The 69,294-nt window shown below is 32.2% G+C and overlaps 4 protein-coding genes across 4 annotated transcripts; 2 read left to right on the forward strand and 2 right to left on the reverse strand.

The window, feature by feature from the left end:
• The first annotated feature begins 18,540 nt into the window (after nt 1–18,540).
• On the forward strand, nt 18,541–22,949 carry LOC146916884 (WPP domain associated protein). The gene is made up of 5 exons (XM_085721762.1): nt 18,541–19,257; nt 19,762–21,679; nt 21,975–22,101; nt 22,585–22,686; nt 22,795–22,949. Exons 1-5 carry the CDS (start codon nt 18,543–18,545, stop codon nt 22,867–22,869), a joined length of 2,937 nt encoding a protein of 978 aa, XP_085577888.1. The 5' UTR covers nt 18,541–18,542; the 3' UTR covers nt 22,870–22,949.
• A 782-nt stretch (nt 22,950–23,731) lies between these two features.
• Nucleotides 23,732–26,930, reverse strand: LHCB5 (light harvesting complex of photosystem II 5). Its single transcript, XM_085718761.1, has 6 exons — nt 26,647–26,930; nt 25,908–25,992; nt 25,741–25,791; nt 24,989–25,109; nt 24,722–24,856; nt 23,732–24,110 (listed from the first exon to the last, which is right to left on the reverse strand). The coding sequence occupies exons 1-6, from the start codon at nt 26,861–26,863 to the stop codon at nt 23,850–23,852; spliced, it is 870 nt and encodes a 289-aa protein (XP_085574887.1). The 5' UTR covers nt 26,864–26,930; the 3' UTR covers nt 23,732–23,849.
• A 944-nt stretch (nt 26,931–27,874) lies between these two features.
• Nucleotides 27,875–33,572, reverse strand: LOC146916886 (glycine-rich protein). Its single transcript, XM_085718762.1, has 3 exons — nt 33,313–33,572; nt 28,978–29,152; nt 27,875–28,114 (listed from the first exon to the last, which is right to left on the reverse strand). Exons 1-3 carry the CDS (start codon nt 33,446–33,448, stop codon nt 28,021–28,023), a joined length of 405 nt encoding a protein of 134 aa, XP_085574888.1. The 5' UTR covers nt 33,449–33,572; the 3' UTR covers nt 27,875–28,020.
• Nucleotides 33,573–41,924: 8,352 nt separating this feature from the next.
• LOC146916887 (uncharacterized) lies at nt 41,925–46,216 on the forward strand. Its single transcript, XM_085718763.1, has 2 exons — nt 41,925–42,126; nt 45,570–46,216. The coding sequence occupies exons 1-2, from the start codon at nt 42,035–42,037 to the stop codon at nt 45,772–45,774; spliced, it is 297 nt and encodes a 98-aa protein (XP_085574889.1). The 5' UTR covers nt 41,925–42,034; the 3' UTR covers nt 45,775–46,216.
• The last annotated feature ends 23,078 nt before the right edge of the window (nt 46,217–69,294 follow it).

A 69,294-nucleotide genomic window follows, 5' to 3' on the forward strand; every position in this document is an offset into this window, starting at 1 on the left:
CTCGAACTTCCGTTCGCTGAGATTGAATCTTGAGGGGGAGAAAATTGGGAAATGTGCCTCCCTACCATCAATAGCAGAATCTGCCATCGTTACCTGGATAATATGATCCCCATCTATGAGGTGGTTTTTAAGGAAACAGGGCTTCGACAGTCGTTTTCGGATTTTCAGCAAGACTTCTTTCACCGGCTAGAACTAGTCCCCTCCTACCTTCATCCGACCTTTTGAACTAGTATGCGAGTACCTTGAACTGACTCCGACCATTGCCCCTGTCTAACAAAATATTGAAGCCATTTGAAAAAATATATATCATTTTTGGAATATTTTTACAAAAACTAGCACAACTGAGCTAACTCAACAAGAACTCGAGGAAACTAAATATTTATAAAATGGTTTTGTTTGTGTAAATTCAGTATCATTCACCCTTAGATGCATAAACTAATTTCACAAACTAGGAACAACTCTCCCTTAACAATTTTAACATTGTTGCATTCTTGAAGCTTGATTATACTAATATATACGTTTTTGAATTAAGAATCTCTTGTTAAGCTGATAAAGGCTCAAATCATGATGTATATCCATACATCATTGGGTTATGACAAACAAATTAGTAACTTTGACAAGATGGTCCAGAAATGTATATTAGTAAATCACTAAGCACCATCTAACACGTCGTTTAACATATTGGATTAGGAAGGTTCCTTGATTTTAAATTGTTCACATTTCTTCCTCATACCATCCAAATGTTTAATATATTAATAACATTTTTCTTATTCTATTCCTTTGGCCTATCAGCTCCATGCTCTAAAATAATTGCAGTGATTGAATCTTTTAATCAGCTACACTTAAATTTAAATAGCGTAGTACATAGTGCATACAAAACAAGATTGAAATTGAAAATGTAGCAATAAGACAAATATGAAAAACTTATTTGAATAGTAGTGAACTGGACAAACAAAACAAAATTGAAAATGTAAAAATAAGACAAATATGAAATGCTTTTTTTAGGTGAATGAAAGTGGTTGAGATTAATTTAAAATATCACAAATAAGCCAAATTAAATGAACATTGGTCCTCTGATTAGTAAGAATTAGATTTACACCTCACAAATTAAGGTGAGTTCAAACTCAAACCCTCATTTAAAAATAGTCATAAGAAATATCACCCAAAAAAAAAAATAATAACAAGAGAAGTGGACCGACCGCACAATTTTTTTTTATAATTACTCTTCTCCTTTTCAAAATTGCTCATTCCCTTGATCCAACGGAAGTTATCTCATGATCGACATTTTTTCAGCGATAATTAACTCACGCTTCTCTAAAAAAAAAAAACTCATGTTGACACTTTTTAGATCGATTCAATCATTTTATTAAATTGGGTCAACTAATCTTAAAAATGTCATCGTGAGTTAATGCGAGAGTTAACTCCTGCTAAATCAATGGAATGAACAATTTTGAAAAAGAGAAGTGATTTTCAATTTTTTTTCTTCATATAAAAACAATTCAATAAACACAGGTATTGTATAAAATCAATGGAATAATTGAACAATAATAATTATGGCTTTTTCATGTACCAGCTTCAAGTTATGTAAGTTAGGAACCAGTGATTAATCTGACAAGGCTAAAATCATCATCAACTCAATATGATATATCCTTTTAATCTTGTAAAGAAACACAATAATCCAGTTGGTAAATCAAACCATAGGTCCACATTAATGCAACTAACACTCGGTTAGGACTTATAAAAATATAGAAAGATTGTACCAAAAGGAGGTTGATAAAGTAATTAAATGTCCTTGTACATAAAAAAAGTAATTAAAGGACTTATTATTAATTATTTACTCAAAGATATGGTAAATCCCAACTGGTCCTGCACTTTTTTCTTCTTTGTCTTTGTGCATGAAGAACTGATTCCCCTACAAGAATAGCTGTCTATAGTCTTTTGGAGATTGGAGCATAATGTCTATTGTCTAGTGAGTTGCATATTATATATATTGGGGAAACCATACTTCTATATGCATTGGTTAACTCAATATCATATTTGAATAATTATAATATTCACTCAAAAAATGATATTTTGGCACAACATTTAAAATATTGCAAAATGCTTCTTTTGAGGCCTTGGATTTGCCATATAGGTTGGAATCCTAGACATGCTCTATCCAAATTAAATTAGACCATAGTGGGTAGTGGCTGTGAACTTGTGCATGAAGCGTGGCTATGGTTGAGGAAGCAAGATTGAAAAGGAAGATAATAGATGGATATAATATTGTTTGCTCTTTGATCCTACCAATTTGCAACTTCAATTCCTTGACATGTTTGTTCTTTGCCCATTTTCCCATTTTTTAATGAATATTATATATTTTATAAATAAGAAGGAGAAATCTCCTGCAAGAGTAGAACCACGTAGAGATTTAGAGTACAAGAAGTATTCAAGTCGAGCAGTAATAAAAACACATAGAATCTTTCCCACCGAAAAATAAGAGCGAAAACTAAAACATCAACGGAAAACCAGCTAAACTCCTATCAGGAATACTCAGCCACAGCCGAACAAGAGCAGGACTAGGAACAAAACCCTAGTCAACCAATTCAAGACAAATCCACCATAAGTCACTAACGGTGCCAACACAACCCATTTTCCCATTTATATGTTGAGAATATGTGAAATTAAAATAAGCTAGAAATATTTTTATATATTTTTGGGTGTATGTTAGTATGTAATAACTCATATTTTAATTTTAACATTTTTTAAGTTAATTTAATAAGTATACTTATTTCTTAAGATTTTAATTTAATTTAGAAAATAAAGTTGAAAAAGCCTCAAAGATTAAACTAAAAATTTCATTTCATAAAATAATTAAATTAGAATGATTTTCATATAAAGAAAATATAAGTTAACATTAGAAATCCAGAGACATGGAGATAAAATTAGCTAATTATATCATGAAGTTTAGTGACATATCCTCAACTAATTTTCCTGAAGTAAGGTTTTTTATTTATTTTTTGTCAAGTAGTCTAGTGGATGAAACTCATATATTTTAAATGTGGAAAAATGGGATATGTCCGAAATTCGAATCCCAACTCTGTATATGTTATGCATTGTTGATACCAACTGAGTTACGCTTAGGGGTGGCAATGAGCCGGGCCGAGCCGGGCTTTGCTTAAATAGGCTAGGCTTGGTTGAAAAAACTAAGGCCTAAGCCTTGACCTTTTACCTGTCAAAGGCTTTATTTTAAGCCTGACCTGACCTTTTTAAAAGTCTGGCTTGACCTATTAGCCCGTTTAAAAGCATAGTTTGTGTTACAAATTTCAAACAGAGTCTGTTTATCATTTTTTTTCTTTCAATTTATGCAACATACTTAATATAAAGATAAACATTAATTAGATACAAATTGAACTAACAAAACACAATTGTAAAATTTATAGATGGATAGAAACTCAATAATAATCAGGTCTAATAATAGCAAGGATTTCAAACTTAATCTAATAACCATACTTGACCTTAGGCATATCACTATCAAGCCTTAACAGTTCACACAAATCAAATAACCATAAGAGTCTTAAATGATAACTTAACAAGCTTCCAAACAGTACGAAACATCAAGAGTTGTGTTGTATCCCAAATACAAAATTATAAAAAAAACTGAAATAATAATAATTGTGGTATGAGAATTTGAAGGATTAGTAATTCTTTTTGACATATATAGTTATAGATAATAAATGTGGAAAAATGTAATATACTCATATACGGGTCGGTCTGGTAGGTTTCATAGGCTTTTTTATAAGCCTAAGCCCGGCCTAATTAAATTAATAAGCTTTTTAAAAAGCTCAAGCTTGACTCATTTATTAAACGAGCTAGGCCGAGCCGAACTTTTAGTAGGCCGAGCCAGTTACGCTTACGAATGCACTAAAGTAAATTTTTACTTTTAAAAGGTTTGAGAATTTTTTTTACCCTAAACTCTTGTTTGCAACTTTTTTGATGATCTGCATAGACAAGAGGCATCTCTTTCTTATAGACACAAGGTGCCATGTATCACTTTTTCACGCACTTTCCATGGCATCGATGTAAAGAGGGTTGTTAGACCATTATATCTTTTTAAGACAAGATATTTAAAAAGTTGGTTTTCTCTTCTTTTTTCACAATAATTAATTAATGTAACAGTGTTAACTTCATTAGTATAAAAAAAAGATGTTAATTCGTTAAATGGATAAAATTTGAGGTTATTAGACTTAAATATCAGTGAGGTTTAAGAGTGAACAAATTATGGAAGACATCTCATATGTGACATTTTTTTTTTTTATAGATATCAAATAATGTACCTGGTACAGCGGTGGACAACCTCTACTATAAGGAGCTCTTCGACCATGAATTTTAGAATCTCGGTTGTGATTTTTTTAACGGAAATTTTTTATTAATAATCAAGTCGCTGTACAAGACAAGCATGGAACGATAGACAAAAATTACAAAGCAAATGTGACGCATATAGATGAAACACCATAAACACACTAATAAATGCACAATCTAACCGAGGATTACCACTAACACCAATAAAAGCCCAAAGTCAACATCTAAATCAAAGCCGAACTCACACATTTTGTGATTTCGTAACACACTAAAACACTGTTTGACTTTAATTTTCTATTGGCTCCAAGCGTAATGAATAAAAATACGGATTTTTTTTTCATTCTCATGATTTATAAAAATCACTCTTGTAATGATGAGAAAAAAAATATACTGTTTTTCTCACTTAGGGTGAATAAGTTTAGATTAGGGTTTTGTCAAAAAAAAAAAAGAAGTTTAGATTAGGGTGAATATAAAGCTAGATAAAACAGTGTTTGTACATACATATTGGTAAATTTAGAAGAAGGGTATGGATTTTTATGTAATCAGTGAGGGTAAATAAATAATACATTAGGAGAGTTTTGTCCACAAGTGAAATACATACCAGTATTAATACAAGGAAAACAGTTGAATCAGCATTTTCTCAACCTCTTAATATCCTTCTTTTTTGTGAAAGTTGAAAAAATTAATTTGCATCCATAATCTTCTTTGGAACCAAATAATGATGGAGATTAATCATAGGAAACATGGATCTGATTTTAAGGTCGTGTGGCTAAAAATTATTCCCCACCATTCTCTCATTTCGGTTGGGTAGTAAAATGTGCTACCACCAACTAACAAGGGAGAAAACAAACAAATAAATTCAAAATGATGGTACCACCAACACTATCATTGTCCCATTGAACTGACATTGCAATTTCATTTTTGTCTATCCATGTGAATTTTGATTAGGTATAACGTTGTATATACCAAGTAAAAATTTATGGTCACCTTTGATTCAATTCTCTAGTGCTGCAGTTTTTTTGTAACATGACAAAGTGCATGACATAGAGTTGTCTTAATATGAGAAAGTTTATTTGGAAGTTTTCCTTTGTCTTGTGTAGGGGACATTGCATTGCATGTGTGGATTGTTGCATATGCATACCACTTTAACAAAGTGACTCTTTTAGGGAGAAAACCGTCATTTTGTTACTTGAATGTGTCAAATGTCATTATAGTTTTTGAGTATATCGAAACTACAAAAACGATTGTGGATGTATCTTTTTTAAGTCAGTTTGATCATCAAATTTGTCTTTCATTAATTCCGATTTTTTTTTTTTGTTATTTTAGTCTATAAATTTTTTTTAAAGAGGAAACTGTCATTTTGTTACTTGTGTCGTGTCATTATAATTTTTGAATATATCAAAACTACATAAACGTTCATGGATGTATCTTTTTAAAGTAAATTTGATCATCAAATTTGTCTTTCATTAATTCCGATATGTTTTTTTAGTTATTTAGTCCATAAAATTATTAAAATAAATATTTTTTAAATTTTAATATATTCAAGGACTATATCGATACCGTCTCACAAATTTAAGGATCAAAATAACGATTTAGTTCTCTCTTAAGAGAAGGGTGCTTTTGCTTAGGTCAACATCAACATGAAGAGCATCTCTTTTTGATAGAATATGTGGAAAGCTTGGATTTACATTCACATATTGCCCCATAAGAAAAAGTGTGAAAAAGAAAGGATAAAAAAAATAAAGAGAAAAAAAACCAAGATTCGAAGCATAAAGCTGTAAATGATGGTGATGGACCAAGTATCCAAATTGAGAAAAAAAAATATATTACTTGGACCTTTATTCGTTCCATCATTAGATTGTTTAACACTTTTGCTAAATACCATGCTAAAAATGGAGTTCTTATATCTTGTTGAATGTTTTCTAACCTAAAAAATAGAATGAATATAAGTCTTTTTTTTTTTTTTTGAAATAAAGAATGAATATAAGTCTAGAAAAGTTAGTTTTAAAATTTCAAACGTTTGGTCCTCACATTATTTTTTAAAAGACAATTATATTAGAAAAATTAACTCTTATCCGACTAATTTATCAAACACATTAATTAAAGAACATATACAGTAGAAGTAACCTCTAAACTAACCAGATTGTATTTTCATTTAGCTTGATATTTCTTATTTCTAACTAACTATTTATATCTCGGTGTGTCATGTTTAATAATCAAATAATAATCTACAACTTCAAGTTGTAGTTGTATCTTCCAACGCACGATACGTCTTTTACATCTTACTCATTCTTACAAAACCGGTTCTTAAGATGATGAATGTATCATTTATATAAACTTTTATCAAGAATCATATCTTTTTGATGCGAGACTTGAGCTTTTCCCAATAATATTTCCATTAGTCGAGACTTGCAACATGCTAATTTATCTTATTGCATCAATCCTAATTTCTAGTAGACGTATCCATTTCTACGATGGAAAAAAAATACAGCAAAAGAGAGAAATAAACTGTAAACATACTAAATTTCTTCTCTATTATTCTTGTGTATTATCTCATCCACAAGTTTCCTACTTATAAAAATTGAACATAACAAAGTTTGCATAATTGTGGAGGAGCTATTACAAACTAACAATTATATACTCCCTCCGTCTCACAATATTAGTCGTTTAAGGTTTGTGCACGATTATTAAGAAAATGATTAATTGTGTTGATTTCAATGGTAAAATTAGTAGCATTTACTAAAACACCCTTATTAATTGTAGTTAATGGAATAGTTAAGTTGGATGAAATTCAATAAATAAGGGTATAATAGTGGAAAAAAATAATAAATGCTACATTGATATTGTAAAGTGGCAATTATTTTGAGAAAAAGAAAAAATGCTAAAGAGACAATAATTGTGAGACGGAGGGAGTATAACTCATCATATCATATACAAAAGAATCTATCAAGGTTCTTCTAGAAATATGTGTGACTTTTCAACTGAGTTTAATTTTGGGCCTAAATACATTCTTAAATTTGGACTCTATCCCATAGCATGTGTTTCTTTTTGATTCATGCTTTTCTCTCAGCACAAAACACTCGCGCCCAACTGAAATGGCACATTTATCCCTGCGCAACTTAAGTAACGCAATGTTATTTAACTCACGTTGCGTGAGTTAAGTACCGTAAGGCTACTGTTTCTGTACAAAACCCATCAGTCCCAAGTCCAAGCACCATTTTCTTTCCCTCCACCTTCAAAAACCCAAAAAGTGTGAATTTTTGGGTCAAAATCCTCATCCCAAATCATTGCAAATCATCAAGAAGCAAGTTTCTACGCTCATCAAGCATCAAATATCAGGTACTGTATTATCTAAACTCATCTGATTTTGCTGGTTTTTGTAACACCCCAATTTTTAATATTAGTTTATTAAAATTATTATTAGATAATATTAGTAGTAATGATGTTATTAGTATTTGTTGTTAGATAGTATTAATTTAATTATTTGTATTTATTGGAGAATAGGTAAGGAGAAAGTAGATGGGTTGGTTAGTCTGTTAAAGAGTAGGAGAAAATAATGTTTATAAAGAAAATAGCGTTTTTAGAGAGAATAAGAAAGTGGAGTGCGAACGGAGGTGGATTAGTAAAATTGGTAGAAAAGAGGTGTAGTTTGTGAACGGAGTAGTGTTTTAATGATTTAAGCAGAGGGAAGTGTGAATAGCAAGACAATGTAGTGACAACAAGAACAATAACCAAAATAGAGGCGCGGATAGTAACAGTGTGAGAAAATTAAGTGAGAAACAAACTCATTGGTGATTATAAATACATGAGACCATTAGAGAATTAGAGTTACAACTAAATAGAGAAAAAGATAGCAAAGGCAAAATAAGAGAACTAGGGTTCACAAGGCAAGATGCCAATGAAAGAATTGATTACTGCAGTCACAACAAGGACGATATTACGGTTATCGAAAGTTTGAAGAATAGCATGATTTTAATTCTTTTCATCGTGATAGTTCCAGGAATTATAAGGGTGCTTCACGTAGACATGTTTCTAGTGGTTCAAAAGTTATTCCACATCAACATGTTTCTAGGGATTCTTATAGAGAAATAGAATTCGATGATATTTCATTGATAATAGGTGCAAATATATACAACTAGTTTACAATACAAATTGGTTAAAATTAATGACGCCTAGTAACGCTAATAATAACAAATAATGTACAATGATACTTCAAAAAAATAAAAATATTGTACAATGATATTGCTAGAGTAATTTTAGGAAGCCATATAACTGAAGATCAGCACCTATAATGATATGGATCGTTGACTATATACAGCTGGAGATTAGTGTGAATTTAATGCGCCTATACGCCCCCGCAAGATGGAGGAGGGATCAACGACTCCAATCTTGGAAGTAAGGAACTCATGTTGTCTTCGAGAAAGTGGCTTGGTGAGAAGATCTGCAAGTTGGTGACTAGAGGGAACATGAGAGACTTGAAGTTCGTTTTTAGCAACAAGATCGCGAACAAAATGATAGTCTATCGCTAAATGCTTCATTCACGTATGAAAAACCGGGTTCGCACACAAATAATTGGCACCAATATTATCAGAAATAATTGTTGGAGGTTGAGCTATGTGAATACCAAGTTCTAGTAAGAGTTGTTGCAACCATAATATCACGGTGGTGGTTGAGCCAATGGCACGATACTCTGCCTCGGTTGATGAGCGTGCAACTGTGGATTGTTTCTTACATGACCATGATATGGCATTGGGACCAAGATAGACAATGTAAGCTCCTGTGGATTTTCTATCAACCGTGTCACCGCCCCCAGTCTGCATCACAAAAGGCGGTTAGACTAAGAGTTTTAGTCCGAGTTAGATGCAATCCATGTGCTATTGTTTGTTTGAGATACCGCAATACACGTTTGAGTGCCTGCATATGGATGACACTGGGAGCCTGCATGTGTTGAGATAATTTATTCACGGCAAATGCAACATCAGGGCGAGTTATAGAGTGCAATGAACCAATGATGCTACGATAGGAAGATGGATCACAATTGGGTGTGTCAACATCTGATGTGAGGGAGCACGAAGTGGACATAGGAGTGAACACCGGTTTAGCATCAATCATGTTACCTTTGACTAATATATCTCTGATATAATGTTGCTGAGAAAGAAAAATACCGGTGGGAGTAGGAAGAAGTTCCACACCAAGAAAATGACTTGGGCTGCCCATATCTTTCAAAGAAAATTTATTGGCCAAAGCAGTCTTGAATTTTTGAAGAAATGAGGTGGTGTTACCTTTAAGTAAAAGATAATCAACATATACCAGAAAGTATGCCACAATATTTCCTTGTTTATAAATGAAAAGAGAGGGATCAATTTGAGATTTTGAAAAACCAAATTCCACAACGAATGAGTGAAGTGCATTGTACCATGCACGCGGGGCTTGCTTGAGACCGTAGAGGGATTTGTGTAGTTTACATACATGGTTCGGATAAGTTTGATGAATAATCTCCCACTTGGTGATATGAATTTGGCTTTTAAGGGTGAGCCTCGGTTAGACTCATAGAGGAAGGTCCTTGGTGCGACTTCACGTCCCACATCAAATTGCAAGCAAGGAAAGGCCTTGAGTTGCTACACCGGCGAAAAATAGACGATCGTTGTTAAACTATTTGGAATTGTAGTCGCCGTCAATTCAGGTATGGGGTGAGAGAGAAGAGTTCAAGATCATGAGTGTAAATTAAATGAGCTGAACGGGAAAGCCGTATTTCCCAAAGTTCATTGGGTGCTCACCGCGACGGTTGTAGCCCTTTGAGAGAAAATAATTAATTAATGTGCAAATTTTGAAGTGTGAGGTTAAAAGAGGAATTAGAAACTTTATTAAGCTGTTGCTTGTTTTAAATTATGTGAATAAGTGGTATTTGAAGTCATGGATAAATTTGTGTGTGCTTATGCAACTATTTAGATCGATGACTTATTTAATGATTGATATAGATGTGATGTTATGTATTTGGATATAATTTTTGGCATGCCACATGTATATGATGACTATTGAAGTATGATTATATGTGATCGAAAATATGATAAGTGTTGATGAATGAGATGTCGATTTGAGAGATGACGCTCTTAAGGAGTATATTAGGCCAACAAGGGGATATATTAGATGTAAGGAGGAGAATCTTTACACTTTAGTGTATCTTAATCTATGACGGGAGGGTTGTCTTAAATTTTACAATGTTGATACTGTTATGATGTGAATTTTGATGAGAGAATGATGATGAATGAATTGAAAAGATGAAGTTGAAAGATGAGAATTGGGGGAAAATAGTTTAGTTTTTTTTATCGAGTTTTTAGTCTTAAAAAGAGCGAATAATCCGGTAGGCTAACAAATTATTAGTGTTTTTAATGATAGGTTAATCACGGAGTGAAGATTAGGGTCGAGCTTGGCGAGTTTAGGGTCGAAAACGAAGTTAGGAAAGGTCCCCTAAGGCGAAATCGTAGAAAATCTGTGATTTCTGTAACCGAAAATAAAAATAAACATTGGGAATTTTTTGTTCAGAATTAGGATTCGGTGTCTTCATGAAAGTTGTAGATATGAGTGTTATCTTTAATTGGGCGTTGGTCTAACCTCATTCCAAAATATAGAACTTAAGATATGATCAAAATACTACACATGGGTCAGCAGGGTCGTGCTCTTTTCCAAGACTTAGGAAAATCAAGTTTCGACTATTTTATGTTATGAACTAGATTTTTATGTAAACATAAAAGTTGTAGATATGGATGTCAGTTTTCATGTGGCTTTGGATCGACTCCAATAGAACGTCAAAATCTTGAGTTATGATCAAAATACTACACAGAGGTCAGCACGGTCGTACAATATGTCTAGGTTTAGGAAAACCAACCTTTTCACCCCTCTCTGTATCGAATTGGATTTAGGTTCCTTCATGAAAGTTGTAGATATGGGTATTAACTTTCTTTTAGCTTTGGTTTGACCTCATTCAGACATATTGATGACGTTCATTTTATAATGATGATGAGGGTGATGTTACTAATTATATTGATGATAATAAAATGCATGTCTATTTTATATTGATGATGATAATGACGATGTCTAATTTATATTGACGATGAGAATGATGACTTATAATTATGATAATGATTTGAATGATGATGTCTAATATACATTGATGATGAGAATGACGATGTTTACTTATGATGATGATGTGAATGACGATGATGTGTTTTGTCTTGATGTTGTGCATAATAGGAAGAGTCTGCATTTATGATTCTGATTTGTTGATGATGTTATGATCTTTTAATATTTGAAGAGTCTGTCTCATGAATGCATATATAGTTGTGTTTAGGAATCATGATGATGAAATGACGATGAAAGTCCAGTAACATATCTCTGGCAAATTATGACGATGAAAGTCCAGAAACATACCTCTGGAAAATTATGACGATAGGTGTGGTATCTCATTCATATAGGTCTTAGGACTGAGTCCATATTGTTATACCCTAATTTTGGACCTAAAAATACTAACTCAATTCTTCTTTTCTTGCATTTCAAGCCATTTGAACTATCTCTGATCAATTACATCTTTCTCTGCATTTTATTTCAACATTACTTGCAAAATTCACATAAAAGGGCAGTTTAGTCATTTCCTATGTTAAAATTTCTTTCAGTCTTTAAAAAATTGTCTGAGTCCTTTTGAATAGTTTGAGTAAGTCTTCATTTCAAATTCTATGTCAAAATCCATTTCAAAAATTGCATTTGAAGTCATTTTGAGTCAGTTTAGCCCCTAGGGGCATTTTAGTCTTTTCAAGTATTAAAGCTCTGTCTAATCTCTTAAAATTGTCTCTGAGTCTTTTAATTTTGCCTGTATAGACTCTTGCTTCAATTCCCTGTTAAAAATCCATTTTAAAATTTGCATCTGAGTCATTTTTAGTCGTTTTAGCCCCAGGGGCATTTTGGTCATTTCACACGAAATTTCGGCAGAGAGAGGTTACTTTAGAGTACCTCATTTAAGCCATTGGTTCGTTTTAGTCCGTTTTGTCAAATTTTAATCGTTTCGCTTTACGTTATTTTCCGGTTACCAATTTTAATTCATTTTATTTTAATTTTCATTTTAAGTCCTTTTTTTTGTTAAAATTGTAGTTTAATCCCTTTAGTTTAGTCAATTGCAGATTAATCCTTTTTTGTCCAAGTCATAAGTCCAGGCCACATGTCAATTTCTCATTAGTCCACAAAAGTTTGTTACAAAGTTATGCCACGTGTCATGTTCTTATTGGTCCAGCAGTCACTGCATCAGCCTATAAAGCTGACCAGTCATCAGTCAAAGGGTCAACAGATCCATTCATCTCTTTCCACATCATCATAAACAACTTTTCTATTCTCTCTCCTCCATTCACAAGATCAAAAAACGAAAATCCTCAAGAACAAGGTTGAAGATTCATCTTCAACCTTGAACCCTAATTCACCAAATTCCCCAAAAATAGTCACAGTTCGTCACTGATTCACCAAGAATCACCAATATCACAACCAAATCAAAATCGAATTCCTCAAATCCGAACCAAAAGATTCCAAAATATCCAGATTTCGAAATCTATCAAACATCACAATCAAACCGAAATCGAATTCCTCAAATCCGAATCTTAAAGATTCAGAACGAAGAACAACAACAACGATTCTGGAAACATGACGAACTCGTGAAAAGAAGAGGAAGCAGAAAAATCGGTTGGGAAGCAAGAAAGGATGCATCACATCGAACCGGCCTAAGCTTATGCATGAAGAATCAAGGCCGATTGCAGTGTTCGTGCCTCTGAAGCAAATCAGATTCGAAACGAGGAAAAGAGGTAACGTTTGGTTTCCGTTTGTGTGTGTTTCTTTCTGGATTTTTGAGCTTAGATCTAGGGTTTTGTGTTGGTTATTTGAGATTTTTGAGTTGATATATGAGAAGAGGAGAAGAAAAGGAACGAGATCCATAAAAAATTTTCAAAAAAATGATAATCTCAGCCTTCCGACGCGGCGGCGCCGCCGCCGGAAACCGGCCGGCCACCGCGTCGGAGCTCCATCTCTTCCGTCTTCTCCGATTGCCATTTCTAGTGAGAGAGATAGCTTCCATTTTAAGAGAGAGAAGTGTGTGTGGGAAATGAGTGATTGAACCGGTTCTTAGGCTTTTATACTGCCTTTGAACCGGTTCGACCCATACCGCCCTAGAACCCGATCCATTCCTTTGTTAAGCCCATTCCTGCATGTCTGTGGCACCTGGTGCTATGCGCACCCCCCCTTTCCCAGCCTTTCTTGCTAAAATTGCTACATACACCCCTGCCTGTCCAAATTTGTTCACAAAAATTCCTAAATCTTTTTCTATGTGTTCTTGACATTTTTCCTAACATTTTTGTGACATTTTTTTTGTGCTAAAGCCTGTGAAAAATATTTGAAGCATTTTTTCTATTCTTGTTAAAATTAGTGATTTCCTTGCACATTTTAAGCCTAAAAATCCTTTGAAAATTCCTAAAAAAATTCCTATGTGTTCTTGATCATTTTCTTGATATTTTTGTGATATTGTCATATGTTAAATTTTGATTAAAAAGTGTGTGGTATTTTCTTGTCAATTGTTTACTATTTTTGTTAAAAATTGTGAAGTTTTATATGTTTGTGTCTAAAAATTCTTTAAAAGTTCTAAAAATTTTCATACACATTCCTTGATAATTTTGTATTGTTTTGTGATAACTTTTACATATTAAAAATTAGTAAAAATAATGTGATTAATTTCCTTGCTATTTTGTGATGTTTTGTGTTAAAAATTGATGAAAATTTGCTTGATTCCAATTCCAATTTCTTGATGAATATTTGTGACCTATACCACTTGGTTTTATAGAGTTTTAGCCACTGTTTGTGTTTGATATTGCTGCATGCGTGTGAATCTTGATTAGTTACTTAGTTTACAAGTTACTTGTGTAAATAAATGATGCAAATAGGTCTAAGTTTGCTTCCAAAAATGTCAAGTTAACCATGTTGCCTTAATTCCCATTCCAAAATCTGATTCTAAACCTTTAAAAGTATGTTGGAATGTGAGAATTATAGGTCATATGGCTCTTGCATTTTATGAGCAAATTTTAGTCATGTTTTGCACTCATTTTGCCTTTATTTTGGGTTGTTTTCTATGCTTTGTGTTATAGTGTTTTTCTTGCTTTATTTCTTTTGATATTACCATGTGTTACTAACCATTTCATTTCATGTCTCATACATTTCATAAGCATTCCCATTTCATCCCATATTCATCTTATTTCTTGCACTTTAAGATTCATGCAAAAATTAGAATGTAATACTTAGGAATTTTGTAATACTTTACTTTCATACAATTTAAATTTCTTGCAAGACCATAGAATGTATCTAGGCCAATGATGTAATAAGGACAATGGACTCTAATGATGTACACCGACACAAGCACCGACACATGCACACACCTCACTTTAGGTATATGGCTAGAATATGCATGTTTAGATGTATGTTTAGGATTGTATGTTTAGATGAATGTTTAGGCTTTATACTTAGAAAAAATCAATTTTCCAAAAAAAGATAAAACAACATCACTCAAATCATTTTCTAAATAAACCTTGGGATCAAAATCCCATTGTAATTTTCCCTTTTATTTTCTTAATCAAATTCCAATGAACTTTAATCATACTTTGACTTTCTTTTGCAAATCAATAATCAAACCCCACTTTTTCTTAAATCTCAATGCTCATGAAGCCTCTCAATCTCCATTCTTCAAAATTCCCATTTTCAAACTTAAAATCAACCAACAAAAACAAAAACATTTTTTTTGGAAGAGAACTACGGTGGATTTGATCCCTTAAACGGGTACGTAGGCAAGGAATCAAAATTCCTTCAATTCAAATAAAATAAAAATTCAAACACATTCTTCTCCCTCCAATTCTTCACCTAGAATACCTTTAGGTTTAAATAAATACTTTCAAATAGCATTTAAAAATAAAGCGCGCGCGTAGAAAATAAAGACGGTTCCTATAGGATACTATAGTCGTTATGGGTGCCTAACACCTTCCCGTAGCGAAAACAACTCCCGGACCTCGATTCTCAAGGGTTTTGCTTACTTTTTTCCCTTCCCAAGAAAAAATAAGATATCACCGGTTAAAAAGGTTCAAACGTAATCAATGTTTGACACCCGAAAACCAAGATAAAACACATATGCATAAAATTTGACGATGATTTGTATTTGGTGAATAAGTGTAATTGTGTGAGACGATAAAGGTGATTATCTGTTGATGTTCTTATGAAGATGGTTATTGGTGACTGTATGTGTTGTGACTAGTTTGGAATTAAATTGTGACATTGTGTTTGTGAAGTTTTTGGTTCTTAAGGTGTAATAATATTTTCTACTAATATGGATTGAGATGATATAGTATATTCTTCATGGTTCTGAATATTATGTTTGTGATGTGATACGACTTTGACTTAATTGCTTACGTGTTCTTCTCATTTTTTTATACTATTACATGTTCTCGGAACTCACCCCTTCGTTGTTTGTGTTTGCTGGCTTGGCCCTGCGGTTGCGAAACCATAGTTATATAGGTTATGAGTATTGGAGTCAAGTACATGCCTTTCGTGAAGACTTGTCTTGTGTCGTCTGTTATTTTGGGGAAAAGCACCACTCTTATAGTGACACGGGAAAAGGGATATGCTTACTTATTTCGTTTTGTACAAGAAAACCATTGTCTATGATGTAAAAGAAAGTATTTTCAAAAGCAAAAGATTCGATGTTAATATTATTATAATTTTTAATGAAGTGAAATTTGAATTATGATTGTTATGAGTCAATGTGATATCCTAAATCTTGTGGAAGAATTCCTATATTATTAGAGAAGTTTTTATTTGACACTTTTCGCTGCGAATCAAACTCTATTTTTAATTAAATAATAGTAATAATTATTTTTGGGATTTAGGGTGTCACAGTTTTTGTGTTTGGTTCGTCTGGTTTTTCGTAGGGAATAGGTCTTGGCGAGAGTTAACTTGCGCAAGGGTTAAAGGCTGCGTGACTTAAGTCACGCAGGAGTTAAGTGTTGCGTGACTTAAGTCACGCTACTGCGCCCAACTGTTTGGACAATTATACAACTGCGTGAGTTAAATGTAATTTGGATCGTTTATGTGTCATTATGTGCGATTAAGTGATTACCCGTCATTAACGATGGATTTGTGTAATTTGGATTGTTTATACGTGATTATGTGATTTTGAGAAAAACGATGAATTTTGGTTATTTGGACCGTTATGTGACTTTGGGAATTTAAGTACAAATTCATGTAATTTGGATCGTTTACGTATCGTTAATTGTGATTAAGTGATTACGGGTCATTACCGGCAAATTTTTGTAATTTGGACCATTTGGATCGTTATGTGTGATTATGTGATCGTGAGAAAAACGATGATTTTGTGTAATTTTGATCGTTTACGTGCGATTATGTGATTTTGTTGTTAAACTGGCGTAATTCAGTTCAATTATGACCGTGTAAAGATTACGGGTCATTAGTGACACACTTTGCATTGAATGCATATCGGTAAAGCATTTAATGTTGTACTGATATATCAGTAGGTGTGAGTTAACTCACATGTTTTTACACTCAGCGTGAGTTAACTCACGCATGTTTTTACACTTGTGTGACTTAAGTCTATTAGGATGATATTGCATGAGTGTTTACACTTGAAAGGAATTAAAAGTACTTTTCATACCAAGTTGAAGATCATATTGGCGTCTATTAAGATCAATGTATCTCTTATCAACCTGCTGCAGCAGCCACTTCATGCAAAGCGTGAGGACGCAAAATAAGTATCTCCAATTACTACTCTCATAGATTTTAGACGTAATTCTTGGATCACCATTTAATGTTGATCATGCAATGATTGAACATTGGGAAGACAGACTTGTTTGAGCTAGGGGTGCAACATTTTAACGCGTTCCTTTCGGCTAGAGTATGTTACATAGTGTGCGCGATCAGTGCGGACCAACATAGTTGGAGAGGATTTTGAAAACTTGTTTTATATGCTTTTATGACAAGTTATCTCCAAACATTGATGATCCCTTTGCAATGTTTTACTTAAAGCTATCTCCAAGGTGTTTCAATGTGTTTTAAGATAAAATAATGAGAATACGGAGATTTCGCCTGATAAACAATGTGTTTCAACTCTATTTACAACATTAGAGTTGAGACTCTTGTTGTCTTGTAGGATCCGACTCCTCTAAAATGAGTGACTGCAACTCACTTTAGAGTGTAAAGTGAACAATATCAACAGTTAATTAACAAAATAAATGTAGATATCGCATGTACGTCACAACAAATCCTAAGTTTGATATAATAACAATCTTGATTTTTCACTTTACACTTTACTTGTTTTAGACGATCGTTGCCCTAAATATTTCTATTAATATGTTTATCCATGCTTTAGGCACCAGTAGTTTTCATTTGTACTTTTCCTTTTTACGATTTTTCTCTTCAATTAATAAAAAAGCGTAGAAGTTATATTATTTAATGTAAAAAGACATATATCAAAATTTGTTTTAGACTCCACTCACACTTCCGTCTTAAAATAAGTGTAATCTTACTTCTTACATAGATTAAAAAAAGCTAATTTTTGAAGGATATTAAAACAAACTATAAATTTATGAAATAGTATTAGAATTTTACAAAATTATAAAAGTATTAGAATTTTACAAACTTATCTTTATAATTATTAGTAATAATAATTAATGGAAGTATATAATAAAATGTAATAATCTGAAGATAGGATAATATGATTAATGTTATATTGAAAAAGTAAAATAAAACTATTTTGAAACATTTTTTATTTGTTTTTTATTTGTTTTTTCTTTTTGAAAGGGAAACACATTTCAGTTTTTTTTTTTTTTGACAAGGGAAACACTTTTTAGTTGTTAAAATGATTCTTAAAGATACAAAGAGTGCCACATAAGTTATAACTATACGAATTTCAAATGTCACATAATTTCCTCAAAGAATGCCTAGAGACATGCTTACCCAAAAAAATTATTGAAAAGATCAATTCAAATATCCAATTTTAGTAGAAATGTCAAATCTTTTTTTTTTTTGAAAGATGTGAAAATGTCAATTCTAACTCGCATTCTAAATAACTTACAAATTTTTTGTAGCATTTACCATCATTATTGTATTTGTTCATAATAATGGATGAGATTTTTGGATGCATGGATGGAAGATTTGAAGTGTCATTAGCAGATTCAACAATGATGTCTATAGTTCATCGTGCCATGAACAAAGCTCAAGAGAAAATGAAGACAAAAACAGGAGTCCTTGAAAGGTTGAACGAGATATCAAAATTCTATGAATTGGCAGTGATGCAACTTGAAGGTTGTCTAACCATTGTTCATGCCGAGACCGAAAGTAGTTTTCTCGAAAGCAATCACGAAAAACTACTTGACGACCTACAAGAAATAAAAGATCGCCTTCAAGGACGTCTTGAGGAATCCGAATCGATTATTTTAGAGAAGGATAGAGAGTTGTCACAAAGATTGAAGAAAAATCAAGCAATCAATTGCATAAAAGTAAAGAGTGATGGTAATTTATGTGATTTGAGGAGTAGTATGGATCAACAAATGTTGAATATTAAACAAAGACTTGAACCACAACATGACACAGTGGAAAATGTTGTACCACAATCACATAATATTGTCATTGACACAAAAAAGATTGAAGAGATGGGTTCAGATATTGATGTATTAAAGCAAACTATGGACCTTGCTTTTGGTAAGATGCAAAGTGCTCTTTTTTCATGTGAGATGAGGCCAAAAGAGAGGCAATGGCAGTTGAAAATTGAAAAAGATATGATTTCTATATTAATTACCAGTTTCATAAGGGAGTTCCAAGAGAATATTGAGGTATGTTTTTTAGGGGATTGAGGTATGTTTGAATGTTATAAAATATAATTATAACATCTTTATATTATTTTGGTTAAGTAAATACTAACAAAAGTGGCTAGAAATTCATCTCGTAAGGTGAATAAGTGCGATGCTAGGGGTCTGAACGTCAGCTCCTGCATATGTTATGAAATGTCCTTACCAACTGAGTTAAGCTCACGAGGACATATAAACTAATTCATATACACCGTTAGTGTAAATATTTTTTATATTGTCAAACAATTATAATTGTTAGATCATTAAAAAAAATGGCTTTGATCATATTTACTTTTATAATCACACATATGAATCATTATGATTTGCTGACAATGTAAATTTGGTTACATTGGCAATGTATACAAACAACTTAAACTCTAATTATTATGATTTCTTCTTGATTTAGAATTGAGTCCATGTGCACTATATATTTTTTTTACTCAACTATATGTACAACGTAAATAGACATAAGTATTTAGTGCTTGATATTAAGTCAGAAGTATATTATTATCAATAATATTTAATGCCTTTAATATTTTACTACTTCCCTTTATCTATCTCACAACTAATAATTTTATTACTTTCCTTTATCTAAAATCTCTCAACTTCAACAAGGTAGAAGCTAGAAGGAATGAGAATCATGTTCACAAATGTTGGCAAGAGCATTGGTCAACATTGATGAATGAGGTTACAAGTTTAAAGAATGAACTTGTGACAATGCATGAAGTATTTCCTGAGGAATCTGATTCTTCGGCCCTTTCTTCTCCGACAAAATCTTCATCGGAAGAAAGAACTCATGAAACATTTCATCGATCTCCTCAAAATGCAGAAGATAGAGATCATAAGGAAGTAGAGTTACAAGAAGAGGAAGAGAATGAAAATGGAAGCTTAGTTGCTAAGATGATAAAAAATCATGAATCTATTATTCAACAAAAGAACGAAGAATTGAATCGGATTAAGCATCGAATATTGCAAGAGAAAAAGGCGTCATCGTCCAAGAAAAGAAAGGAATTAAGCATCATACAAGAAAATATCCAAATTGCAATTGAGAAATTGGATAATCTTATAAAAAGGAATGAGAAACAAGGTGAATCTCTTTTTAACCAAAAAGCTATTCATGAAAAGGAAACACTTCCAAGGAAGAAGTTATCATCACAAGAATATGAGATTGACTTGGAAAAGCTAATACAAGAGCAAGTACATAAATGCTACTTAAAAGAAATGATGAATGAGTTGAATGCAAGTAGTGAGAGAAACGAAATCAAAAGGAAAATTAGAGAAGACATAAATTTTATTGTCTTCTTGGAGACAATTAAGGATATCAATTCAAATCAAGAATTTCTCTTAGCCAAGGAACCTTTTGAAAATGAAATACAAGGAACCATAAAGGAAGATATATGCATGCTTGTAATTAGGAAGAGTATTGAAGAAATTAACAAATTGATGGAAAATTGCAAATTTGACTGTACAATAAGAGAAAAAATAGATCATATTGTGTTTGAAGAAAGGGCAAAGTTATTATCACAAGAATATGAGATTGACTTGGAGAAGCAAATTCAAGAACATGTACATAAATGCTACTTAAAAGTAATGATGAATGAGTTGAATGAAAGCATTGAGGGAAATAAAATCGAAAGAAAAATTCGAGAAGACACAAATTTTCTTGTCTTCTTTGAGACAATTAAAGATATGAATTCAAATCAAGATTTTGTCGTAGCAAAAGAAACTTTGGGAGATGAAATAGAAGGAACCATACAAGAAGATATATGCATGCTTGTATTTAAGAAGACTATTGAAGAATTCAACAAAATGATGACAAGTTGCAAAGTTGACAACATAATAAGAGAACAAATAGATCAAATTGTGTTTGAAGAAACATTGAGTTATTTTGTAAATATTTCAAGCTATGATTCAATTTATCATAAGAAAAACATCAATATACGAGATAATTTCTCTACTATGATATTGAATCAAGTGCAAAAAGTTCAAGGACAAGAGAACTTGACAATTATATTGCTAGAGTCTCTACTTAGTTGTTTTGAAGAAGAGGAGAATCTAATGCTAAGTGCACATTCTGAGATCAAAGAACATAGCAAACAACTCGACTTAGGTTCGGAACGTGGTGACCTACATGAGCATGAAATATTCGAAGATTTGTTAACTGGGGAGGAACAAACTTTTTCTTCATTAACAAGAAAGGTGGAAAATGTTTTGCAACAATTAGGTATAAGCAAAGCACTTCTGAAGGAGTTGGGAACGAGCTTAGGACATAGTATACGTGACTCGGAAAGTTTTCATCACCAAATGTTTGCTCATGAACAAGAACAATTGAAGTTGTCTTCTTTTGAATCACCAATATTTGAAGAATTTGAGGCAATGGTATACCAGAAATTGGAGATGTTTACTTTGAGGTATGTGTTGGATTTGGATAGTATGCAGTCAAAATTCCACGCATTCACGCAGTCAATACATCAAAGGTTGTTGAGTCAAAATTAGATGGTGCAGAAAGCAAACAGATTTTGACTATTTTTTGTAACTCTAAAATACCGAGGTTGAAATATGGATAGTCTGGTCTCAATTCAACGACTACTGATTTGCCAACTGCGTGAATGCGTGGGATTGTGGCAGCAGACAATTCAACTAATACTTTTAAGTATTGATACTACTTAATGCATGCTCCTTATTTTATTTTTTGAAAAAATGCAGATTGCAAAAGATGAAATGTTGTGTGGATCCAGTTATTAAGATGGTTGATTGTATGAGAAGAAAAGAGTTGTTGTACCAAAAGGCCTTCATTATAAGATGTCAGAATCTCCAAAATGCTGAAGCTGAGGTTTGTAGCATGATCTTACATAATATAACTTAGTACTAACCTAGTCATACAATTTTGTAGTAATATATATATATATATATATATATATATATATATATATATATATATATATATATATATATATATATATAATTTGAATGATAAATGATTTTTTAATTAGTAAGACATATAGAAGATGATTTTAAGAAGTATCCGCAATAATATTGGATACTTTCTGGTACGTATCAGAAAGTATCTTCAATATCAAATGTGTGTCAGATTGTCATGTTATTTCTATTTCTAAAGTACGTAGGTTTGGTAGGTACTAACTAGTCGTAAAAATTACTAAATTTCACGTTATATTGGTTAGTCGCTTTCTTTAAAATGTTTATGTTATATGAAAGGATAGTGTTATTTGAACATCACAAATCCGACACAACTCAAGTGGATGCATTTTCTCTATATAAAAATGCATAAAACAAAAAATTGTTTATTGAAATATAGGTTGATCTTCTTGGTGATCAAGTGGATGCTCTATTGACATTACTTGAGAAGATATATGTAACCCTTTATCACCATGCACCAGCCTTGCAGCAACACTTTGAGGTGAAAAGTTCACTTCTTTGTTTGTCCCTCATATTTCATTTTTATTGAACATCCTAAGTTTGTTAATTTGGAACACCATATCAATTTTTATATATTTTCATTTAACAGGTCTTTAACATTTTGGAGTTGATGAAAACAGAACTGGTTAGTGGATCTGTTCAAGCTAAAAGTGTGGTAACTTAAAACAAATTTATGTTGTTGTACTTTATTTTTTGTTTCCTTTTTGCTAGAAGTAGTGTTATTAATGAAAATAGTGAAACAAATTATGTCCTCTATTAAAGAGTTTCTTATTTAAATTTTTAACCAATAATATATGACTAAATATAAATTCTGATATGGAATTTACATTTTGAATTATGCAACTACATTGAAATGTAATTCTGAACTACTAACACTTGAAAATTTGTAACTAAATCAAGAAAAATGTTACTAATTAAATTTAGTAACATGTTATGGAGACTAATAGCATGGTGTTCCTATCTCTTCCATCATTTAGTAACACGCCCCAACAAAAGCCTCCGATCAAGGACTTCAAATGTGTTTAAATTGTTTGAAATGTGTCCACCAGCCTCCATATGTGACACTATATGTGTTTATCTCTATCTCTCACTGGAATAAAGTATTTATAAATTATACTTGGTAAACTCTTAGCATAGAAAGGTATTGTAGTCGCACTGCAATTGGAGAGGTAGACACAATTGGCCGAACTACGAGGTTAAACATTTGTGTTCTCAGTTCTGTGTTGCTATTCTAACATGTATACACATAACACATCTAAAATCAAATAATACAGTGTATTTGACATCAAAATGTTAGTGTCGAAAAATCATTCCTCATAGTGTTAAATTTAGTTCTAGAGTAAACCACTGAATTGGTCTTTGTCTTTTTAAGTCACTCTCAAGTTAGTCTATGACTCTATTAATATTTCAAAATAGTCCTTATCTTTGTCAAAAATTGTATGAAATTTGTTAATTTGATGCATAAAATTGGAACAAGTTCAAGAATGTAAAGCTTAAATTATGAACCAAACTATTCATTCATGCACTAAAATTCAAGAGTGAGTTGGCTTCCATTAAATAAAGCAAAATGCCTTAATAATGTCAAAGTGAGATGTATTGTACACATTCAAGATTGGATAAAAAGCATGAAAATGATTTGATTCATCACAGAGTTGGAACCCTCTCAACATTTCCAGAAATGACAGTGAGCAAATTGTTTCCGAAAGGATCACTGAGATGCTTTGCTAAGTTCTCAACTGGACCTTCTCCGGTGACATAAGCTTGGATGAAGAAACCAAGCATGGCAAACATAGCAAGTCTGCCATTCTTAATTTCCTTCACTTTAAGAATTGCAGCTTGGTCTGGATCATTTGCTAGCCCTAATGGATCGAATGGACCACCTGGGTGAAATTTGTCTTCCAATTCCTGAAAGAAATATGTGACAATTTGTAAATCAATTGGTCAATTTTTGTTTCAAATTCTTTCACATTTATGAACATCATTGTAACGTGCAATTCAGTACTAACCTACTTCGATAAACAACTTGATTAAATTTTGATAGCATAATGTATACACTATTTCTAGATCAAAAGATAAAGTTAAGTCAAATTGATTTTGTGTAAGCTTCAAACCATTTTCATAAACTACCATAGAGAGCTATGGAAATAAGCTTAAAACAGCTTATGGACATGTCCTAATGCTGTTTTCATAAGCTAACCCTAAACACTCTCACCGGTGCTTATTTTAGTAGTTAAGCTCAAATAAGTCAATCCAAAAAGTCTCTAAAATGGTTCATTTGGATAAATAATAACTTTCCTTTAACATAAAGAGTTTAATAACAATATATTTGTCAGCGCAAAAATGTTTGATACGTACATTTGATCATTATGATATCATGTTATAAAATCAATCCAAAAACCAAGACAGAGATATCTACATAGTGAGATATGATCGGTTTTTTTGTGTAAAATGGCTTTGCATTGTTAGTGTATAGTAGTTAAATTCTAATAACAATGGTTTGACAAAAATATACATACCAGTCCATTGGTAATTCTGTAGTACTCAGCACCTCCCAAGAGAACAACCTCAGCAACAACAGCAACAATAAGATTGATGGGGATGGGCTTTCCGAAGTAGTTCAACGTACCCCCGTCAAGAAGAAGAGCTCCTGTCTACATTTGTTTCAAAAAGAAAATTAAACGATGTCATAGTGTTTTATTGTATTGAAATTCTTCTGTTAAGTTTCATACAAAAATAACGAGTTAAAAGTTGACACTGTGACGGTTCCGTTAGAGCTTGCATACCTTGAACCAAACTGCTTCAGGACCACAGTTGGCTCCATATTTGTTGAAGGCCTCAGGAATGATGAATCCAGCAGCACCAAGCATTGCCCATCTGGCATGAATCAACTCATATCCTTGATATCTGCATTAGTCCATCAATCATTCACCATAGCATTGCCGCACAATTAAGGTAACATAAGCATATAATACGAGTGTGAGCACGCGCACACACACATATATATACATATATAAATTTCAATGCAGTTTTAGTCCTATTTTCGTTGATTCACGATTTTAGTCCTTCAATTTCTAAATCATAAAATATTAGTTGTTAAAACTTCATAAATTTTCTCCACCACTGAATTTGAGACTTATTTTTGCTGATATGTCAGGGTGATGTGGCATCGGATATGTGAATGAAATTTTATTATTTTATTTTCCATACATTAAAGTATTGTTTTAAAAAACAAAACTTGACATAAAAATTGGAAAACCCTAAAAAAATCAGATTTTCCAAAAATATGCATTGTCATTGTGACTTGACAGCTCATTGTTCAACATGACACATCCGCAAAAATAAACCTAAAATGCAATGGTAGGGAAAATTTCCGAAATTTGAAAATTTGATGACTATATTCTCGGATTTAGAAATATAGAGACCAAAATCGTTAATCAACGAAAATAAGGAGATCAAAAGTGTATTTAAGTCATTTATATATGAGTGCGTCTATAAACGCACATAGATGTGTGTATGTTGTAAGATTTAGACATACTTGGCGAAGTCTTCAGGCTTCTTGCTTAGGCCAAAAGGATCATAACCATAGCTGCATAGACACACATAAACATGTTAAGTAAAATAAGAACCAAAATCTCAATAAAAAAGTTGAGTAGTTTGATTGAGAACATGAGTTAAAGGGGTTCCAAAGTAGAAGTCACATACTCTCCAGGGACTTCTCCAGTCAAGTACTCAGGGATCTCAGATCTGTCCAAGAGACCGTCTGGCAAGAAGATCCTTCTGTCCGGACCTGCCACCAAATTATCAAAAGAACCAAAAGTTTTAGCAACTATAGTTTTCGAATTTCAATCAATCAATGCATTTTTTTGTTGAAAAACACTCAATGCATGTTTGGTTGATTCGAATTGATTTTACTTTTAGAATTGACTCTAATTTGAAGCTAGGAATTTGAGTTTTTGCCTCCAAACATGATTTCTACGCAACTCTTTCTTTACGCACGGTTGGATTAATGGTGAGTTAGGCAGAATCAAGGTGGCATCGTAATTTCATTGAAGTTTCCTACTAGTTTATGCCAAAATACCACACGCTGTGATTCTTCCAAACTCACCGCGATAATTCAAACATGCACCAAGAGTCATTTTAGTATTTACAATTTTACATGCCATTTTCAAAAAATTACAATATAAACTACAGATAATAGCCATTCTATGCAATACTAAGCATCGCGACGCGACCACAATTTAAAATCTTGTCTTAAACTAATGAACTAGTAAGAGAATATAAATGTAAAGAGATAATAACACAATAGAAAATTAAACAAAAAATTATACTAATATAACATGAATTATATTTGATTACTATATGATCCTTATACCTTAAGAGAATTTTATACAATGTTAAAGAACACATGCAACATGAGAACAAAACATTGTTGGTGACTTACCATACCACTTGGCGAGTTCCTCGCTGGCCGGAGTAGCCACTTTCTGCTTTGGTGGAGGTGCAGCTTTCTTCTTTTGGAAAAGAGCAACAGTTTTGAAGGTAGATGGAGTTGAAGATGAAGGAACAGACCTAGTTGCACCACTGAATTTAACTGGATTTCCAAGCATTTCAGACATTCCAAGTGAAGCAGCTGCAGTAGAAGCAGCAATGGAAGCCATGGTTGGTTTTAGGAATCTTCAACTCAAACTAAACTTTGATGAATTAATGTATTGCTGAATTCACAATATGAAGATAGAGAGGTAGTTACTATATGATGCAAGGTTAGTGGATGTAGACATGCCACATCAGATTCATGATCATGGTCATTGATTGGTTTAGATTAAAGATGTGTAATCCAATGTATGAATTTGATTGGTTAATCTATGATACATGTGATGAGATGATGCAGCTGATGTGGTTAGATTCTGTGTTTGGATAACATGTTTTATCTGTTTCTTGGACTTATTTCTGCCATTCATTTGAGAATCTTGTTTTTTCATTTTCTTTCAATTTGGTTGAAATAATGGCTACCACATAATTGTAGTAACATTGCATTATTTACAGTTTGTAGTAAAAAGGACATTTCAGTTTGTATATTCTATTGGGACCATTCTAATAGTTGACTTGTATTGTACTGTCAAATAAGTTGAAAAAGTCACATGAACACTCTCAATAAATGGAACAATTACTACAGTTAGAAAAGTTGAATTCTCATGGATTAAAGTTGTTTGCAGTCAAAATACCTTATAGTTCCTGCAGTAAAATATTTTGACTGTTATATCAAGATCGACGGTTCATATTTTAGCTTCATCAAATCAAAATTCAAAAATAAACTCAATATGAACGGACAGATTTTGATTAAGTGACCAAGATGTTTTTGCCTCGGATTCATAAGCCGATGAACTTGTAACATGAAAATCATCCAATTTTCATTCAACAATTCTGATTCACAGACTATAATGACTTCGACATTTTTTTTAACTCGGCCAAATCCAGAAACCATTGCAACTCTCCATTTGAATATGGCACACCACACATGGTCTTTTCAAGATAGTATCGGCACTATTTCAAGTGCTTCCAACTTGAAATTAAACATATATGGCAGTGGTTTTTTTCTTCCATACTCAAATTCACCTCTTTGATTTCTTGAACAAGGACATGTCAAAGTTTGATAAAAGGAACCTAAAAAATTATCAATGTTTTTATCAAATTAGATATAGAAGATTTATCTCTAGAAGAATCTGAATTATGTTGCCACCACATGATTTAGTAGAAATTACTGGCAAAGATATTAGTTAAATACAATTGTCAATGAAAAAATAAATGGACTACTCCATCATCTTCTCCACTTGTCGATTTCTCTTGATGTTGCCTTGATAAGCTTTTTAGTATTTATGACTATGTCATCCACAAGTGCAGTAATATCATCCCTGAAAATAACACAACATGTTACAATTAATGTTAAAAATGAGTTGGAATTTTCACACAACAAAACTATTGTAGCTACAAATATATCTGTAGGGTCTGGTGTTTGTTACACTCTATATGATAACTGAACAGTCTTTTATAAGCCAACTGTTTCTTATGGCATGTTTCAGTATCCAATTACAGATCTTCAGTTTTCTCGATGCAACGACTAAACCAAGACGAATACATTAAAATTTATAAATGGCCATCTCATAATTTTTAAATATAATCCGTTGGTCTCAACTATAATTAATAAATATGAATCTAACCACATCCATTGAGCAGTTATTTCAAATGAATGTTTCTAAAAATTTAAAGATAGAAATTATATCAGACAGAGTCTAGTCACATTTTTCCCATATGGAACATTTTTATTTTTTTATATTTCTCTCTTCAAATTCACATTCACATAGGAACAATTAAAACAATATAAGATACGACTTTCATCTCTTGTGCATTAAGGGCCCGTTTGGATTGACTTATTTGAGATTATTCTTGACATAAGTACTTGTGAGACTATTTGGCAGAGTTTATGACAACAACTTATGATATGTTCATAAATCATTTTTAGCTTCTTTCCATAAGCTCGCCAAGATAGTTTGTGAAACAGCTAATAGCTTACATGAAAAAGTTTTGACTTTAGTTTCTTTTGACATAAAAATAGCTTATACATCACTAACAGAAACACTTAATTCAGTGGTTTATCCAAACAGGGAAAGTAGAAGGATAAACAAATAAAATAGAAAGGTTTGTTAGAAGTAACAAAATGAGCTTATTTACATTACGAAAAGGCATAAAAATAAGGAAATGTAGGCAATTTACTTACTCGTTAATAATGCTTCCGGAACCACGAAAAGGATTTCCAACATTTGAGTACCTTCTATACTCATCTTGTGCAATTCCCTTTCCCATGCCATAACCAAATCCTAAACCAACACCACATCCAGCACCAAACCCAAAACCAACTTGTAAGCCAGGAATTCCAGGGCCAAAACCCACTCCTGAAATCAGAAAAGTATTTTGCATGAGAATTTCTCAAGCATAAAACACTACAAAATATCCATAGAGATAGAATACTGTTTAAAAGATTTGTCATAGTATCTAAGTATAACTTGATACTATGTGCATAGTAAATATTACACATTCTAACGTAGTGCAAGGCTTACAACAAAAAATCAAACATAGCATCACAATTCAAAATTGATGGACAAATTAAAAATCACAAGATATATTCAAAGCTTCGCACAAAAAAAGAGTGAAACACCTTCAAAATCTATGAACTAATTAACCAAAGGTTCCCCTTGTTCGAGCTGGATTAGGTTTCAATTCATCATAATTAGAGTCGTCCACCTTGTTGGCCTGTTGATTTATAGCAGACTTGTATGGAAGTATTTAGTGATATTTTCTGTTTTGGTCACATTTAAGAAAAATAATTGCAAAAAAAAAAAAAAAACCCTAAAAGGCCTTTTTGAAACCGGGTTGCAGAACTTGGCCATGACAGAATCAGCCTGTGGGATTCACAGCATAATCGCAATTCATGCTATTCAACAGAGATAATCAGAATTTATCCCATGATTCAAGTCCAAAACTGATTTAAGATTCAACTTGTAAACTGTATTGATTGCCTCTCACTTTGATGCAAATTGAGATATGAATTGAATGATACTATTATTAACTACGGTAAGTACAAACGAAATTTAAAGATGACATTTATGAGAAATGAAGACAGATGCATGAGATCTGTGCGATGACGCAGCAAGTACAGAAGATTATCCGAAAAGGCTTCCAAAAGATGACTTTCTTTTGTTTAAGACGGAACAAAAAGACACCAAGCAAAGACTAACATAGATTTCACCAAAAATATCCTTACGAAAGTTCTCACATTACATAACAATAACATGCATTGCCAACACTTAAGAACCTTCAAACCACAACAAGGCAAGGACACATATACACTATTTCAAGGACAAATTTTCCAATAAAACCAGCAAACTCACAATCAAAACTGCGCCCATTACCCCCAAAATGGTATAACTGCCTATTGATCAATTCCTCAATAAAAAATAATTATCTCCCAATTCCGGACCTGGATTCTCTATTGTCAGGGTAACCCCACATTCACGTTGTCATGTGATTTCGTTCATTCAGCCAATTAAGGAAGCCTCACAATCCAACTTTTCAAAACCAGTTAAAAACAGAGTCAAAACATCCCTAAATCCTCAACAGAGTGATTGCATGACTGAAGGCAATCGACTTCCCCAAATTTTACCCCCTCTCCCAATCTAAAAGGAACTATCAAATAAGCAATAGCCATGCCATATTCAAGCAATAAAAATGTGTGACATTATTGCTTCGCACATTTAATGTGTGGAATCTTAATCCATCAGGGAAACCCCACATTCACACAGTCACATAATTCCATTCGTCCAATTAAGAACGACTGAAATTCCGGCTTTTCAAACCCCATCAAAAACACAAAGTCAAAACATGGACCTTCAAATCAAAATCGAACTGCCCAGATCCACACATGATTATATGACTTACCCGAATCTAAATCAGTGTTATTAAATGTGGATGACAGACAATGGTGGAAAACGAAAATCCAACATAAAAGTTATGACGCTGGAATACTTCACGAATTGGCCATGGCAGTTTCAAAAAATCCACCAGTGCAGTCCACCATGGCCGATATTTGACAACACTGATCTAACTAAATAGAACTATCAAACAACTAAGCAATAGCCATGCCATATTTAAGCATATGAAGATTAGGGTAAAGCATTAAACAAACAACAAAACTCCACAATACCACCCTCTCAATAAATCAATAATTAAACTACATATCAATATCTTTGCTTTCATAACACTCACAGCCAAATCATTTATCTTTTTTACTCAGCCAACAAAACAAAGACTACATAATACATAATACATAACTATAATCAAACAAGAAAACTTTTTTAACAAAAGGGTCACTGAAAAATTGAAAATTTCATTGATTACTACAATAACTATAATCAAACATGAAAAAAATTCATAGAAAAGGGACATTGAAAAATTGAAACCTTTGTTGATTAATGGAATTCTAATAAAAAAAATCAAACTTTTCGAACAAAGGGGTCATTGGAAAATTGAAACTTTCATTGATCACTAGAATTAACTATAATCAAACAAGAAAAATTTTCTTACAAAAGGGTCATCGAAAAATTGAAACTTTTGATGATTACTATAATTAACGATAATTAAAGAAGAAAACTCTTCTTATAATTGTAGATTACTAGAATGAAATATTATCAAACAAGAAAAATTTCTAACAGAATGGTCATTGAAAAATTGAACCGTTAGTTGATTACTAGAATTAAAAATAACCAAACAAGAAAAAATTTCATAAAAAGGGGTCATTGAAAATTTGAAACTTTTGTTGATTACTTGAATGAACTCTGATCAAACAATTAAATTTTCTTAACAAAAGGGTCATTGAAAAATTGAAACTTTAGTTGATTACTAGAATAAACTATAATCAAACAAGAAAACTTTTCTAACAACTCTGAAGCACCGACACTTCTGATCAAAGGTGTGTCCGACAACGACACAACACCGACACTTGTGATTACATTCAATTATGTCATTTTGTTAAATTACTAATGGTGTCAACATGTCAGTGTGAATGTGTATGTCGTGTCAGTGCTTTATAGTCTAACAAAAGAGTAATTATGTCATTTTGTTAAATTACTAATGGTGTCAACATGTCAGTGTGAATGTATATGTCGTGTCAGTGCTTCACAGTCTAACCAAAGAGTCATTGAAAAATTGACACTTTCGTTCATTACTAGAATTAACGATAACCAAATAATCAAACTTTTCTTACAAAAGGGCCATCGAAAAATTGAAACTTTGGTCACCAGAACCAACTATAATCAAACAATAAATAAACTTTTCTGACAAAAAGGCTCATTGAAAAATTGAAACATTCGTTGATTACTAGAACCAACTATAATCACACAATAAAACTTTTCTAACAACGGTTAAGCGTCGGCACTTCTAATTGAAGGTGTGTTCTCTCTCCAACATGTTTCCGTGTCTAACACTGACACTTGTGATTACATTCAATTATGCCATTTTCTTGAATTACTAATGGTGTCAACATGTCGGTGTGTGTGTGTCGTGTGCGGTGTCAGTGTCAGTGCTTCGTAGTCTAACAAAAGGGCCATTGAAAAATTGAAACTTTCATATATTACTTGAAACAACAATAACCAAACATGAAAACTTTTCTTACAAAAGGGTCGTAGAAATATCGAAACTTTTATTGATCACTAGAATGAATTATAATCAAACAAGAAAACTTTTTTAACAACTCTGAAGCACCAACACTTCTAATCGAAGGCGCATGCGGTGTCCGAGATGTGTCTTGTGTCCGCCACCAACATTTGTGATTGCATTCAATTATGTCATTTTCTTAAATTACTAAGGGTGTCAACATGTAATGTGAGTGTCGTGTGTAGTGCATGTGTCGGTGCTTCATAGTCTAACAAAAGGGTCATTTAAAAATTGAAACATTCATTGATTAGTAGAATTAACTATAATCAAACAAGAAAACTTATCTAACAAAAAATTTAAGCATTCCTTGATTACTAGAATCAACTATAAACAAACAAGAAAACTTTTCATACAAAAGGGTCATTTAAAAGTTGAAACCTTGGTTGATTACTAGAATAAACTTAATCAAACAAGAAACTTCACTTCTAATCAAAGGCGTGTCCATGTCCAACAAAAGGGTCATTCAAAAATTGAACCTTTAGTTGATTACTCTAATGCACCATAATCAAACAAGAAACATGTCTAACAACTCTGAAGCACCGACACTTCTATAAAAAGTGTGTCCATGTCCGACACGACACCGACTTGTGATTACATTCAATTATATCATTTTCTTAAATTACTAATGGTGTCAACATGTCAGTGTGTCGTGGTAACAAAGGGGTGGAAAAACTGAAACTTATACTCAAACAAGAAAACTTTTCTCACAACAGGGCTATTCAAAAAATTGAAACTTCCATTTATCACTAGAATTAATTAACTATAATCAAACAATAAAACTTTTCTAACAAAAGGGTCTTTGAAAAATCAAAACTTTAATTGATTACTAAGAATTTGAGTGTACCTCCAAGAAGACCGATACCAAAACCGAGGCCACACCCAGCACCAACACCGAATCCAGGTCCCAATTTCCCTAAATTGCTGGACTTCAACACTGGAAGTTTCCACAGCAAACCCTTCTCATCGTCACCGTTTCTCATCTTTCTTTCAATTTCTCTGTTTGTTTTTTAAGGTAATCAACGAAAGTTTCAATTTTTCGATGACCCTTTTGTGAGAAAAGTTTTCTTGTTTTGATATTTGATGGGGACACTGCCACAGTGCCAAATACTCATGAGTCGCGTGGCATTTACAATTATATACTCCTAGTCAAAATAAAATAAAAAAAATAATTGTGGATTTGAATATTGAATAAATATTTATGTTTTTTCTCTCAAAAAAATATTTATGTTTTTGGCAGGTCAATGAATTACTTTGTCAAAAAAAGTTCAATGAATTATATCAATGGATTTAATTTCTAAGTACTTGTGTTGTAAAATATTTTTACATTACATTATTAGTTTTGTATGGTTTTTTTTTAATTTTTTTGAAGGAGGAAGGATATGGTTTTTTGGTTACAATTAGTTTTGTATGGTTTGATCGAATATACACCCTCCAGTGATATAAGTAAATTTAATATATTAGATTTATTTATTAAATGATGTATGTATCTATAATAAAAACTATATATATCATTAATTGAATGAATCTAAAACGTAAATTTTTGTTTATAATAGTGACTGAAGGATGTATATGTAAAATATGCAAAAAAAAAAAAAATTTACAATATTAGTGCATATAAATTAATCTCTTACTGTTATAAAATTAATCTAAAGTATTGCAAGATAGTGTACAACATAGAAGAGTGGAGAGAAAAGGACTAAGGGAGAACAAGAGAGTATGTTGCATTACTTCACAAGTGTGTATTTACATTGCATTATAGGTCCTATTTATAGGACACAAATAGGCAAAGGAATAGGCACTTTACAATCCACTTACTAGTGGGAGTTACAATCATGTGGAAGGTTAACGGATGGATATCCACTACTTGATATATTCATAACACTCCCCCTTGGATGTCCATCGAGGATATGCCTCATTAAAACCTTACTAGAGAAAAACTCATGGGAAAAAATTCTAGTGAAGGAAAAAAAAAGTACAACATCCTTTTGTGTCAAAATCTGCCTTATTAAAAACCTTACCAGGAAAATCCAATGGGATAAAACCATGGTTAAGGGAAAAAAAGTGCAGAACACATTTGAGTTTCCCCCTCATAAAGACAATTATATGTGAGATGAAAAAGGTCAAATAATCTTTTATGCTAGTTGCCAAAATCTTTATGATGGTGACTGTTGTGGACCGGCCAAAAGGATCTTTGGCCCATTACTTAGGCCCAATACAATCCAAAGCCCAAACTCCACGTTTGGCAGCATTACATGCGACACACCCCCTCTCCGCGAGGGGGGTGCACGGAGTGAACGAGACTGGTTCAAACGAACCCCAATGTCTCTTTGTATATTCTGCATGTTCCCGCAATAAACTCTCTGGCGGTTACACTTCCCACGATTTCGTAACCGCCAGAGCCAGGTGTGCCACCACAATGGCTCTGTAGCCCTCCACCTCTATAAATAGGGGACTCAATGCAGTCCCCAAGGTAGAATTCTACCTTCCTCTAAAACCATCACTCTCTGAATCTCTACTGACTTGAGCGTCGGAGTGTCTGCAGGTACACACCCCCATCCGCTCCAAGAAGCATTCCAACACATTCTACCACCGTAGCAACCACCGCATTCAAAGCACCGGCAGTCACCTTCTGGTCAGGTACGATCAGTGACTATATAGAAAGATATGATATATCTCCATCCTCTTCTCCAAATTAGCAGTTCTTGAGATATTGTCTTCATATGGAGTTGTAGAAAGAGTCTCCTTATAAAATTAGAAAATCGCAAGTTTCTTGTATGTGTGAAATCATAATCCTTAACAAAGACCATTCTCCACTTGCTAACATTTTCAAATGATCGGTGTTATACCCTAATTTTGGACCTAAAAATACTAGCTCAATTCTTCTTTTCTTGCATTACAAGTCATTTGAACTGTCTCTGATCAATTACTTCTTCCTCTGCATTTTATCTCAAATGTTATTTGCAAAATTCATGGAAAAGGGCATTTTAGTCATTTCCTATGACAAAAGTTCTTTCAGTCTTTTAAAATTTTGTTTGAGTCTTTTCAAGTAGTTTGAATAGGTCCCTGTTTCATTCTAGGTCAAAATCCAGTCCAAAATTTGCATTTGAGGTCATTTTGAGTCAGTTTTGCCCCTAGGGACATTTTAGTCTTTTCAAGTGTCAAAACTCTGATTAAATCTTAAAAATTGTCTCTGAGTCTTTTAATTTGCTTTAAATAAACTTTTGTTTCAATTCTTTGTTAAAAAATCCATCTTAAAAAAAATTGCATCTGAGTCACTTTTAGTCGTTTTAGCCCCAGGGGCATTTTGGTCATTTCACACGAAATTGGGCAGAGAGGTTACTTTAAAGTACCTCATTTAAGTAGTTGGTTCATTTTTAGTCCGTTTGGTCAATTTTAATCGTTTCACTTTACGTTTAGTCAATTTTACCAATTTTTTAATTCAATTTTATTTTTATTTTTTATTTTTTGCACTTTGGTCCTCTAATTCCTAAGATTTGCGTATTAGTCCCTTTGGTTATTTTTCTTTTAGCCCTTAATTTTTAATAATTGCATTTTTGGTCCACTTTTCTCTTTCAGTCCATTAAACTTTGCTTAAAAATTTACAGTCAAGTCCTGTTTGTCCAAGGTTTTGCAGAATGGTCCTTTTTGAAATTGCAGGTCAGTCCTTCAAATTTCCAAAATTGCAAAAAGGCCCAAAAGTTCAGAAATGGTCCAAGGACGAGTTAGTTGCAGTCCAAATACAGGTGTCAGCAAGCTATTGGCTCAATCATCACACATGTCAGCTATAAATAGGCCACATCATTCAATGCAGTAACAGAATCAATCACAACACGCCAACTCATCAAAAATCAACAAAAACATGTTTCCAATTCTCTCTCTGATCAAAACAGATCAAACACCAAAATTTCCAGAAAAAACTTCAAGAACATTCATAACAGAAACTCTAACCGTTTCCAGAACTACACAATTCATCAGAATCATATCAATTTTCATCAACACGAAGCTTAATTCAGCAAATTATTGTGCAAATCAATTGGAATTGATACGAACTCTCAGAGATTCGCCAAGAACCTTCATCATCGAGTTCGTACCTTCGCAATTCAAGCACAAAGTGCGATCACGAAGGATTTTGAGGCGAGAAGAAGAGAGACAGAAGCAATTGTGAATCAGTGAAGAAGAAGAAGAAGATTACCGATTTATTTTCGGTTCCAGAACTTACCAGAAGCTTCAACAAGGATCTTTTGTTCGAATCTCCAAAAAAAAACCAGGTAATCCTCGAAAAACCTCTTCGTTTTCATCGCAAAAGCTCAACGAAGCTCAACAAACAGAAATAAACGGTGAAGTTGAAGAAGAACTTCGAAAAAGGTTCGAAGGACTTCGAAACGAAACCTTAAAGATGTGAATCTTCAAAGATTCACCGTTTATTTCTTGAAACAAGGTTTATAATCATCATAAGTAAGAAAGATACTTCAGTTTAGGGTTTCGTTTCAGTATATTCAAAAAAAGTTTCAAAAGCTTCGAAACCAAACTCTAAAAGACAGATCTGCAAAGATTCACCGTTCGTTTTACAAAATCATGTTCAAATTCATCATCAGCAGAAAAAATAACATAGATTAAAGCCTCGTTTCAAAAAGTGCGAAGAGATTTGAGAAATCTGAAAACCGTAAAGTTTGAGCTTCGATCTACGTAGATCTAAGTTTATTTTGCAATTTCTGATGTTTGATTCATGTTTAGACTGAAAAATGAACGGTGGAAAGTCTTAGATCGTTAAGGTTTGATGAGTTTAGGGTTTCATCGTCACCGGCGGTGGCTGTTTCCGCCGGAGAAGACGGTGGAGAGTTTAGAGAGAGAGGAGAGAGAGTCTGAGAGTTAGAGAGAGAAGTGAATGGAACGAATGAGGCCTGAACCGGCCTCCTAGGATATATAGAGGAGGTGAACCAGACCGGTTCACCTGAACCAGTCTGGTTCGCCCTTGGTTCAACCTTTCCTTGATCTTGACCGTTTGATTTGCTTGATGATTACGTGTACGCTTCAGATCAATGGTTTCTGTGCACCTGAGCCTGTGTTTTGTGTGCCTTGCGTTCCTAGCCGTCAGATTTAGGGTTTTGAAGGAGTTGGATCTATCCAACGCCTCTGAGGCACTTGGATAGTCCAAGATCCACCTTGGGTTTGGGCTTGGGCTTGGTTTGTTTACTGCCTTCGTTTTAAGGTTTCTTTTTTGCTATTCTATCACTGATTCTTGCTTTTTACACCACTATATTACTCAAACTTGTTGTAAAAAATTCCCAAAAAAATATTATGTGTTTTGTAACATGCTCTTTGATGAATTTGTAACGTTTTTTTACATGACCACATTGATGAGAATATATGTGATAATTCCTTGATTAACCTCTTACTTTCTTTGATTAAAATTGTGTGAATTTTACTATGGGTTGGCCACAAGGCTTTGGCATATGATGTGAGTGTTTGGTGTGTATTTTGTGATGAATATGACTCTGAATTTGTGATTGTTTTACTATCTTATGAGTTGATTTGTGAATTCCTTGTATTACAAGTTAGAGTGTGTGAATAAAGTGTAAAATGTGCCTAAGAGTGAGTCATGATTTCTTGGCTTGATACTTGTCTCTAATTCTCATGATAATGATGAAAATAAATCCTTTGAAAAATGTCATAATGTGAGGATTAGAGGCCATAGTATTTGCTTCATTGTTGTGATAATTCCTTAGGCACATTTTACCATCTTTTTTAGTCTAGTTATTTCTTTCATGGTTATTCATGGTTGTCTTACTATGCAAATTTTACTTGCTTACATTTCATTTTATGCCTTAATCTACTAACATTCTCATTCCATGTTTCATTCATCCATGAGCATTCCATACTTCCATCTCCTCCTCCACTTTATTTCTTATACATTTGAAATTCTCACCAAGACTTAGAATGTAAAAATCTAGGAATTCTTTGTATTTTACCTTTATGCATTTTTAAATTCTTGCAAGACCATAGAATGTATCTAGGCCAATGATGTAATAAGGACAATGGACTCTAATAATGTACACCGACACAAGCACCGACACATGCACACACATCACTTTAGGTATATAGCTAGAATATGCATGTTTAGATGTATGTTTAGGATTGTATGTTTAGATGTATGTTTAGGCTTTATACTTAGAAAAATCAATTTTCCCAAAAAATATGAACAAACATCATTCAAACCATTTTCAAAATAAACCTTGGGATCAAAATCCCATTGATTTTTCCTTTTTCATTTTCTTAATCAAATTTCAATGAAAAATAACCATACTTAGACCATACTTTGCAAATAACTAATCAAACCCCACTTTTTCTTAATTCTCATGCCCTTGAGGCCTCTCAATCTCTATTCTTCAAAATCCATTTTCAAACTTAAAATCAACCAACAAAAACAAAAACATTTTTTGGAAGAGAACTACGGTGGATTTGATCCCTTAAACGGGTACGTAGGCAAGGAACAAAATTCCTTCAATTCAAATAAAATAAAAATTCAAACACTTTCTTCTCCCTCCAATTCTTCATTTAGAAAACCTTTAGGTGTAAATATCGTTTCAAAATAGCATTTAAAAATAAAGCGCGCGCGTAGAAATTAAAGACGGTTCCTATAGGATACTATAGTCGTTATGGGTGCCTAACACCTTCCCGTAGCGAAAACAACTCCCGGACCTCGATTCTCAAGGGTTTTGCTTACTTTTTCCCTTCCCAAGAAAAAATAAGATATCACCGGTTTAAAAGGTTCAAACGTAATCAATGTTTGACGCCCGAAAACCAAGATAAAACAATCGGATGATACTGTTGTTTCTTTAAGATACAAATTGTATGCTTGACTTTGCTGCAATATCTGACGAATTCAAATTGTTCTGAATTTTCTTGACGACGTGATCTTTACTCACATCAAGTGACATACAATCATTCTATTACATAATCAACTAGATTTGTTCATATCGATCTTTATATAACAAATTTTAGAATCTCATCGAGAGTTCTAATAATATTTATATGATTATCATAAAATTATTATAAGAAGTTCATTTCCATATCCTTAAAATGGACAAATGATGTCATCTTTTCAATAACTTTGATAGTATGTCTTACGCAAATGAAATCCTTCAGAGAGTTTAATATAATCATCACTATCAAGTGAGCCATACAAATATATTGTAGCACATCTTTCATATAATTTGAGCATTTCATGTGCTACTGAACTTAATCAAGTATGAAAATGTTCTTGAATTCACTTCAGGTGAATATGTGTATAAAGAATACATGTCTCTTAAAAATAAACAGTAGACAGTTACCAATTCACTTCAGGTGAACATATCAAACTCTCTATATATATGTATTTTACCATTCTAATTCTCTTTTCGCGCAAAAATCATACATATCTAATAAACTTCACATCTTCGAGTGTGCGGACTACAAGTCCAAAAAATCCAGCTTTGCAAAGCGAGTTTAATTTCATTGGAATTGTCTCTTTCCATCTGCATATATTTTCTTTTTCTATAATCTTTAACAGACTTGAATTCATGATCCTCATTATTACTTATCACATATAGCGCTATATTATATCTATAAACACGTCGACCTTGACTTTATTTCGGTTCCATCTCATTTCATTGAAATCTTTCCCTCATGACATAATTTATTAATATTTCATAAGTTTCAGGTACCTGGTCAGTTCTTCTGGAACTGGAAAAATCAATTATGTCAGAAAATTCTTTTATAGTTTCTGTATCCTTGTTTGGGTTATCTTTCCTTTAAGCTCATTTTCTTATTCAAGGATTTTTATATTTGGAACCGATTGATCTATCATGCTTCAGGCATGATTGAGACACATTTGCAATATTAGATTATCCGGCATGGAAATCTATTTCGTTTGTAGCATTAGCAGATGATACTTGATTTATTTACCTTTGCAAATGAGTTATATTTTGAGGACCAAGACGAGACAATAATATTTTATTTCAAATAATTTATTTGAACTTCAGGTTCACATTTTCAGCTGTTTATTGTCTCTCCCCCTAATATTGGGAAAATTAATCCATCAATTGATAATCAGCCTACTGGACTATAAATAAGTTGGCTCAACACAATTAATGATAGATGGAAATTAATATCAAATATATTTTTCCAATATTCTTTTAATATTTATTTTAGTGCATTATATTGGAGTAATTGTGATATACACAACACATCCAAAATTCACTTGGATGATAAATATTAGGTTGTTAACCTAAAACCAATGATAGATTAAGGGGAAGACATATATATAGTAATTTGTTGCCTTGATGCAGATCAATATCTCAACAAGATTATTGATTTCCAAAATAGAGTTTATAAGGCATGGTTTCATAACCAAACTAGAGTTTATAAGGTATGATATGATAAGTATCAATTATACAATTAACTTTAGACGTCTAAAGAATGGATCTTCACGTCCATTTTTATGAGCATATGCTACTAGTTGTTCAATATCAATTGACAAATGATACTTATCAAATGCTTTTTGAAAAGTTCAAAAAATAAACTCTTAGTCGAATTTGTTGACATAATAATATCCAATTTTTTTTTTCATCTAGTTTTTGCATCATAATAGATCCAGGATAACCCAACCGGTCTTGCCAACAATTTGTAAACTTCTAGTTTACAATAATATGTGCTTCCATTGCACTAATAATATAATATGTAAATTTCAGGTTTACAATAATATGTGCTTCCATTGCACTAATATAAGTGCAGTAAAATCAAAGACAAAAATAACTTTTCCACTACACTTATTTTCTCCAAATATAGAGATATTTAATATCTCCACTTTTTTTTTTTAATATGATATCCATTTAGATGACTATCTTAAAACTCAATGAATTTTTATGAGACTTAGATTAATATAATTCAATCTCAATGTGTAACTTTGTTTCTTCATGAAACAATATTGCAGCTCTTCAAGAGCCTTCATTGATCTTGTAGTTCTTCGGAAAATATACTACAAATGATCAAAATGAATCATTATTTAAGAAATCCTTCAGGGATTGTTTAATACACTCAGAGTGGACATTTTGAAACATGATTTGTAAACATGTGGTTTACAATAATATATGATTAATTTGTTTTAGCACAAGATCAAAGAAGAAGAGTATGAAGAAGATGAAAACATTTTGTATTATTCTCTTCACAAGTGTGTTCTTTACATGACAATGTACATCCTGTTTATAGAACACAAATAGGCAAATGAATAGACACTTTACAATCCACTTATTAGTGGGAGTTACAAAATCAGGTGGAAGGTTAATGGATGGACATCCATATATTAATAACACTTGCATCAATTTTAAATTCGTGCTTTAGTTTTTCATGTTTAAGAAAATGTATAAAAGATTAGGCATGTTTTGTGAAAGGACAAAATTGTCTTCACAATTAAACCTTTTTATGTTGTTCACATAAAAGGCTCTCGAAGATTCTCAGTTTTAACCATCAAACCACCAAGACGCTTCCTTCATCTCCTTGATTCTACTTGATTATTAAGAGAAGAAAGTATGAGTAACGTGACAGAGAAATTGGGCATCAAGATTGAGAGAAACCCTTCTGAGGAAAAACTCACTCAACTTGGTGTTAGGCAATGGTCCAAGTATATCCTCTATTCTCTTTCTTCTACACATTTTACATTAATTTTTTGTCTTTTTTTGTTGAAGATTTTGTTGTTTTTTCACTAAAAAATGAGCTTTACTATGATTTGATGTGAATGTGTTTATATACCTAACCTAGATCATTATGTCCTTTACTTTCTAGTATGTTTTTGGTTTATCTTAAAATTTGTGGTTGAGTTTAACACAACCTCACAAAACCGACGTGAGAGGTGAGAATTGCCGCATTTATAAACACTTATTTAACACTATTGAGATTAGTGTTTGGATGTAAATGGTATGTGACCTGGTAACGGATGTCTGATAGTAGGTGACTCAATAGATCTTGGAGAGGCTCTAATACGATCTTAGAATTTGTCATTAGGCCTAAAATAACCCCACATACCGGTTTGTGAGGTGAGGATTGACTCTTCAGTCCCCACTTATAAACATTCGTTCAAATGAAGCACAAATACGGATATGGACACCGGAAACGACACGGATATTGACACACCGGCACAGCTAGTAATTTGACAAAATCACGTAATTCAGTGTAATTATATGTGTTGGTGTCAGTCATGATACGTGTCCGACACCGGAAAACGCCTAATCTGATGAGTGTCTGTGCTTCAGAGGTTTAAGTCATCTCTCATCCAATGTGAGACTCTTAACGGTAAATCTTTTGGAATTGGATCGTCAAGCATAGAAAGATACTAGCTTTATGAGCATTTAACATATTTTTTTTTTTAAATAGAACATTTTGGATGTTGTCTGTAAGGGCTAACTCAACCAACAATGTCGAGATTGTTAGGCTTGACATTTTCCATGGTTACCCAGTTCAAATCTGGGATCTTGTTTGCGAATTTTTAGGTGATGCTAGCCACTTCGTCTACGTACAAGAAACAAAAACATTTTGGATGCTTACTACTTAGTTGGTTTATATTATAGATTTTGAAATAACTGAATATTCAAGCTATATTTTTGTGAGGTTGATTCGATTCACTTTGTTGCTAAACTTTTAAGAATGATCTATGAGATAGACTGGTATGTGTTTTTTGTAACTTTGTGTGTGCTTGATTCTGCAGTGATGAAAATTGGTTTTGAATGAATTGATTTGTAAAATTTATTTTGGTTACAAGAAAGTTTAATGTAAAGCGATTTATGTTTTGGATACAGTCACTGTGATTTTTATCAATTTATGTTTGGATCAAAATTGCTTTTGAGTGTGTAAAGTATCTTTCACTTTTAATTAATTTGAGTATTGATTTTTTGTTAATACATAAGCTAGAAATCTCACCTTTAGAGTATAATTAAGTTTGAGGCAAGAATCAATTTTAGGACTGGAAGCCAAACATAACTAATCTGTAGTGTTTCACACACCTAGACGGTATTCTGAGGTGTCTGGCCGTGGAACCAAACATAGGCTCACTTGCTAAAGTTTAAGGGCAATATTTGCATGCGAACATCTAGAATCATTGGACAGTCTCTTATTCCACAAATAAGAATTTATTGGACTCTTTCTTGACTCCATATTGCATGTTTGGGTTCACAATAAGGGGTGTCAAAGTTGAGTTTTCTCGTGTGGAATGTGATTTCCTAAACATCTCGAAGTTTTTTGCCTTCTGCCTGAATTTGACTAAAATCAATTAAAAGTTGATATTTTTTTCTCCAAGTTTTATATCAGACTTGCTTTTAGAATACAAAGATCCAAAATAAGTAGCTTTACTTCATATTTAATTTTACAAAATCATGTTTGACAAACGCTCACTCGAGCATAGCTTAATCTCTGCCTACTTATTTTCTAAATTTGAAGAGTTAAGATGGAAAACAAAACACTTGAATTTAATCTATTATCTGGTGACACATTTGGGCACCTAGGGATTGTTGTAGATTTATATGACTAGTGTTTTAATGTTCTGACAACTTAGGCAAAGCAGACTCGAATTATTGAAGTTTCGCACTTTGTCTTGGATGCGTGCGTTTCGTGATAAGAATTTGTATTGAAATTTAGTAGATTTTGGCCAGGTTAATGGAAAAAAAAACTTTAGAAGTGTATTGTTTCGAAACTTTAGAATTAAGTGAGCCATCACTGTTGTAACAGTGTTTGAACAGTCTGATTGAGCAAATCCGTAAACTCATATAGTCGATAAATATGCGAAAATGCCTACTCAAAAGGTATCGGCGATACGTCTTGAATAGTCTGGTTGATCAAGGCATTTGGCTTATATGATATTTATTTTAGTGTGCATATATTCAACATTGAGTAACAAATGATATAATTTCAATGCAAATATGATTCTGACTTGATTGCGCTATGTATCCTACATTCATAAGAATACACAGCATGAATCTTCATATTAATTTCTCTCCAATTTGACGTAGCTAGCTGAAAGTCCTTGAATTTGGTATGGTCAGCTCTAGTGCAGTAGTGAAACTGGATAGTACAGTGTTGTACTTCTGATCCAATTTCTAAATATCATCAAATTTCCAATGAGGTCTTTCTATGTGCAGGAAAAAGTTAAATAAGTTGATGTTATTTAATACTTGGTAAGTATTTTGTTACACTAATAGTTGATGGTAAATATGATAATGATAACTGTCAGTAAGCTCTGATTAAAACAAGTATCAGAATATGTTGTTTTAAATACTTCTTTTTGTCAAAATGTTCTCCTAGGCTTTTATAGTATATCAGGAACTATTATATGATAAACAAGTCAACTTCCACCAACATTTTTTATTAAAGGTAAGTTTGGTGTCCGATACTGTCAATGTTTGACACCGGCACAACATCATTGCATATGATAACACTCGATCACTTACATTTTCTATAATTATTATCCGTGTCTACTTGTTAATGTTATTCTTGATAGAACCCTGAGTTCCTGTACATGTGTTGGCCTAATTGTTGGGCGCAATCCACACAAGCGCAGCTTCTAGAAACCTGTAGAAGCTGTGGGAATACAAACAGTTATAATAATTCTTGGAATTTCGGCAGAATTGCAGTTACTGAAGAGAGGGAAGCCTAGAGGGTTAGTCATTAAGGAGAGAATTTCGGTTATAAAAGATGGGGGAGGGAGCCTAGAGGGTGAAGCATCCAGAAAGTTTGTCAAGAGTTGTTTAGGAGAGAAGTTCTCTCTGATCTAAGAGCTTAGCTTTGGTAGGAGTTCTTTGAACTCTGGTTTATCCTCTCTGTTTTTTGTTTTCATCATTGTAAGAGCTTTGAGCTTGCCATTTTCCAGTTAAATAGAGATATAATAGTACTAGTAGTATACAATACATAACTTACTCATGTGCTTAGTATGTTTTATTAGTTCAAAACAATCCCTTGGTGAAAGTGTATTGTATAAAATTACACAATAACTATATTTTTTGCATGTTACTCTTTCTTTCTTCTCTCTCTTTCTAAAATTGCTTTTCTCTAAGTGGTGACCCTATTTTGATGTAACAGATGGGGTTGTCCTCCAAGCAAATTCCCATGGACTTATGATTCCATAGAGACATGTTATCTTCTAGAAGGAAAAGTGAAGGTAACACCAAATGGAGCAAATGAGTCAGTTGAATTTGGTGCTGGTGACTTGGTTGTGTTTCCTAAAGGGATGACTTGTACTTGGGATGTTACTGTTGCTGTGAACAAGCACTATCTCTTTGAATAAATCTTAAATGTGGTACACTTATTGAATAAAATAGAAGGATTTTCATGAACTGATTTATCATTAAAGTGAAATAAGAATTTTAAAGTGGTTGTTAGCTTTTGTTGCTAAAAGTGTCTATGTTTGTTATTTTCTTCTCCAATCGTGTTATTTTGTTTAGAATGTGATGTATCACAAATTAATAAATTTGTGTTAATTTCGAGTTATATTTTGAAGTCCATTAGGTGAAGCATGAATATGAGCTTTGCTACTCTCACCTAGTAGTTGATATCATGTGTAGCTCATGATGAATTTGGGTACATATTTGTCATACATAGTCTATTTTACACTGCTGTCAATTATGTATATCTGATAGTCAATATCATGTGTAGATTGTGATTCATTTGGGTCCATAAGTTGTTTATATCACTGACTACATTCCCTGCAATTAAGTTCTTTATATGAATGACCACATATTTGTCATTTATAATAAGTAGTGAAATAGCTATTAAGTTTTTACTATTTTTTGGATATTATTGTCTTAGCATGTATGAGATTATTTTTTCTCACTTGTTGGGGTCGCTATAAAATTTGTTTGGTATTGACATTGTGATACATTTAAATTATATTTCTTAGGGGAAGTTATGATACATTTTTAATATTATACTTTTTTTAGATAGGTAGAATGACAAATAATTATTGAAATTCAAACACATAAATGGAGGTGTTGGGGTTCAAGTCTCGGTCACAACGATCGGTCTAACAATTTAACATTTTTATCAATTAAGTTAGAACTCGTGGACATTTAATATCATACTTTATTCATTGTAGAATCACACAGTTTACATTGTTATCTATTATTTGTATCTTAGAAATATAGAAACTACTTTTTTTTTTTTTTTGAGGAATATAGAAACTACTTTTGTTCTCCCTAAATTTTACATTCTTTTGCATTTTCACTTATATAAAATGTTCTACAATTATTTTATTAGTTTTCAAATCTTCACTTATCTATACATATATAAAGAAAATAACACGTTTTTCCTCTTTTTTGCTGGCTTTTTCTCTTTCTAAAACTACCCCAACCTTCAATACAAATAGCTCATAAATAAGAGTAAGTTTAAGTTTTTTTTAGGGAAAGAGTTAGTTTAAGTATTAAAATAAACGTGTAACAAACACGATATGGGTATATAAATGTCCAATTTTGTTCCTTTATCCTTTAAAAAATGTAACAAACTAAATGAGTATATCTATACTTACTTTTTGATTATCCCAATTATACTCTTAATCAACTTTTTCTATAATAAAGATTGTTCTTGGCGTCATTAAAAAAAAAGAATTTAGATCATATTTTTTTTGTTATATTGTTGGTGTCATTGAAATGAATCATCATGGTTAGTATGCTTTGTTATAATTTGAAAGCAAAAAGCATTTATATTTTTACTTTTAATCAAAATCAAAATTTCATAAAAAAACGCCGTTCATAATTTTCAAACGTTAGCGTAATAAAAGAGTGCAACGACGAGCATGTGAGTGCCCGTATTTTCGCTATTAGTAATAATAATAATACTAATAATAATACCTTCATATACATATTTATTTTTTCCTTCAAAAAAAAAATTTATTTTTTCTCAAATTAAATATTTTTGAAACTAAGCTTTATAGTTTTTTTTAAATACTTACCTAAAAGATATAAAATTTACGAATTCAACATAGTGAGATTTACCCTCTCAAAAAAACATACTAAGATTTATAAAATGACTAAAGATAATAAAAAAATTGTCATAGAAATTATACCAAACAAATATATACTTAGAGAACTATAACAAACAAAAAAAACTTAGAAAAAAAAGGAATTTAAAAGTATGTGAATGATATTTGTACTACTATTTTTTGGACAACTTTTAAGACAACAATTTCTTCTCTCTTCTTTATCAACAAAATCAATAAGATAAGAAGAGAGAGAATTAGGGTCTGGTTGGATTGACTTATTTTAGAGCTTATGCAAAAAAACTTATGAAAATAAATAAGCATTCATGTATTATATATAAGCTTGTTAAGGTAGTTTTGTAAAAAAAAAAAAAAACTATTGAATATACAATTTTCGTTAATAAGATTTTATGAATTACCATAAAAGCATAATTATTTGCATAAGCTCTTTTTCGTAAGCTCAAAATAAGCTCAATCCAAACAGGCCCTTGGAAGACAATGTGAGTATGAGAGAGAAGTCCTAAAAGATATCATAAAATAGTTATACAAATATTATTTCTCTTAAAAGTATAGACGTGATGTGAACGAGGAATTTTTATACACGTAATGTTTATTTATTATATTATATTTTTTGGTGTGAATTAAGTATCCTGAGTGCGCAACTGCAAAGAGTACTCCCTAAGATCAGGTAAAAAAATGTCTCATATAGGGTTGGGTTCAAACCTAAAACATTTGGTTAAGTTGGAAAATATCCCTTACAATATCATCCATATCATCCAAGTGTTCTTGTGTTAATGTTTATATTTTTTGTCGAATAGTCTAATGACTAAAAATTCACCTTTAAACTCAATCTTTCAAAGAGGACTCTATATATACAATGTTATGTCTCTACCACCTTTACACTTATCCTTTCAAAACAAAAAGTAGAAAAAACAAAAACAAGAGTGAATTGTTGATGTTTCACGGTCAGAGGGAATGATAAACACAATATCAAAATAAAGAATAGTAAAGGTTATGATCCTCACATTAAGCACGTATAATGGTTCTTTTTAATAGTGTTTTATTCCGCATGCGTTCTATGTTTTAGGGTGCAAGCTCCAGCGATAATAATCCCAAGTCAACTTGAAACACTTGGCTCCTACATATAAGCTTCTTTTGCATACAGAGCCCATGATTCTCACAGTAAGCACGTATAATGGTTCTAGAAGGACCTATTCCATAGCACAGTGAACTAGAAGGCCCTTCCTTCATATTACACTTGGTAGCCAGGAGTTCAGCATCGTCAACATGAAACACTATCATCATCAACATTATTCAACAACTGAACCTAATTAATTAAAAGAAAGAAAGACTTAAATCTCTATGGTTCCACTTCCAGGGCCGGCCCATAGCCTGTCGAGGCTGGGCTATGACACCGGGCCCTGATTATTTTGGGGCCCAAATTTTTTTTTTAAAATACAAGTCCATAAAAAATGACTTATATATGTTGAATGTCGAGTATATGACAGAAAAGGTGTCATGGTCTAGTGGCTTCCTCCTTGTTTTTTGGCTTCCCTGACCTGGGTTCACGGCCCAGCAGGCTCCTTTTTATTAAATTTAGTCTTTTTTTTTTCTTGTTTTGTATATATATTTTCCTATATAGCCGAATCCAAACCCTTTGTTTTTTGTACCCAATTTTTTTTTTTAAACCATCAATCTTTTATGTGCTTCCTTTTGGGGCCAATATTTTAAATTATAACGGGGTCTCTAAATTGTTTAAGACGGCCCTGTCCACTTCCTTCGGAGGTATTAACACTTGGTACGTAGTAGCCATGAGCTTTTGTTGTAAATCTCTATGGTTCCTATGTTTCACAAGAATTAATGTGTTTTTTATAGGGTATTTTGTTTTTGTTGTATCAAGGTTCAGGCCTTCTCTTCTCCTTCTTTAATAAAAAAAAAACATTTTAACCACATTTATAATAACAAAAACATTTTCTTTAAAATCAACCAACACAAAACATTTTATACTTGGAGCTGCGTAATTTGAATTCTCAATCGCACCAGGAGATACATAGGATAAAGAGACCACTCACAAAGGAAGAACAAAGAAGGAAAAAAGAACGCATATACCTTGGTTGTTGCAATAAGAGAATAAGAGAAAGAGCCTTTGAAACTAAATAAACATTGGTCAATAGAAAGAAAGAAATAAAAAAGAAGAAGGAGAAAAAACGTAAAACGCCAAACCTATCAATGCAAGAAAAGAAAAAGGAATGTGAAACAGGTATGAATAATTGCAGAAAAACGATGAAAAGAGGGTTTATGTAGCTTAACGAGGAAGGAACATGAAAATGGAATGAATAATGGTTGAGCTCTTTGAAACACAACAATGAAAGAAATGGGTTTGATGATGATCAAAGAAGGGTTTGATCAAAGAGTTTGTTTTGGTAGCTTTACTGTGCAGGAAGCTTTGACATTATAAATTTCATTGAAAAATCAGTAATATAATGGGTGTGTTTGACATGCATACTGTGACTAATAACTCATCAACTTCAATTTTTGTTTCGTTGTTTTGACCCTTCATTTTCCAATCGGCTTTTCAAATAAATTTCAAATGTTATCATTTTCTTTTTTACGAAACCTTTAATATTTTTTTTTTTAAGAATTGACATGAAGTCTGATATAGAACTCATTTTGTGATTCGCATGTTAATGGCTTTTAAGCAGTAAGCACCAATGAAATTTGTTTTATTAGGGGATGATGACTCCCACTCTTCTTGACGTGTCGACCATTCTTCGCTGTCTTCGCATGAAATAATAACCGAAATAGTTTTATGGGAATAGCTAGTTTGCTACGAGTAGCTTCAACTAAAACGTTTGATGTGTTTTGCGCTTATGTTTCCTTCAACGTCCGATGAACTAGGATCCAATTTTATGATTTTGTTCCCATCGGAATCTTTCAATCGACACACGCTAACATCTTTGCTTAGGCTAAGATTTTGCTATGCAGCTTAAGACCCGTGTGTATGATCAAGACATCGTCTAAACCTTACAATCCCCATGGTGTATCTAGACAATTTGGGCTTCGGCAACAAATCCCTCATAGCTACGAATCTATGGTTCCAGCCATTTCCTGAAACACTATGGAGAGGCATGTTTCCTATTGCAAATAAAACGTAATGTTGATGCATCTTTCTCAGCTCAGGCGTGTTATGGGGCAGTAGCGATATCCGGGTATGTTTCCTATTGCAAATAAAACGTAATGTTGATGCATCTTTCTTGGCTGAGCTGAATAGAACATGCATAGGTATATGTATTCGTGATGAATAGGGTGGTTTTATGCTTGCTAAATGTATCCCGGTTCCAATTCTTCATACAGTTTATGTTGGCAAAGCTTTGGGTTTTTTTTTTTTATGCATTAGAGTGGTTAAGTGATATGAGGTCTGATAATGTTGATTTTTCCTTGGATTAAAAAATTACCGCGGATGCTTTCAACAACCCTCGTCCATATGTTATTGAATTTAGACTTATTATCTCCGCTTGCAGAAGTCTGTTTAGTTCGAAATTCACAAACTCTAAGGTTGAGTTTATTCGGCGTCAAGCAAATGAGGACGTGCACGTCCTTGCTAGAGTTACCACATTATTAGCTAGTCTCACTACTTATTCTATTGTACCTCGTTGTATTGAACATCTGATTATTAATGAAATGCTATAAGCACTTTTTATTCAATAAACAAAAAAAGGATTTTGTATTTTTTGGCGTTTTTATTTTAGTGACAAGTAATGTTAATTACATTCAACAAAAAAATAGTAATGTTAAGTATAAGAGTTGGAAGTCAAGACTCACGTCATTAAATGTAGTTACTAAGCAGAGTTTGAGGGAAAATCAAGAGGGGAGCTACCATCCGCTAAAAAAATGGAGAGCTAAAATTACACAATTACGGCACTTGAAAATCAAATGTTCAATTAAGCTTTAAATTTGAGATATTTTTTACAGGAAAATTAATATTTTATTAAAGATCAAAGTTTCAATACATGTTCAAATTGTGTAAAAAAAAAAAAATACATGTTGAAATATATTGAAATGTCATGAAAAAAATTGATAAGCTAAATAAATACATTAGATAAAAAATGGGTTACTCATCCTTGTCAAGAATAATCTTTGACATTATTTGATGAGTTAGCGTACGATTCAATACCCAAAAAAAAAAAAAAACACACAAATTCAAGAACAGAAATGTTAGCAATGTTTACTTACTAATTGTCTCTAGTGAAAATTGATTTTTATTGAATTAATTTTCTTGAATTGATTTAGTTAAAATAAGTTTAAGGTAGAAGATACAAATTTAAGCTTTATGTTAGGATGGATTCTAAAAGCAAAATCAATTCTAGTCATAAATATCCAGAGATGCTAAAATCAATTTTGTCTTTAGAATCACTTTTAACTCTCAAAGTGAATCCAAACATGCACTAAGAGTACTTTTCAATTTTTACTTTATGGAATGACATTTAGTATGAAAATTCCTTTTTAATATTGATGGGAAGAAGATGGAAATAATTATGAATTCTAAGAGTACCTAAAAATAATGTTATAATTTTTTTTGGAATTTACAAAAACTTCCATAATGTCTTTATCACTGAAAATGGAAACAAGACGCCCCATTAGTAGTACGTATCAGACTAGTAAACCGTATGGGAAGTACAAGTAAACCCATGTTAAAAAACGTATCGGACAATATTTAAAAAAATAATAATTAATTTCCTGATACTACGTGTCAGATGCGATACTTCATCATTTTTGAAGTATCGGAGCTTCATAGTTGAAAATTGATTTTAAATGAATTGATTTGTAAAATTTATTTTGTTTAGGGGTGAGTTTAATATAAATTCATTTATGTTTGCGAAAAAAGCAATTTTTATCCGTTTATCCATGAATAGTTTGAACCAAAATTGCTTGAGTGTGTGTATATATGTATCTACGATGTAATGACTTTTAGAATTGATTTAATGTCACCACAAAGAGCTAGAAATTTGTGCATGTTTCGATTTGCAATTGGCAATGAGTTTGACAAAAATTGGGTGTCCTGCTGCTACTTTTGCAAATTCCACACATTAAATAAATACAAGTGATCTTATGGAAGTCTTTGTGTGGAATCTCACCCACCCAAAAAAAATACACTATTTGTGTTCCTGTTTATGTTGCAATGAGGTTTTGTTAATGTTATGGTTTACTCAGAATGAACTCCATATTCATTTGGGTCTCCACCACGGACGGCGGTCTGTAGTGGAGACCCAATTTTTGCAATTTCGACAGCTTTACAGCGATGTATGGTGGAAATTTTCCATATCAGTGAGATCCAAATCCGCCACCAATAGCGACGTAACGCCGCCATAACTGCCATTCTATAACGCAGGTTATAAACACATTTTGCTTAGCTAGCTGAGAGTCCTTGAATTTTGATATGCTCCAATGCAGTGGTGTAACTGAATAATATAGTGTTGCAGTTTAAACATTTCTCAAAATGCTTTGCTATGCTGTTACAATAAATCGGGAACTATATTAAATGATAAACAAATAAAATACCATGATGTTGAGCTATGTAGCACCGGCACTTTTGATTAAACTCATGGTGTTCGAAACGTATAAGTGTTTAAAACTAACACAACATCGATGCATGTGATTACACTCATTCATTTCCACTTTCTTAAATTATTATTGGTGTGCTATTCTCGTGTTTGTGCTTAATAGATATTTTTTTTGGTTACATGCTTTATAGATATTGTAGGTAATAATATACAAGTTTGTACCAAAAAAAAAAAAATAATATACAAGTTATTCGTGTGCGTTGCATTTATGGTTTAATAGTTCAAAATCCTCTGTTTTTTTTTTTTTGATAAAAAAGTATAATTTAAGAATAGGCAAAATTACTCCTCAAGTCCTTTATCTTATTTATTTGAAACATTTAGATCCTTTATCTTTTTATTTTCCCACTTAAGTCCTTTATGTTTTAAAACGTGCACATATTTATCCTTTTTCCATTTTTTTGTTTAAAAATGTTGATTTGTTGATGACATGGCAGTAATGTCATCAAGATTTTAATAATTTTTTCATGTAATTAATTAAAAAGAAATTCTGAATATTTAAAAAAAAAAATTAAACCTATAACATCATAAAAATCTAATACCCAGAACCCTAAAAATCTAAATTCATTTGTTGATCTTAATCTTTTATTTAAAAGACTCAAAAATCATTCACTCATTCATCTTCGTCATCTTTCTCAAAATCTACATTCATAAAAGCCCAAAAACAAATTCATCTTTATCATCATCCAAAAGAGGATAGATTAGACTATATTGAAGGGATAATGAAAGAAAATTGGGATTAGATTTAAGAGCTAGGATAGAGGATTTAGTACATGTGGTTGAATATGCAAATTAATTTGAGGTTTTTGTAATTTAAATCAAAAAATAATTCTAAAAATAAATAATTATTTAAAATCCTACTTGGCCACGCCATCTCAGCAGCTTTGATATATACACCTCAACGTTTTTTAACAAAAACAAATGGCAACTTTGTGCATATTTTAAAATATAAAGGACCTAAGTGGAAAAATAAAAAGATAAAGGACCTAAGTGTTACAAATAAATAAGATATAGGATTTGTTGAGTAATTTTGCCTTAAGAATACTAATCAAGAGTGATGAATAAACTAAATTGTACTATACAATTTTTGTCTTAAATTGTACAAAATTATACCCACTCTATTTTGCTTGCATATTCTCCAATGAAATGAGTTTTTTTTCCTCTCTTCCTATTTTGATGCAACAGATGGGTTGTCCTCAAAGAAATTCCCATGTACTTATGATTCCAAAGAAACATGTTATCTTCTAGAAGGAATACCCCTAGTGAATGAAATAGTACTAGAACTTTCATGAACTGACTTGGCATAATGTTTTAGTGAAATTAAGAACTTTCAAGTAGTTGTTAGCATTTTTGCTTAAAGTGTCTATCTTTGTTGATTTTTTCTCTATTTGTGTAATTTAGTTTAGAGGAAATTAATATCCAAATTCATGCCAATTTCTTTCTTACATATACTTTGCTTTTACAAATTCATCTACTTTCAACTAATAGAATCTCTTCTTAAATAATAATAATAATAATAATAATAATAATAATAATAATAATAGGATCTCTAATGTGGCATGTTAGTATTTGCTTGTATTCTCTATTAATAATTGCAAAAGGGAAAATTATTATTTATTAAATTAGTGGTAATAGTCAATTTATAACCGTCTCCAATAAAATTTGAACCGTGTCCTGATTAGGTCACAATATAAATATCTTACCATTATATCAGATTATCATGCATAGAAATGACTCAAGTGTCTATTAAACTATAAACAAAACAAACGAAAAAAATGTAGAATTAGATTTGCTCAAATGTCACAAATTTCATATGTTTGATGACAGTTGATATTATGAGTTATATTTTGAAGTGGATCAGTTGAAACATGAATATGAGCTTTGCTACCTTCATTTAATAGTTAATATCATGTGTAGCTCGTGATGAATTCGACACCAAATTTTCTTATATGAGGAACTACATATTAGTCATATATTTATTATTATTGAATAATTGATATCATGTCTAGATTGTGATGAATTTGGATCCATAAGTTGTTTATACGAATGACTACATGTTTTATTTTTAGGGAACGAATGACAAAATTTATAATACTATTTATAATTTATGACAACTCACAACAAAAAGAACAATATTGACCTTATATAAAAAAAGTTGTTGTATTTTTGTGGAACATTTTTCCTTTCAATTTTACCCATCACCTAATTATTTTTAACCATTTTATCATTTCATATCAATAAAAGCAAAAAGACTGACATGATAGTGCTCGTCTTGACACTAGTGGCAGTATAATAATAATTCTTTAATATACATATCAAAGTTTTAGGGTTAAGTATCCTCCATAAGCCCACTAGTGCAGAAATGAGTTTTCACATCCGGTGAAAATGACTTTCCACATCAGGTAAAACTCAATGTGAAGTAAGGTAATGTGGAATGTCCACATCTTTTTACATTGGATAATTACCCGATGGGAAAAATTATTTTTCCACATTTTATCTTCTAACCAATTTGATAAGCTTGTTTCGTAATTTTTTCAAATCTGAATATGTATTTCACATTGCTGGAATCAAATCCCCCAATGTGAAATCCTTTGTTTATAAAAAAAAAACTTTACTTTTTTGTTTTGTTTTTTTTAAATATTGTTTTTTGGAATAAAACAGCAAACATATTTAAAACACATAAGTTATCAAAATCTATGATCTTACTTTGAATTAATGCGATGAATAATGATTAAAAAAAAGTCCTCCAACATAAACACAACAGAAACAAAACAAGCTAAATGGAAAAATGTAATTCCCCCAACAAAAAAAAAAAAAGGAAAAATGTAATGGTATGTTATTTTTGGACAATCATTTCTGGTTACCCTTTTGCACTGGATTGTTCAAATCAGTTAATAGTTAATATATATAGCTCTTATTTTCAAACATATTGTGGAAATAATGACAATCAAGTACTATTACTTTTCTTTAAAAACCCTAATGTAACTGATTGAATTGATTCCTTTGGTTTATCACCTCAATATTAAATGAGGATATAATCTAGGGATAAATGTGATTTATTTAACAGTTACAATTAGTATGACTTGCAACGGGAAAATATATGGAGTTAACTTGCAATACATTGGCAGCATAGTCTTTATTATATATACATAAGAAGAAAAACATACATTGCAATCCTATCTCCTCATATTAATTTCGGGCATTGTTTCTGAAACTCCAACATGATCTAACCTCGAATGCACGAGTTCAGACATGCAGTTGTATAAATCTTGGGGAGCAAAACCGGATTTGGCACCAGAAATTTGCTTTCAGGGCAGTGACTTTTGTCACAGCACAACAACTCTCTTCTATTCTTTCCTAACTATCCGAAATTTATTTCCTATTAATATTTCCAACACATACAGGTGCAAGGTAGTTATTATAGTCTAGCTAACACCATCCTTATAACTATTATAATATTAATCAATAACTGCCATGTAACTAATAGTTAGTTAAATTTGTTTCAAAATCTGTTAGTTAGTGAGATTACTTGTTCCACAAGCAAGTGACTTTTGTGCCTATATAAGGCTTTGTATTGTGAAACTTAATAAATTGAATGAACTTCACATTGTAACCATAATTCCTCTATTCTTTTCTCTTTTCAGTTTTACAACTTTCTTTTTTGTCATTTTCTCATCTTGCTAAAACAACTTATTTGAATAAGCACTTTTGCTGCACAATAGAACATAGGTAATGTTCTAACAGTAATAAAGTGTTGTTTTTGGATTTACAAACTGTTGTATTTGGATTTCCAAATTCTATTATCTACCGAAGTTGTTACTAGGTTGAGTCATGCCAAGCTGCCCTCTTTAAGACGTTTCGTGGCACTGCCCAAAATTGTGCAAGACAGACTATCAACCATGCCACCTCCAGGATAAAACAAGCCCAGCTACAACTGTGCGGTTAACTACTGCGTTGTAGAAAACCGTTCAAGAATTACACCCTCAAATATGGTACTAAGACAACTCTTTAATACTGAAACCACTTTAATATGGTATTGTTACCACTCTATTATGGTACTGAGACCACTCAAATATGGTTTTACCACCATTCTAATTATTAACTTCTCCAACTACGATCATTCATAATTTTGAAGGGACATTATACCGAAAAAGGGACTATTGTAACACCCCGTTTTCCCAACGTAAAAATTTCATAATTAAAAATCAGAGTAATTCAACTTTAAACGGAATGCTACACTTCTTAAAAATTCATAAACTGAATAAATAACAATTTATTCTTCAAAATAATTTAACATAAGTAATTCAAAACTTCGCAGCGGAATTAGTTCATTCAACATAAAAAGTCTTTGGCACGCAGGCCTCATTAGAAAATCTCATAAGTCTTAGTTCAATATTTATTCATAAAATTTCATAAACAATACGTAAGGAATAGAAGTAAAGTCAAGTTCCATCCCGTTACGTATCAGAGCACCTAGACACACATGTGAGAAGTCCACTCACGACGCCTCTAATATTGGTTACCTGCAAGTTACCCATACGAAGAGCAACATTTCCAAGCAGAGGGGTGAGATTTCTCAAACAATAATATTAGGCATATAAATCATATAAAGTACATTCAACAACTTAAACATCTTATAATCCATTAATCATATCTAACAACTTAAACTTCCTTAACTAGTGTCATTAATCTTCTTATATTGGTTGTAAAAATATCTTAATACTAATCATAAACATCTTCATATATTATCAATTACTAATCTTAACATCGTCATATAACATCAAATAATAGTCTCCAACAATCATCACATAGCATCAATATTAATCACAAACGTCACCACATTTCATCAAACATTATTTATAAGCATCAACACCTAATATCAAATATAATCATAAGCATCATCATGTAATTTCACATAAGTATTATTATCAAACATAGCATTACCGAAAACAACTTCATAATCAAATTCGTAATCAACTTCATATATCAACATAATTATAACTCACGTAACATCTTATCATAAATCGTTCGTCTTCATTCATCATAGCACTTCATTTATAACTTATCAACTTGACATCATAACAACTTGACAACTTGACATTTCAACATCTTAACAACTTCGACTCGACTATGCAACTTCTACTTCTCAAATCATCTTAAATCATCTTAGACATCTTCATTATGCATGTGGTACCACCAGGGCATTAAGCCCTCTTCTCTAAGGTCATAAAGGACCTGTCGGGCATTAAGCCCCCATCTCTAAGGTCATAAAGGACCTGTCGGGCATTGAGCCCCCATCTCTAAGGTCATAAAGGACATGTCGGGCATTAAGCCGCCATCTCTTACTATGCAACAACACAACTCTAATGCAACGACATAACTTTCGTACAACTTAGACAACTTCATGAACATCTATGACATCCTAACATCTTGACATCTTGACAACATAACATCTTAACAACTTGATGACTTCATAACGACTCGACGACTTAACAACTCTTATCATCTTAACGTCTTAACATCTTAGCATCTTGACAACATATGGATCACATAAATAATTCATGTCATATCATACGTACAACTTTCGTGTTTACACCTAAGACCAATTCCACACCGATCAATACCAGTTTTAATATCAAAATTCGGGCAGAATGCAGTTTTTCTTCAAGTTTCACCTAATCTCATGGTGCTAACCTCAAAACTACTTCCAATAATCATCATATGGATTATCTAAGGTCTGTACACAATTTCTATATCAATTCAACAAGTTTTCATAATCTAATCATCAAATTTCTCTCAAAACCCTAATTCTCAAATTCTCACAAACTCTCCCCAACTTGTTAGATGTAATCTAATGATTTAACAACTTAATATTAATGCAAGATAGTCTCACCCTCACCTTAGATTAATTCCTGAATCAGCAGCAGCGTTCTTCTTTCCTAAGGTATTCTCCTCTTCTCTTGACTTTTCTCTTCTCTTCTCTCTTGTTCTCCTCTTTTCCAAAAAGCGGTTTAAGGTAAACTCTTTCCAACCAAAGCTTCTCTATTTATAATACTAAAATATTCTTCTCAAACCTATTTAGGCCAAACAACTTATTCTTCTTTCTATTCTAACCCCCAAATCCACTCACACTAATAATCCTCATATTCTAATAAATAATATTTCTTTACTAAATATATAATAATACACCAAATAACAAATATATATCTATAACAATTAACAAATATATTATGCTAGTAAATACCAACATATAACATAACAAAATATCACTCAACAAAATATATTAACTAAATTATAAAAAGACATCTAATCTCAAAAAATCATATATCCCTCATATACATCATATAAATATATAAATATATTCTAAAACTAATTAAAATAATTAAATAAAAAGGAGGGCGTTACAACTCTCCCCAACTTAAAAGAATTTCGTCCTCGAAATTCAAGCACTATAGAAAATAAATTTAGTCATTACTTCTTCAAACAAAACACAAAAACCACATCAAGTTAGTCAGTTAAACATGATCACATAAAAAACATAACTACTAACTAGAAAACATGACGACACGACACAACGACTCATCTACTTGGCCGGACGGACCGACCTGCTCTGATACCAATTGTAACACCCCGTTTTCCCAACGTAAAAATTTCATAATTAAAAATCAGAGTAATTCAACTTTAAACGGAATGCTACACTTCTTGAAAATTCATAAACTGAATAAATAAAAATTTATTCTTCAAAATCATTTAACATAAGTAATTCAAAACTTCGCAGCGGAATTAATTCATTCAACATAAAAAGTCTTTGGCACGCAGGTCTCATTAGAAAATCTCATAAGTCTTAGTTCAATATTTATTCATAAAAGTTCATAAACAATACGTAAGGAATAGGAGTAAAGTCAAGTCCCATCCCGTTACGTATCAGAGCACCGACGCCTCTAATCTTGGTTACCTGCAAGTTACCCATACGAAGAGCAACATTTCCAAGCAGAGGGGTGAGATTTCTCAAACAATAATATTAAGCATATAAATCATATAAAGCACACTCAACAACTTAAACATCTTATAATCCATTAATCATATCTAACAACTTAAACTTCCTTAACTAGTGTCATTAATCTTCTTATATTGGTCGTAAAACTATCTTAATACTAATCATAAACATCTTCATATATTATCAATTACTAATCTTAACATCGTCATATAACATCAAATAATAGTCTCCAACAATCATCACATAGCATCAATATTAATCACAAACGTCACCACATTTCATCAAACATTATTTATAAGCATCAACACCTAATATCAAATATAATCATAAGCATCATCATGTAATTTCACATAAGTATTATTATCAAACATAGAATTATCGAAAACAACTTCATAATCAAATTCGTAATCAACTTATATATCAACATAATTATAACTCACGTAACATCTTATCATAAATCATTCGTCTTCATTAATCATAGCACTTCATTTATAACTTATCAACTTGACATCTTAACAACTTGACCACTTGACATCTCAACATCTTAACAACTTCGACTCGACTATGTAACTTCTACTTCTCAAATCATCTTAAATCATCTTAGACATCTTCATTATGCATGTGGTACCACCAGGGCATTAAGCCCTCTACTCTAAGGTCATAAAGGACCTGTCGGGCATTAAGCCCCCATCTCTAAGGTCATAAAGGACCTGTCGGGCATTGAGCCCCCATCTCTAAGGTCATAAAGGACCTGTCGGGCATTAAGCCACCATCTCTGACAAAGCAACAACAAAACTCTAATGCAACGACATAACTTTCGTACAACTTAGACAACTTCATGAACATCTATGACATCCTAACATCTTGACATCTTGACAACATAAGATCTTAACAACTTGATGACTTCATAACGACTCGACGACTTAACAACTCTTATCATCTTAACGTCTTAACATCTTAACATCTTAGCATCTTGACAACATATGGATCACATAAATAATTCATGTCATATCATAATATAACAATATCAGATGATAATAAACAACATCTTAAAACATCATATTCATCAATCATAAACAATTTCATATAACATCGTATTTAAACATCAACAATAATTCATTATGTACCTTTGTAAAAACATAATAAATTATCCACAACATATTTTCATGTCAAACCAAAGCTACTGGAAAGATATCACAAATATCAACAACTTTCATGTTTACAACAAAGATCAATTCAAAACAGAATCATATGAACAAAACGAAAAAACATGAAACAGAGAATGTTGTCACCGTACAATTTCGCTAAGACCTCCCTGTAGTATTTTCATCATAACTCAAAGACCAAACATCATTTTCATGTCAAACCAAACCCACTAGAAAGCTAACAAAATTATCTAAAACTTTCATGTTTACGCCTAAGACCAATTATGTACCGATCAATACCAGTTTTCATTTTAAATTCAGAAAAGTTGTGCTGAAAGTCCATAAAAATTCACTACCCATAACTCAAGTTCTATAATTCGTTTTGACGTGAGACCAACGACATTAGAAAGCTAACATCCATACCTATAACTTTCGTGTTTACACCTAAGACCAATTCCGCACCGATCAATACCAGTTTTAATATCAAAATTCGGGCAAAATGGAGATTTTCTTCAAGTTTCACCTAATCTCATGGTGCTAACCTCAAAACTACTTCCAATAATCATCATATGGATTATCTAAGGTCTGTACACAATTTCTACATCAATTCAACAAGTTTTCATAATCTAATCATCAAATCTCTCTCAAAACCCTAATTCTCAAATTCTCACAAACTCTCCTCAACTTGTTAGATGTAATCTAATGATTTAACAACTTAATATTAATGCAAGATAATCTCACCCTCACCTTAGATTAATTCCTGAATCAGCAGCAGCGTTCTTCTTTCCTAAGGTATTCTCCTCTTCTCTTGACTTTTCTCTTCTCCTCTCTTGTTCTCCTCTTTTCCAAAAAGCGGTTTAAGGTAAACTCTTTCCAACCTAAACTTCTCTATTTATAATACTAAAATATTCTTCCCAAATCTATTTAGGCCCAACAACTTATTCTTCTTTCTATTCTAACCCCCAAATCCACTCACACTAATAATCCTCATATTCTAATAAATAATATTTCTCTACTAAATATATAATAATACACCAAATAACAAATATATATCTATAACAATTAACAAATATATTATGCTAGTAAATACCAACATATAACATAACAAAATATCACTCAACAAAATATATTAACTAAATTATAAAAAGACATCTAATCTCAACAAATCATATATCCCTCATATACATCATATAAATATATAAATATATTCTAAAACTAATTAAAATAATTAAATAAAAAGGAGGGCGTTACAACTCTCCCCAACTTAAAAGAATTTCGTCCTCGAAATTCAAGCACAATAGAAAATAAATTTAGTCATTACTTCTTCAAACAAAACACAAAAACCACATCAAGTTAGTCAGTTAAACATGATCACATAAAAAACATAACTACTAACTAGAAAACATGACGACACGACACAACAACTCATCTACTTGACCGGACGGACCGACCTGCTCTGATTCCAATTGTAACACCCCGTTTTCCTAACGTAAAAATTTCATAATTGAAAATCAGAGTAATTCAACTTTAAACGGAATGCTACACTTCTTAAAAATTCATAAACTGAATAATTAACAATTTATTCTTCAAAATCATTTAACATAAGTGTTTTATCTTGGTTTTTCGGGTGTCAAACATTGATTAAGTTTGAACCTTTTTAACCTTTGATATCTCATTTTTTCTTGGGAAGGGAAAAATAAGAAAAACCCTTGAGAATCGAGGTTCGGGAGTTGTTTTCGCTACGGGAAGGTGTTAGACACCCATAATGACTATAGTATCCTATAGGAACCGTCTTTACTTTCTACGCGCGCACTTTATTTTTAAATGCTATTTGAAAGTGATATTTACACCTAAGAGTTTACTAAGTGAAGAATTGGAGGGAGAAGAATGTTTGAGTTTTTATTTTATTTGAATTGAAGGAACTTTGATTCCTTGCCCACGTACCCTTTTAAGGGATCAAATCCACCGTAGTTCTCTTCCAAAAATGTTTTTGTTTTTGTTGGTTGATTTTAAGTTTGAAAATAGAATTTTGAAGAATGAGAGAGAGGCCTCAAGGGCATGAGATTGTGAAAAGAGTGAGGTGGAATTAGTCAATTGCAAAAGAAAGTCTAAGTATGATTAAAATTCATTAAGATTTTTGTTTAAGAAAATGAAAGGGAAAAATACAATGGGATTTTGATCCCAAGGTTTATTTAGAAAATGATTTGAGTGATGTTATTCATATTTTTTGGAAAAATGATTTTTTTTCTAAGTGTAAATCCTAAGCATTCATCTAAACATGCAATCCTAAACATACATCTAAACATGCATACTCTAAACATACATCTAAAGTAACGATGTGAGGTGTGTGCTAGTGTCGGTGTGAGTGTCGGTGTACATATTTAGAGTCCATAGTCCACATTACATCCTTCACCTACATACACACTACTTCCTTGTGAGAACTTAATCCCACATAAATGAATTAAAAGCAAAAGGAAAGTAAAGAAATGAGATGAGGAAGTGTGATGGAGAATATGCTTATGATGTATGAAACATGAAACAAGGAAATGTTAGTAGCATAGGGTAATATCAAAGAAAATAAAGCAAGTAAAATATCAAGACAAAAGCATAGAAAACTTCACAAAATAAAGCCAAAAAGTGCAAAATATAACTAAAATTTACCCACAAAATGCAAGAATCCTATTGCCTAAAATTCTCACATTCTAATATATTTTTCAAAGGCTTAGAATCAGGTCTTAAAATGAGATATAAGGCAACATGATGAACTTGACATTTACAAAGTAAACTTAGGCATATTTGCACTATTTATTCACAAATGTAACTTGTAAACCAAGCAACTAATCAAGATTCACACATAAGCATCAAAATTATGTACAAACAGTAGCTAAAGATTCATAGAATCATATAACATGTATATCAAATAGTCATCAAGAACATAGAATGGAATTGAGCAATTTTTTAGAGGTTTTTTCACATAAAATCAAGAAATAATGCAAGAAAATGTGATAATATTTTTTAACAAGATTTTCAGTGAACAAAATGCATAGAAACATCACAAAAATAACAAGAAACATACATGAAAATTTTTAGAATTTTTAAGGGATTTTTAAGCTTGAGAATATATAAAACTTCACAAGTTTTAACAAAAATGGGAAACAATCAATAAGAAAATACCACACATATTTTTAACCAAGATTTAACACATAACAACATCACAAAAATGTTAAGAAACTGATCAAGAACATATAGAATTTTTTTAGGAAATTTTTACCAAAGTTTTTGAACATATAGGTGTGCAAATAGCAAGAAGCAGTGACAAAAATAGCAAAAACAAAGAATCAACGCAGGAAACCTAAGCCCAAACCCAGGCCCAAAGGGAAATGGATCCTGGATCCACCAGGAATCAAAGAAGGCCGTTGGATTGATCCAATTGGATCAAACCCTAGATCCAAAGGCCAGGAGGCAAAGCCGGACGAACCAAGTCTGAACCAGACCGGTTCAGCTGCTTATAAAAGGATTAGCAGACCGGTTCACTTCATTTCCTACATCCGTTTCTCTCTCTTCATTCGTTGTTCTCTCATCTTCTCTCCCTTCTCTCTAAAACCTTAACCTAGCCGGAAACTGGGGAGGACGGCGGCGGAGGACGGCGGAGGAAGATGAAGATTCATCGGAATCTTCATCTTCTCCGACGATCTGATGCTACTTTTTAAAACTTTTTACACAGAAATGTTCGATTCCTCCCCTCTTTACGAATCTGAGGTTATTTTTGTGAAATCATGATTGAAACGAAGTAGATCGGATTTTAAACTTACGATTTCTAGGGTTTCAAATTTTTTCGAATCTTCTTGAAACTTAAACCCTAATCTGACCTATTTTCTACACTGATTATGGATTTGAATTCTGATTTGAGAAATAAACGGTGGAACTCTGTAGATCTACACTTGATGCTTCGGTTTTGAATCTTTTCAATCTTTTTCAAACTTTTTCGAAGGAAAACGTTCTGGAATTCGTTAACCTACTTTGTTTCACCGTTTACTTTCAATTACGAACCTTCGATGATGATTTAGGATGAAAACGAGAAGGATTCATGTGTTTACCTGGATTTGAATGGAAATTTTGAGCGAGAAGATGAAGAAGATCTTCTCTAGGTCTCTGGTAAGTGCTTCGTTGTTGTTCGTCTTCTTCTTCTCTGGTTCACTTCGGATCCAATCTCTCTTCTTCTCTCTTTCACCAAAACCCTTCGTGATCGCAAGGAATTCGTCTTTGTACGAGTTCTTGCTTGAATTGCGAAGGTGAAGGTTCGATGATGATGATTTTCAAAGAAAATCACTGAGAACCTTCTGCAAATTCGAACTAATCTTGCTGCATTGAACACATTTTTGTTTTGATCTTCTGGAAATTTTGAATCGATTTCGTATGTTAAATGATGAATTTGATGGAGAATTGGTATGAATTTGAGAGTTTGTGGTGGTGATTTGAGATGGTTAGATTCTGTTACGGTGGAGGAAGTGGTGGTGGGAAGTTTGTTACGGTGGTTAGGGTTTGGAAAAGAGAGAGAAAGTTTGTTAGAACTTTCGGTGATGATGTGTCAATGAATGAATGGTATCTCCTCTGTGCAATTGATGAGTTGGCTCCTTTTATAGGCTGACATGTGTATTTGAGTCCCAATGGAATGGTGACATGTGTCCTGAACCTTAACTGATTCGGCCTTGACTGATTTTTGGACTTGAGGGCTTTTCTGCAAAAAATAGAAGTTGTGGACTAAACTGCAATTTGAAAAAAAGAACTGGACTGTAAAAATTTTAAGACTGAAGGACTTAATTGCAATTGACCTAAAAAGGACTTAAAATAAAAGTTTGACCTAAAGTGCAATTTTTAGAATTTCTAGGACTAAAAATAAAAAATAAAAAATAAAATTGAGTTAAAATTTGATAAATGGAAAATAACGTAAAGTGAAACGACTAAAATTAACAAAACGGACTAAAATGAACCAACTACTAAATGAGGTACTTTAAAGTAACCTCTCTCTGTCAAAATTTCGTGTGAAATGACCAAAATGCCCCTAGGGACTAAAATGACTCAAAACGTCTCAGATGCACATTTAAAATGGATTTTGACATGGGATTAAAACAAAGATTTACAAATCAACTGAAAAGACTCAGAGACAACATTCAAAGATTAGAAGGACCCTTAACATATGAAATGACTAAAATGCCCCTAGGGGCTAAACTGACTCAAGAATGAGTCAAATGTAATTTTTGGAATGGATTTTAACATGAGATTGAAACAAGGACTTTTTCAAACCCATTGAAAAGACTCAAACAATTTTCAAGAATTAAAATGAGTTTGAATGCAGAAAATGACTAAAATACCCTTTTTCATGGATTTGGCAAATAACATTGAAATGAAATGCAGAGAAAGATGCAATTGACTAGAGACAAATTCAAATGACTTGAAATGCAAGAAAATGTTCTGGGATGACTTGACATACAAGAAAACATAGACAAATACACAGTTGAAAAGGTTTTTAAAACTGAATTGAGGGATAAAGCAGGGTAAAATGTTAGTGTAAACAACAGCAAATTGGCAATTCTTCAAGAGTGATAGACATATATCACAGATGGAAGAAAATTTTGAACAAGTATTTTTATGTCCAAAATTAGGGTATAACAATAAGTAATTCAAAACTTCGCAGCGGAATTAGTTCATTCAACATAAAAAGTCTTTAGCACGCAGGCCTCATTAGAAAATCTCATAACTCTTAGTTCAATATTTATTCATAAAAGTTCATAAACAATACGTAAGGAATAGAAGTAAAGTCAAGTCCCATCCCGTTACGTATCAGAGCACCTAGACACACATGTGAGGAGTCCACTCACGACACCTCTAATCTTGGTTACCTGCAAGTTACCCATACGAAGAGCAACATTTCCAAGCAGAAGGGTGAGATTTCTCAAACAATAATATTAAGCACATAAATCATATAAAGTACATTCAACAACTTAAACATCTTATAATTCATTAATCATATCTAACAACTTAAACTTCCTTAACTAGTGTCATTAATCTTCTTATATTGGTCGTAAAACTATCTTAATACTAATCATAAACATCTTCATATATTATCAATTACTAATCTTAACATCGTCATATAACATCAAATAATAGTCTCCAACAATTATCACATAGCATCAATATTAATCACAAACGTCACCACATTTCATCAAACATTATTTATAAGCATCAACACCTAATATCAAATATAATCATAAGCATCATCATGTAATTTCACATAAGTATTATTATTAAACATAGCATTACCGAAAACAACTTCATAATCAAATTCGTAATCAACTTCATATATCAACATAATTATAACTCACGTAACATCTTATCATAAATCATTCGTCTTCATTCATCATAGCACTTCATTTATAACTTATCAACTTGACATCTTAACAACTTGACAACTTGACATCTCAACATCTTAACAACTTCGACTCGACTATGCATCTTTTACTTCTCAAATCGTCTTAAATCATCTTAGACATCTTCATTATGCATGTGGTACCACCAGGGCATTAAGCCCTCTTCTCTAAGGTCAGAAAGACCTGTCGGGCATTAAGCCCCCATCTCTAAGGTCATAAAGGACCTGTCGTGCATTAAGCCCCCATCTCTGACTATGCAACAACACAACTCTAATGCAACGACATAACTTTGGTACAACTTCGGCAACTTCATGAACATCTATGACATCCTAACATCTTGACATTTTGACAACATAACATCTTAACAACTTGATGACTTCATAACGACTCGACGACTTAACAACTCTTATCATCTTAACGTCTTAACATCTTAACATCTTAGCATCTTGACCACATATGGATCACATAAATAATTCATGTCATATCATAATATAACAATATCAAATGATACTAAACAACATCTTAAAACATCATATTCATCAATCATAAACAACTTCATATAACATCGTATTTAAACATCAACAATAATTCACTATGTACCTTTGTAAAAACATAATAAATTATCCACAACATATTTTCATGTCAAACCAAAGCTACTGGAAAGATATCACAAATATCAACAACTTTCTTGTTTACAACAAAGATCAATTCAAAACAGATACATATGAACAAAACGAAAAAACATGAAACATAGAATGTTGTCACCGTACAATTTCGCTAAGGCCTCCCTGTAGTATTTTCATCATAACTCAAAGACCAAACATCATTTTCATGTCAAACCAAAGCCACTAGAAAGCTAACAAAATTATCTAAAACTTTCATGTTTACGCCTAAGACCAATTATGTACCGATCAATACCAGTTTTCGTTTTAAATTCAGAAAAGTTGTGCTGAAAGTCCATAAAAATTCACTACCCATAACTCAAGTTCTATAATTCGTTTTGACGTGAGACCAACGACATTAGAAAGCTAACATCCATACCTATAACTTTCGTGTTTACACCTAAGACCAATTCCGCACCGATCAATACCAGTTTTAATATCAAAATTCGGGCAAAATGGAGATTTTCTTCAAGTTTCACCTAATCTCATGGTGCTAACCTCAAAACTACTTTCAATAATCATCATATGGATTATCTAAGGTCTGTACACAATTTCTACATCAATTCAACAAGTTTTCATAATCTAATCATCAAATCTCTCTCAAAACCCTAATTCTCAAATTCTCACAAACTCTCCTCAACTTGTTAGATGTAATCTAATGATTTAACAACTTAATATTAATGCAAGATAGTCTCACCCTCACCTTAGATTAATTCCTGAATCAGCAGCAGCGTTCTTCTTTCCTAAGGTATTCTCCTCTTCTCTTGACTTTTCTCTTCTCCTCTCTTGTTCTCCTCTTTTCCAAAAAGCGGTTTAAGGTAAACTCTTTCCAACCTAAACTTCTCTATTTATAATACTAAAATATTCTTCCCAAATCTATTTAGGCCCAACAACTTATTCTTCTTTCTATTCTAACCCCCAAATCCACTCACACTAATAATCCTCATATTCTAATAAATAATATTTCTCTACTAAATATATAAT

Source organism: Medicago sativa, chromosome 6 (assembly GCF_051527215.1).
Source record: "Medicago sativa cultivar Bolivia chromosome 6, Bolivia_mono, whole genome shotgun sequence".
Classification (NCBI taxonomy): domain Eukaryota; kingdom Viridiplantae; phylum Streptophyta; class Magnoliopsida; order Fabales; family Fabaceae; genus Medicago; species Medicago sativa.

Bases quoted from the DNA above. Each gene is read 5' to 3' on its own strand.
- LOC146916886 (XM_085718762.1), bottom strand. From the start codon at position 33,448: ATGAGAAACGGTGACGATGAGAAGGGTTTGCTGTGGAAACTTCCAGTG. The intron at 29,153-33,312 runs GTACACTCAAAT...TTCTGATTTCAG, and splicing joins TGGTATCGGTCTTCTTGGAG to GAGTGGGTTTTGGCCCTGGA. The intron at 28,115-28,977 runs GTAAGTAAATTG...TGTTATTTTCAG, and splicing joins TCCGGAAGCATTATTAACGA to GGATGATATTACTGCACTTG.
- LHCB5 (XM_085718761.1), bottom strand. From the start codon at position 26,863: ATGGCTTCCATTGCTGCTTCTACTGCAGCTGCTTCACTTGGAATGTCT. The intron at 25,792-25,907 runs GTATGTGACTTC...GTGTCTATGCAG, and splicing joins ACTGGAGAAGTCCCTGGAGA to CTATGGTTATGATCCTTTTG. The intron at 24,857-24,988 runs GTATGCAAGCTC...AAACAAATGTAG, and splicing joins CTGAAGCAGTTTGGTTCAAG to ACAGGAGCTCTTCTTCTTGA.
- LOC146916884 (XM_085721762.1), top strand. From the start codon at position 18,543: ATGGATGAGATTTTTGGATGCATGGATGGAAGATTTGAAGTGTCATTA. The intron at 19,258-19,761 runs GTTTTTTAGGGG...CTTGATATTAAG, and splicing joins CCAAGAGAATATTGAGGTAT to TCAGAAGTATATTATTATCA. The intron at 21,680-21,974 runs GTATGTGTTGGA...GAAAAAATGCAG, and splicing joins TTGGAGATGTTTACTTTGAG to ATTGCAAAAGATGAAATGTT.
- LOC146916887 (XM_085718763.1), top strand. From the start codon at position 42,035: ATGAGTAACGTGACAGAGAAATTGGGCATCAAGATTGAGAGAAACCCT. The intron at 42,127-45,569 runs GTATATCCTCTA...TTGATGTAACAG, and splicing joins GGTGTTAGGCAATGGTCCAA to ATGGGGTTGTCCTCCAAGCA.